Genomic DNA, 60,948 nt, shown 5'->3' on the forward strand with positions numbered 1-60,948 from the left:
ACAGGGGAGGGAAAGGCAGCCTCAGGGTGGACTGACCACCTCTCCAGGCATCTTTTCTTTTTTGGAATGGGAGCCCCCAGAGGGGCTCAGGTGAGACACCCCACAGATGTTACGGTGTAAGGGGCGTCCCAGCCTGATGCTGGGCTGTAACTGACCAAGCACCTGCCCGCTCACAGGGCCATGTCCCCCCACTGTGTGCCAGGCACTGACCCCCCCACACGACCCTGCACCCAGGACAGTGAGCCTTGGAAAGGCTCTCCCTGGCCTCCTGTCCCCACTGCTCTCTTTCCCGTCACCCTGATCCTCTCCACTTATGACAGTCTAAAAGTACATCCATTAAATTATTTTTGGTTTATCACCCCTCTCTCTGCCAGCCTTGGAGCTCACAGAATAAGGCCTTGTCTGTTTTGTCCGTAGCAGCATCTGCACCATCCTGCGCAGCCATGGCACCTGGGCACGTGGGGAACTCTGTGTCTCCCACCTAAACTCATCCAGAGGGTGTGCGTGAATCTGCTGAGTATGCGACAGGCCACATGCATGTGCCAGCCAAGCAGGACATGCAGCCTGGCCCTGGCTTGCCACTTCGTCCCATCCAGAAGGCCTCCTGCACCAGTCACCTGGGACATCTGGACCTCAGCGTGGGCCGTCCTGCTGCAGCCGCTGTCCCCAGCAGGTCATCAGGAGAGACATCAGGTTCCTTGTGGGCCTCTGCGCCTCCATCTGCAGGCCAGGCTGGCAGCTGCCCATCTGATGGCCAGCAGGACTCCTCAGCTTTCGGACAGACTGGCAGGGACTACAGGGGAGGGCTGCACTCCGAGGGGGTGGTTTTCCACTCCCCAACTCCATCTCCCCTCGGCTGGGCTCCTGGCTTCATGTCCATGGGGGTGGGGTCTGTGCAGCCTCCTCGGAGAGAGAGCTGGGGGACACGAGGGAGACAGCCTGGGGTGGGGGAAGGGAGGCTGGTGACTTCCTGAGCATGGGGGTCTGAGTCTGGCTGGGGAGGGGGTACTGTGTGCTCCAGGGAACAGCCCAGCCTCCCCAAGGGGAGCCTGTGTGAAGAGAGGCACTGGCCTCCGGGCTGGGATCCTTAGATCTCTAGGTGCTTTTTCTTGATTAAATCATAATCCATGCTCCTTGTAGAAAATGTAATATCACAGAAAACCATGAAGAAGAAAAGAAAGGGTCTAGGCACACAGCCCTGCTGAGGGAACTGCCAGTACCTCCATATACAGGGGCAGCGTGACGCTGTCCCCACCTGTCCACATGCAGCCCATGGCTCCCTGCATCCCCTTGGGTGAGGGTCCTGGTGTCTTGGGGGTCAAGCCATCATCTGAGAGCAGCTCATTTCATTCAACCAGAGCTGAGCTCCCCCAGATGGGGGCAGGGTAAGGGTGCTGGGGGCTGCATCCTGGTGAGGGAATGTCCAGACCCCCACCCAGCTCTCCCTGCCTGATGGAGCACAGGTGCTCAACACTGCTGGTTAAAATCACTGGCTGATAAGGTGCGGCCCCTGAAGCAGCAGCAGCAGCAGCAGCATCCCCTGGGAGCTTGGCAGAAATGAAGATTCTCAGGCCTGCCCACCTGTGGAGTCAGCACCCTGGGCGTGACAGGCAGACACCTGCGTTTGGATGCCTTCTTTTGGGTGACTCTGATGCCTGCTAAGGGGAGACCCCAGAGTGAGCCACCCAGCCAGCTGTGGCCACCTGCTGCCCCTTGGCCGTCGTCCTGACCCCCATCTCTCGGACACAGCCCCACTCTATCCGTCAGAGTCAGCCTCCAGCGCTTCATCCCGAGTGAGGGCCCCTCCTCAATCCTCCTCAGACTTTCGGAAGGGCACTTTGAGTCCCCTCCAACCCCTTCTGGGGGCAGGACCCCCCAAGCTCGGGTCTGCGGCCAGAGCGGACAGAAGAGAATGAGGTGGGGGTGCCGCTGTCATCGGAGTCCCCGCCGACGGGACAAGGGTTGCGGGTGAACTGCGGAGGCCCGGGGAAGAGCAAGGGACTGAGGATGGACTGGGCGTGGGGCCCCGCGGGGAGCCGAGTGCCCGCCCCCAGCCCCGCCCCAGGCACCCCCACCTCCCTCCGACGCTCGCCGCGCCCCGCCTCCCCGTCAGCACCCCGAGCCCCAGAGCGGAGCCCAGACCTGAGCCAGCGCAGCGTGGGCACTTGGCTCCCCAGGGCCGAAGGGGTTGCCCCGCCCAGGTGAGTGCCGCGCGCCCCTGCCCCCCACCCCGCATCCCCGCCCGCGCCCCTTCCCTCCGCTCTAGCCAGGGTGCCTCACAGATCTCCGTTACCCTCTCCACGGGTCTCACCACCCTGCGCGAAGCCCTCCGCCGCCCTGGCACTCCTGGAGCTCTCCTGCCGCCGTCCTGAGTCCCTCCCCTCCCCTTCCGTCTGCTCCCCAGTCTCGGCCGCCATCCTCTCCCACTCTCTCGCTCCCCACCCTTGCCATCCTCCCGCCTCTAGACCCGATGTGCCAGAGTCAGGGCAGAAACCTCAGGGAGACTGGGTCGACCCGCTCTGGCTCTGCCCACCGCGCCTCTCCCGGCCCGACCTCCCCACAGAGGGTGCAGCAGCGGGGCTCGCTCAGGGGCTGGCAAGGGTGGGCAGCGCAGCCGGGAGGGTTCGCGAGGAGGCTGTGGCTGGAGTGGGTGCGGAAAAAGCAGACCGCGGAGGGCACAGGAGCCGCAGGGGCCCCTGGGTGGGGGGGTGCTGGCAGAGGAGAGGCGGTGGTCTGTGAGCTGTGGGAAGAGTGCAGTCAGTGTCGGTCCAGCTCCAGGGCCCTGCCTTGCAGAGCACAGGGTGCCTGGTCCTGGGGTTCCCGGAGTGCTTCACCCTGGACTGGGGAGTAGAGGGGTTGGGGCCCTGGCGGCTGAGGATGGAACCCTGGCGTGTCCAGGGCTTGGCACCTGTGCTCTGGGGGCCACCCTCTCCAGAAGGGAGCACGCGGCCTGGAAGTTCACCTGTGTGCTATCTCCCCACCCAGGGTCCAGGTGGGGCCCTCACCTGCCCACTTGCCTTGTCCCTGCCCCTCCTGCCAGCCTGGGGTTCTGGGGAGAAAGAGAGTGGGAGAGCCCCTGCTACCCAAAGTGTGAGGCAGTCCTGGCTGCTGCTGAGCCTCTTTTGAAGAGAACAGGTTCCTGGGGACAGCAGCCACTCGAGGGGAGGACGGAGAGCCTCCCGGGCAGACATGGTCGCTGGCACTGATGACAATGACCCACCAGTGGTTCCCAGTGAAATAGGGACCGGAAGTTCTGAGAAAGTGCGCTGGGGGCAGAACGTGGCTTTGGAAACTTCTTGCAGGGCATGCAGACCCTGCAGAGACCCTGAGGAGGGGGCTCTACCGGCCTGGCCTCCCTGTTGCTGCATGGAGCCCACCCTCACCCACCTCAGTTTCCCCCTCATGGGGAAGGGATACCCCAGACCAAGGCTGCCTTAAGGACAGATGGAGCGTGTTTCAGGGGAGGGACAGGAGTGGGGGTTGCCATCGGCTGTACCCATGATCCAGGCCGTCCCAGGGGAGGCAGGCCTGGGTGGGGCCCTTGGCTCTTAGCCACGATATCCCCCGCCCATTTGCCCCCACCCTGCACGGGTGAGGCCCCAGGACCAGCAAGCCTTGATCTCGGTGGCTTCCACAGCTGCCCCTGTGCTGCAGGGCCGGCTCCTTCCTGCTGACCTCACACTGGGTGAGCCTAGAAAGGATTGGACCACGCTGATCCTCCCACAGGGCATGGAACACTTGAGCACCGAGGTCCCCTCCCAGGCCCTCTGGGGAGGCTCTGGCACATTCTTCACAGAGCCCAGGGCTCCTGGTGCTGGGGAGGAGGTGCTGGGCTGTTTGGGGCACGTGAGCGAGAGCGGCTATTAAGCGCTACTATGTGTCGGGCATCTCAGCAGCTATTGAGCGCCACTGTGTGCCTGGACTCATTTCCTCTGCTCAGTGGCTTTGTAGGTGTCACCTATTACGGGGAGCCAGGGCTCAGAGAAGTGGTGTGACTTACCTAAGACCCCTTGGCCAGTGTGTGGGGATGGGCTGGGGCAGGGGGTGGGCTCTATTCCCTGTGCCACAGCAGTGGGAAGGTGGTCCCTTCCTGGTGGGGGCCTCTGGGTCAGAAAGCCCCAGTGTTGGCCCGTGGTCGTTCCACAGCTACCCCCCACCCTTACCCGCAGAGGGGAAGGGTTGGAGGACTAAGTTCCCCACGAGCGTGTGATTTCTGTGACTAAGAAGATTGCTCTCTCTGAATGATGGCTCTTGCAGAATTATGTTCCAAGAGGCAGGCGCGGCAAGATCAACCTAATTTTGTTCTTCACTGCTCTGAAGTTTAACTCAGGCGTTGGGGTATCTGGGGGGACGCAGGGGCCTGGCAGTCTGCTCAGCACCCTCTGGGTTCTGGGCAGCAGGGGCACCTGGCTGCTTCCTGAAGACAAGGTGCTCATCTGATTTAGAATCAAACTCACGTTCAGGTGCGTCCAAGCTCTTTCTTCTCCACCCAGCCCCCGGAAAGCCTCCGCTTTGGATATCTTTGGGGAGAGGGTGTAGTCCCCAGGACTCTCCACCCTGATGCCCACACGATCCACCTGGCTGTCTCCAGACCAGCGTCCTTCTAGAATTCATTCCCCGTTAGCACCTCAAGGGAGCTGTAAACATTATTTTACATTTAATTTCTTTTTAAAATGTGAGGGGGCCCCTCTGTGCCAGGCCCTGGGGAACAGAGGTCAACAGGTCAATTCCCACCCACCAGAGCAAGCCTTCAGGTGTCCAGTCTCGGAGTGTCCGGGGTGTCCCTCCTGCCAACTGGGCACCAGCCCCACCCGCCCCTGCCCCCAACCCAGAGCACAGCCCAAGGGACCCCCAAGCTTTGTATTTTAAAAAATCTTTTTATTATTTATTTATTTATTTATTTTGGCCACGTCTCGCAGCATGTGGGATCTTAGTTCCCCAACCAGGGATCGAACCTGCACCTCCTGCAGTGGAAGTGCAGAGTCTTAACCACTGGACCACCGGGCAAGTCTCCCCCACTCCCACCTGCCGCCAGCTTTGTCTTGAAATGCGTCATCCCTTGGCAGCCTACCTTGGCCTCTTTTTTTAACAGAATTTTTGTCACACACCTCATATCAGGTCATGATATACAGCAGGTGTACTCAGGACCTGGACCAGCAAATCCAGCAACGCACAGAGAAAGGTCTCTTTCCCCTTCAGGCCAGCCGGAAGCCTCCTCCAGGTGGGGATTCCAGGGGTGACAGTGTTTCTCTCTCCCCCGGCTCCCCCAGGTCCCCCCACCCCCGCTTACGGAACCTGTTGTCGTAATCCGCACTGCTCTGGGTTTCCGTCCAGCCAGCCCTTCTGCGTTCTTCAGGGTTTTCTCTTCGTCCTTGACGCTCTGTAGGTTGACTCTGACGCTGCTGCATTTTTTGTTTATCCTGTTCGGGACAGGGTTTCCCTTTTGAGCAGGACTCTTGCCCTGAGTCAGTTCTGCAGGTGCCTCTGCACCCCCACCTCTGCACCTGCTCCGAGGGAGTCCTTCAGCCCCTCTTCCGATTCCCCCATTCTCTCTTCATCTGTGTCCAGACTTTTGTGGGGCTTTTTTTTGTCCAAATGATGATTTTTTTCACACCCAAGAGTTGTAATTTTCAAAAATAGACACTTGTTCATTTTACTCCTTAGACAGAAGCCAAATTCATTTCAGAATATTTTTATCCATACCTAGAGGATTCCAAACATTTTTAAACATATCTTAAGCACACTTGTTCAGTCATTTACTTTTATTTCACCTGAAACAAATCCACTGATCCACCTTCTCACTGTTGATTTTCTGGGTCGTGTTTCCCAGTGTCTGTTAGCATCCGGGTGTGTCCGCCCATCCGGAGCAGAGGGTTTTTCCCTGTCGTTGTCAGAGTTGTGTATTCTGCCCCCTTGTCTACAAGATTTCAGTTGCCCCCCCCAACCCTGGGGTCCCCAGTCCGGGCCTGGCGGCCGCTGGCACCTCTATGCTGAGGCAACTTGGAGACACTGGGGGTCAGCTGACCCTGGCTTGTCATTACGGCCCTTTCCAGCCCCGCTCAGGCCCTTGTCTGGGTCCCCTGGGGGCACTTAGACTCCCTGCTAGCCCCACATCCCCTGCTGGAGGTGTCAGCCCCCATCTTCCCTTCCTCCTCTCCTTCTCATCAATGGAGGTATTTATTTTCTCCTGAGTATCACCGTTTTTATGAACAATTTCAACATACAGAAAAGTACAAAAACAATATAATGGATACACGTGTGCCCATCACCTTGACCTGCAGATGCCATTTCCCCATCTTTGCCTTGGCTCTTTCTCTACAAAACCCCGTCACCCCTGAAGCCTTCCCTCCATCCACCCTCCCCATATCGTTCCCCTGCCACACACACGCACACGTGCATTTCCTCCTGGCCAGTGGCTCAGGCTGTAATTCGTCTCTGCCTGTCGTGTGTTTGCTTGTTCATGGTGTGGGGTCCTCATATACCCCTTCCCGCTTGGTGCCTTCTGCCTGGGGCTTCAGACTTGCTGTCCTTGGGCTGGGGGTGATGGACCCGCCCAAGAGCATGTACATCTATGTCCCTGGTCATCTCCTTGGCCCAGTGACATCCGTGCTGTGGCGGGTAGCTGTTGGGGTCAGGGAAACCAGCTCCTCTTGGCGATGCGGCTGGGGCTCTGCTGGGGTGACACGGACGTGGCTCACCAGTTGGACACTGGCAGAGCCTCTGCAGCCTGAGTTCTGGTTCTTCAGCCACACGGAAGGCCCGGCACCCTCCGATGGTTCCAGGAGGCAACCCAGAGTCCAGCTTTGGGGTCACCTAGGAGAGCGGGCCTGGCCGGTGTCACTGCACTTCGGGCTGGCCTGGGCTTGCGGTGCCCAGCCGATGTTTCAGCCTCCTTATCCCTCCCCCAACCCCTCTCCACCTGTCCTGTGAGTCCCCGGGGAGGTGACTCCCACCGTCCTTAGTCCCTTATCTGCGAGTTGGGTGTATCAGTGCCACCCCCAGGACTCCACGAGGCCTCAGTGAGATGGTGCCAGCCACAGACTCGAGAGTGGCCATGGGTGAGCCAGGAAGGGGGGCATTGGGGTGGAGAGGGACGGTCAGGTCTCTGGGAGCCATCGTGGTATCGACAGACGGCATCTGGGCTCACTGGTCCGCCTGCCCGTTGCCCCCACGGCAGCTGTCCTGCTACTCCTTCCTCTCTGGGCTTGTTTTCCAAACAATTTGCTTAATGTGATTCCCCGCCCAGTTGAACATGAGTAATCGTGTTTACCCGGCGCCGTGGGGTAATCCTGCGCCTCCCGGGCCAGTGGGGCCGGGCGCAGGGGAGACACTCTCCTGGTCAGTCGCTCCGTGTCCTTCATTCTCTTGCAGTGGATGCGCCTGGCGCTCCCGCTCACCCTGCCCTGCCCACGGCGGCCACGATGGAGCCTCTGTTCCCAGCCTCCCCACTGACCAGCTGGAATGCCTCCTCGGCAGCCACAGGCAGCGGCGGCGAGAATGGGACGCTGGCGGGGCTGGTGCCCTCACCGGGCGCCCGGGCGGTGGTGGTGCCCGTGCTCTACCTGCTGGTGTGCACAGTGGGGCTGGGCGGCAATGCACTGGTCATCTACGTGGTGCTGCGCCACGCCAAGATGAAGACAGTCACCAACATCTACATCCTCAACCTGGCCGTGGCCGACGTGCTCCTCATGCTGGGGCTGCCCTTCGTGGCCACGCAGAACGCCATCTCCTACTGGCCCTTTGGCCCCGTGCTCTGCCGCCTGGTCATGACGCTGGACGGCATCAACCAGTTCACCAGCATCTTCTGCCTGACTGTCATGAGCGTGGACCGCTACCTGGCCGTGGTCCACCCCATCCGCTCTGCCCGCTGGCGCCGCCCTCGGGTGGCCAAGCTGGCCAGCGCCACGGTCTGGGCCTTCTCTCTGGTCATGTCACTGCCGCTGGTGGTGTTTGCGGACATCCAGGAGGGGTGGAACACCTGCAACCTCAGCTGGCCGGAGCCTGTGGGCCTGTGGGGCGCCATCTTCATCATCTACACGTCCGTGCTAGGCTTCTTTGGGCCGCTGCTGGTCATCTGCCTGTGCTACCTGCTCATCGTGGTGAAGCTGAAGGCGTCGGGCATGCGCGTGGGCTCCACGCGGCGGCGCTCAGAGCGCAAGGTGACCCGCATGGTGGTGGTGGTGGTGCTGGTGTTCGTGGGCTGCTGGCTGCCCTTCTTCATCGTCAACATCGTCAACCTGGCCTTTGTGCTGCCCGAGGAGCCCGCCTCCGCCGGCGCCTACTTCTTTGTGGTCGTGCTGTCCTATGCCAACAGCTGCGCCAACCCCTTGCTCTACGGCTTCCTCTCCGACAACTTCCGCCAGAGCTTCCGGAAGGTTCTGTGCCTCCGCAAGAGCTACGGCACTGAGGACGCGGATGCCACGGAGCCGCGGCCGGGCCAGAGCAGCCGGCTGCAGGAGGCCATGCTGCCCACACGCAGCTGCAAGGCCAACGGGCTCATGCAGACCAGCAAGCTGTGAGCGCGGAGGCCGCGGGAGGGGACCCCGGGAGAGGCCGTCCTGGGTGGGGGGTGGGGGGCAGGTGAGGATACAGGAACCCACTGCCACCTCTTTTGCTCTCCTTCCCGGAGAAGCGGGGGGACTGGAGCAGAAGAGGAGAAATAGCCAGACAGCAGTGGGGGGAGCGGCCTCCCAAGGCAAATAGCAGACTGGAGAGCCCAGGCCCAGTGGGGCGTATGCAGCTGCCAGGCCCTGGAGGAATTCGGCTTCCTGTCCTCTCCACTCCCAAGAAATGCGCTCCTCCCACCCCCCAGGCCCGAAAACGGGTCCCAGAGAAGATGCCCTGGCAGCCTCGCTCGGAAAGGCCTTGGGCTCCCTGGTGCCTGGGCCTCTTTGCGAGGCTGGAAGGAGAAGAATCAGAATGTGGGGGTCACTCACCCGCAGGCCCCCATCTGAGACAGCCCTGCCCAGTGCCGCCCCCAACTCAGTTGTCCTCAGTTGGCCCAGAGCAGGATGCCGACCCCAGGAGGGAGCGGGGAGTAGGCAGAGCCGTGCTGGGCAGGGGAAAGCCTGGGTCAGCGCTACCTGGGCCTCGGCACGGACCCCAGACAGAGGCCAAGCCCTGGAAACGAGATCACATAATGAGGGCGCTTGTGTTTGACAACCGCTCCCTGAATAAATTAGAGAATAAATGTTTGACTCTTTCCCAGAGCAAATATTGTCCCTGGAGCCGATTGAAGCCAGTGCAAATCAGAGCAAGTGGATCATACTCGGCTGGGATGGGGGTAGGCAAACACCCAGCTGGAAGTGGACAGCGGGACACTTAGATGATAAGGCAGGGAAAAGTGTACACAAGCCGGCTAAACGGAGCGACAGGGCTGGGGCTGCCCCGGCTTGCCTCCTGGGGGTGGCAGGGTTAGGATTTGGCCCTGGAGAATGCAGGGGATGCATCTGATTCTTCCATGGCTGGTGGGTGCGGGGAGTGGGTGGCTCGTTTGGGGCCCCTGCCCCCGTCCCTGGTCAAGTGGGAACGCGGCCGCCTCCTGAGCCCCAGGCTGAGTCTCCGCCACTCCTGGGCTCCATCTCGGGGGTGGGGGCCACAAAGCCTGGCATTGGAGTCACAGGGAGCTGGTGACTAAAGCCACCCCCGCCCGGCCCTAGGGGGACCAGCATCCCAGGGAGGGGTGGGTGCCTGGGAGAAACAGGTTCGTTCAACCAACCACTCCCCACCACCCCTGGGTTTGGATGCAAAGTGCATCCACTCAGAATAATTTGGGGGAGCAAGCAGATGGCTCAGAAATGTCTGCCCAGGTCAATTTCTCCCAATTGATTTGGCATCTTGAGCTCCCTCCCCAGGGTAGTGCCAGCCAAGAGTGCCCGTGTGGGGACTGCAGACACCAGCAGCAACCTGACCAGTCCTGCCTGTGAGGGGTGTGAGTGTGTGTGCATGTGTGCCTGTGTGTGAGTGTGTGTGTGTATGTGCTTCTGTGCGTGCACGTGCCTGTGTGTATATATGTGTGAACGTGTGGGTGTGTATGTGTGTGCATGTGTCTGCTTGTGAGTGTGTGTGCCTGTGTGTGAGTGCATGTGTAGACATGTGTGTGCCCAGAGCCTGATGGACCCAGTGGGTGGAGGAACTGATTCCAGGCAGCCCATGGACCCTGGGTCTGGGTGGGAGCTGGTGACCAGGACTGGCCAGGGTGGACAGTCCCTGAAGCCCCAGGCCAGGGTGGGACACAGAATGGGAGGAAGTGAGGACTAGGCACCCCTGAGAGCCTGTAGGGAAGCCGAGACAGGACTGTTCCAGGAGAAACGTGAGCCCAGGGGGCCGTGGACATGGCACGGTGGGCCTGGGGATGCAGCCTGGCCTGGCCACTGTCCTCCGCACCCAGCACAGGCTGGGCACAGCTCCGGGGGCCACAGAGCCACCACACTGCTTGCAGGTCCCGGGTCCACAGGCCCTGAGTGGGGCGGGGGGTGGGGAGAGCAAATGCCCTCTGGGGTTGACCTGCTTTACTGTCTCTCTCTCCGCATCGATGGGTTTTATTGGCCACTGGGCTCCAGTGGCTCCCAGAGTGACCTTACTCAGGAAATCCGGCCCGCGGGGCAGGGTGAGGCCTCCTCTGGGATCGGGATTGGGGGGCTGTTTTCCAGGCAGGGGGTTGCAGGGTGGGAGGGGCGGGTGATGGAGGCGCAGCCCCCACAGGCAGAGCCGGTATTGTAGCCCCACAGTGAGGGAGACCAAGGCTGGCCCACCCTGAGGGCTGAGCGAGGGGTGCCCTGGGTAGGGCCCCGAGGAAGGGTCAGGAAGGGTCCACCCTCTTGGGTATTTTGGGACAGAAGGAGGGCAGACCATGGGTAGACACCAGGAAGAACTTCCCACAGGAATCTGGGGGCTGAGAGCTGAGATACCATTTGGGGGTGTCAGGGAGGTGATCGATGTTGAGAATAGGGTCTTGGCTGGTCACCTGTCATGGCCCCAGCAGAACCCTGGACTTCAAGGATTGGGTGGGCTGAGGACCTGGAGAGACTGCTGGGTCCATGGCCCCCCTCCATCCTGGCTGATGGGGGATCCCAGCCCTACTGTGCTGCCTCCCCGCCGCTGCTGTCCTGTACAGACTGGCCCATGCCATCCTGGCTCCTGAGGGCTGGTCTGGCCACCATGAACCTGCAGTGTGTTTGCTGAATGAATAACTGAGTGATTGATGTGATAATTGAGTGATAATTGAGTGATGGCAGCTCTGTCCAGTTGGGGTCCTTACCTTGAAGGTCCAGTGACTGTCCAGGGACCTGATTGGGGTCCCCATCTCTGTCCTTCCTTCCCCGAGCTCTCACCCCTCTCCAGGGCCCTTGCTCCTCCCTGCCCCAGGCCCACCCCCTCCCCACTCCCTCAGGCTGCATATCTGGACATGGTGGTGACAGCTATGCATTTGTCATATCCACACTGATGGGGGTCTGGGGGCTCCATCTGCGTGGGTCCCCACACTGGGGGCGGCAGGGTCTCCGCCCGAGCAAACCTCCCTCCCCTGGCCCCTGCCTCTGTGGAGGGGGGTTGAGGCCCTTTCTCAGCCACTCTCTTCCGTGACATCTGCACAGACGGCTGACCGTGGCTGCGGGGTGTAGGGCGCCGGGCCTGTGGGTGTAGGGGCCGGGGCGCCGCAGGAGGGGGAGGGGCATGGTCCTCCTGGTGCCATCCACAGGGGCCGGCTCTCCAGATGGAGGAACCTGACCGCTGGGCAGTGGGGACTGGCCATGATTCCCTTCTGCTCCCACCACGAGTGGCTCACCACGCCCCCCACTTGTCCCACCCTCCCCCCCGCCCCCCAGGAAACAGGTGTCCCCTCCACTTGGGCAGTTTGAGGAGGGTTTAATTAAAGGACGTTTTGCAGAGTGGTGGGCGGGTAGTTTTACCCCCTGGCGGGTGGGGGATGGGACTATCAGGACAAGGAGACCCATGGCCCTCCTGCAGCCGAAGGCAGCAGCCGTTCTGGGGACGGAGTGCCCACCCTCTCCCCTCCCCCTTCCCACATGCTGCCAGGCTCCCATTGCTGGGCACCTGAAAGGTGGCCTGGTCCGTAGGGGTCCGTGTTCTTGTGGTCATCAGGCCTGAGAGGGCGGCCCTAGGATGAGGGTCAGCTTCCAGAGTCCCCCGACCTCTCCCCACACTGGAGCCCGGGTCCCACCCTCCCTCCTAGCTGAGCCCCCAGGGGCCATGCTGAGGGGCGCCTGGGACCAGGCAGGATCTGGTAGCTGCTGATGCAAAGGGGAGGGGACCAAGGCTCCCATGAGCTGCGCTGCTGGGGTCTCCTCCTGACCCATGGCTGCGGCCTTCTCGGCCCTCTGGACAGTGGACCTGTCTGCCCATGTGTCCTCTGGAGCCACCCTGCTGGGGCCCACGAGGCCCTGCCCACGGGTTCCCTGAGGGACACAGATGATGGTGGTGACCAGGCAGCTTGGAAACAATATCTGGACGCGATGCCCTTGGTGGTCGGTATAGAAGGAGCACTCCTTCCTTCACAGATGAATCTCCTCTCTCCTCTCAAGATTTCTCCATCCATCTGTGGGCTCGTTAGAAGGCAGGAACCCCACCCTCGCTCTCCCCAAGGCAGGAGCACTTCCTAGCATCGTGAGTTTTGGCTTCAGGACTGATGTAGAACAATATTTTCTATTTTTACAAAATCAGACCTATCCCTCTTCTGCTTGGGAAATTCCTCCTTTAAAAAAAAAAAAAAATGAGATGTCTTTCCCATCCAGAAATTAGCTAAATATTCCCATGTATTTTTTAGTTGTGGTACAATACACACTCCATAAAATGTGTATGGAGGGACCAACAACACTTTATCGGTTCATCATCAATAGATAACCTGGATGTTCCCACTTTTTGGCTGTTGTGCGTTGTGTGTGTCCCACATATTTTTAATGGTTGTATTGCTGACAACTCTTTACTTCACTGATATCTCCTTTAGTCCATGAGGTGACCCTTGAACGCAAACGCACCCTCATCCCAACCCCGCTGGTACCTCGGGCTCTTGTCCCCTGGGTGACCGGCCTCTGGGGGTTCCTGTTGTCTGCCTGGTGGTCACTGCACTCATCACCATATCTTCCAAATCTGTTTTCATGTCCAAGAGAGCACACAGAACTGAGCTGGTTCCTGCCTACCCATTCCTCCAAGCGCCCTTCAACACTATTTTACAAAGTTAGAAAATGGGTTTTATACACAGATGTTCACCATAGCACTGCCCACAATAGCCAAATGGTGGGAACAACCTGAATGTTTATCAACAGGTGAACAGGCAAACCGTGGTCCGTCCGCACAGTGGGGTACCCCTCAGCCGTGGCAAGGGGTGAGGTGCCAGCACACACTACAACACGGACGGACACAAGAGGCCACAGAGTTTGTGATTCCACTTACACAAAATGTCCAGAAGTGGCAAATCCACAGACAGAAAGCAGGGGCTGGGGGCGGGTGTGGGAGTGCCAGCTCGTGGGTTCGGGATTTCTTTGGGGTGATGAAAACATTCTGGAACCAGATAGAGATGTGGGTTGCACGACGTTGTGAATGTACTAAATGCCACTGTATTGTTCACTTTAAAATGGTAAATTTTATGGTATATGAATTTCACCCAAGTTTTAAAAATGGGTGTTTTGTTGGAATTCCACCAAATGGATAAACTGATATGGGAAACTGGCTCCCGCAGGATCCATCTCTCAGGCTGTCCTGTATTCTAGTCTTTTCCAGCTTTCTTCTCCCGCAGCAGGCCGGTCCTGATTCCACCGAGGCCCCGCAGAGGGTGCCTGGAGGCTGCTGCTCTGATTGGGGCCATTTCCCTTCTCATCTCCTAAGCGGTCAGGGCAGCAGCCTGGCACGTGGATTTCTGAGTCTCGGGCCGCTCATCACTTTGCAGAGATAACGACTTCACCTCATCCCACCCTGTTCTCAGTCGCTGTTTTTAAATAAACCTGGGCTGGGGGGATGCAGGCACCGCCGCCTTGCCCTGGACCCACCCACAGTGTCCCCTGGCACATCTCTGTGCTCTGAGGCTCTGGCTGGCTGCCTCCGAGGGGTTCTCGGCCACACTAAGGGGAGCCTCCACCCCGCCCCTGGTTCTCTGAGCATGGAGGTGGCCTTGGATTTGGAGTTGGTCAGACACCCTCTGGCCTGACCTGCTCTGCTCTCCTGGGTCAGCAGCTGGGAGCAGGGTCTGTCCCGGGAGGCTCAGCCAAGCTGCCCCAGCACCTCCCTTCCAGGCACCGTGGACAGAGTGAGTGAGAGGGAGGCCGAGCAGCCATGGGGTCTGAAGCCTTCACGGGAATGCCCACCCCGGCCCTGCACCCTCAGGGCCCAGTGCAGCATGGAGGGCTCTGCACCCTGATGCCGGACAGGGGAGCTGAGGCCACACGAGGGGCCAGAAAGAGCCCAGGCTTTGTCTGGAGCTGCTGGACAGGGGCTGCTCTCCTGGCCCCACCCGGCCAGGTTGGCCTGCATCACGCAGTGGGTCTGGGTCCCTGTCAGGGTGGCAGGGGAGTCCAGGACCTGGGAGGAAAGAGGGACGCTGGGGTCCTTCTAATCCCCCACACTCCTGTTCAGGCACCTTTATCTCTACAGTGGAAACTTCCCAGCCACCACGGCCCCCATTAGTGCTCCAAAGTGGCTCCTGATGCCCTGATGGTTGCCAAGCACCTTGGGTGTGTCCAGCTATTCCAGCCATAAAAGGACACAGGCCAAAGGGCCAAAGTGCAGCCTGAGGCTTCTCAGCCCAACTCAGCATCCCGGGAGGGGCCAGGTCCCAGGATGTGGATGGGGGGGAGGGGTCCCAGCCTTCCCTCCGGCTTCCCGAGGTCCCACCCAGCACCCTCTAGTCTCTAGTGGGGCCAGGGCCTCACCAGTCAGAATGTCCTACTCCAATCCCCAACCCCTTGGCTGTAACAAGCCCCCCAGAGTCTTGCTGCCACCTGCCATGTGCCATGGCTGGGCCTAGTCGGGCCTTGGGGCTCATGGGGGCAGGAATCCCTTTGAGACCCTGATGCTATGCATCTTGTGGTACAGACCCCTGCCTGTGCTGGGGGTCTGGAGTCACAGGCCTGCCCTGCCCAGGCCTGAGCTCAGGGACCCACGCCTCTGAGTCTCAGCTTCCTCATGGGGCTGTAGGGCCTGCACGTGGCATGCGAGGGTCTCATACCTGGGACGCCAGGAGTCCCTATCTTCCTGGTCCAGAGCTGGCCCGAGATCCAGCCTCGGTGGGACCGTCACAGCCCTCAAGGGAGGCTGCAGGCCCAGGCCCTGGGGTGGGCTGCTGACAGAAAGCCCCCTCCCAACTTACCTCAACAAAATAAAGTCTATATATGACAAACCCACAGCCAACATTGTTCTCAATGGTGAAAAACTGAAACCATTTCCTCTAAGATCAGGAACAAGACAAGGGTGTCCACTCTCACCACTATTATTCAACATAGTTTTGGAAGTTTTAGCCACAGCAATTAGAGGAGAAAAAGAAATAAAAGGAATCCAAGTCAGAAAAGAAGAAGTAAAGCTGTCACTGTTTGCAGATGACATGATACTATACATAGAGAATCCTAAAGATGCTACCAGAAAACTACTAGAGCTAATCAGTGAATTTGGTAAAGTAGCAGGATACAAATTAATGCACAGAAATCTCTTGCATTCCTATACACTAGTGATGAAAAATCTGAAAGAGAAATTAAGGAAACACTCCCATTTACCATCGCAACAAAAAGAATAAAATACCTAGGAATAAACCTACCTAAGGAGACAAAAGACCTGTATGCAGAAAACTCTAAGACTCTGATGAAAGAAACTAAAGATGATATAAACAGATGGAGAGATATACCATGTTCTTGGATTGGAAAAATCAACATTGTGAAAATGACTATAATACCCAAAGCAATCTACAGATTCAATGCAATCCCTATCAAACTACCAATGGCATTTTTCACAGAACCAGAACAAAAAATTTCACAATTTGTATGGAAACACAAAAGACCCCAAATAGCAAAAGCAATCTTGAGAAAGAAAAACGGAGCTGGAGGAATCAGGCTCCCTGACTTCAGACTATACTACAAAGCTACAGTAATCAAGACAGTATGGTACTGGCACAAAAACAGAAATATAGATCAATGCAACAGGATAGAAAGCCCAGAGATAAACCCACGCACATATGGTCACCTTAATTTTGATAAAGGAGGCAAGAATATACAATGGAGAAAAGATAGCCTCTTCAATAAGTGGTGCTGGGAAAACTGGGCAGCTACATGTAAAAGAATGAAATTAGAACACTCCTTAACATCATACACAAAAATAAACTAAAAATGGATTAAAGACCTAAATGTAAGGCCAGACACTATCAAACTCTTAGAGGAAAACATAGGCAGAACACTCTATGACATAAATCACAGCAAGATCCTTTTTGACCCACCTCCAAGAGAAATGGAAATAAAAACAAAAGTAAACAAATGGGACCTAATGAAACTTAAAAGCTTTTGCACAGCAAAGGAAACCATAAACAAGACGAAAAGACAATCCTCAGAATGGGAGAAAATATTTGCAAATGAAGAAACTGACAAAGGATTAATCTCCAAAATTTACAAGCATCTCATGCAGCTCAATATCAAAGAAACAAAACACCCAATCCAAAAATGGGTAGAAGACCTAAATAGACATTTCTCCAAAGAAGATATACAGATTGCCAACAAACACATGAAAGGATGCTCAACATCACTAATCATTAGAGAAATGCAAATCCAAACTACAATGAGGTATCACCTCACACCAGTCAGAATGGCCATCATCAAAAAATCTACAAACAATAACTGCTGGAGAGGGTGTGGAGAAAAGGGAACCCTCTTGCACTGTTGGTGGGAATGTAAATTGATACAGCCACTATGGAGAACAGTATGGATGTTCCTTTAAAAACTAAAAATAGAACTACCATATGACCCAGCAATCCCACTACTGGGCATATACCCTGAGAAAACCATAATTCAAAAACAGTCATATGCCACAATGTTCATTGCAGCTCTATTTACAGTAGCCAGGACATGGAAGCAACCTAAGTGTCCATCGACAGATGAATGGATAAAGAAGATGGGGCACATATATACAATGGAATATTACTCAGCCATAAAAAGAAACGAAATTGAGTTATTTGTAGTGAGGTGGATGGACCTAGAGCCTGTCATACAGAGTGAAGTAAGTCAGAAAGAGAGAAACAAATACCGTATGCTAACACATATATAGAGAATCTAAAAAAAAAAAAAAAAAAGGTTATGAAGACCTAGGGGCAGGACAGGAATAAAGATGCAGACATAGAGAATGGACTTGAGGACACAGGGAGGGGGAAGGGTAAGCTGGGACAAAGTGAGAGAGTGGCATGGACTTATATATACTACCAAATGTAAAATAGATAGCTAGTGGGAAGCAGCCGCATAGCACAGGGAGATCAGCTCGGTGCTTTGTGACCTCCTAGAGGGGTGGGAGGGAGATGCAAGAGGGAGGAGATATGGGGATATATGTATATGCATAGCTGATTCACTTTGTTATAAAGCAGAAACTACCACACCATTGTAAAGCAATTATACTCCAATAAAGATGTTTAAAAAAAAAATGTCCCCTCCCCCTGCAGACAGAGAGTCCCAGCAGCCCCTCTCCAGTGGGGGTCCGTCTCCTGCCTCCCCCTCCGTCCCAGGCCATACTAGGGGAGACAGCCCAGTCCATGGAGGGGACCAGCTCCCAGCCCACACAGTCTTGGGGGTCTACACCCCCTTGCCAGGCCTCAGTTTCCCCATCTGTCAAGGGCGTGGCCTGTCCTGGCCTGTGTGTTTGGGAGGGTGGGCTCTGCTGTTCACGGGTGGGTGTGGGACGTTCCTGGCTCCAGCCTCACTCAGGGTTGATGTTCCTGAGGGATAACTGAGTTCCGTGGTGGCAGGGGAGGGTCACCGTGATCCCAGCTGTGTCCCCTCCCTGGGGACAAGGAGGTGCCTGTTTGTGAAAAGGACGAGTGGGCCCCCACCCCCTCCCCACCTCCCCCATCAGCCGATGATGCTCTGGAGAGGATCTGCCAGGGCCAGGTGGATGTGGGGCCCCCAACCAGTCAGAGATCCATCTCAGGATGCTTTAGGCTCCTGGTGGGAAGGAGTGGGGGCTGGGGTAGGACGTGGTGAGGAGACAGGATCAGCCAGGCCGGCGTTCTGTGGGCCCGAGACCCTGAGGTGGAAACCCCCATGCCTGTCCAGCACCTGGAAGGCCCTGGCCTGCTCAGCCTGGCCAGCCTGCAGCTCCAGCCACCTCTGCATGGCCTGGGACCTCAGCCAGCTCGCCAGGCTCTGGTGATTCCAGACGCTGCTCTTGCCAGGGCCCCAGCAGCCTCACTGGCCCAGAATCCTCATTCAGGAGGGAACAGCTGCAGGAGGGGATGTCAGGGGAGGGCCAGAGGGGAGGTGGTGGGTGATGGGGCCACAGGGGCTGGACAGAAGGTCCCAGAGTGGCCAGAGGACACGTGGCAGGAAAGGAAAGACTCGGAGTGGACTCGAGGGTGGGGCAGCCTGGTGGCTCCGACTGTGGGGTGGACAGGGGCTTCCTGTGGAGTGAGCATGGCCAAACTCCACCCACACCCATCCACAGGGACGAGGCCAGCCTGGTCACTTCCCGTTGCCGCCAGGCCCAGCATCAGCACACCTAAGTAGGAGGTGACACCATGGGGGTCTGGGGCTCCCTGGGCTCAGGTGCACATCCAGGTATGAGCTTCCTCCCCCTTCCAGCTCATTCCAGACAGACAAGGGGACGCTGAGCCCCAGAAAATCAGCCCACCAGGGCTGGTGGCGTGTTCACCAAGGACGAGACCTGTCCCTGCTGGGCCAGCACCCTAACCTGCTCCATTTCAGCCTGTCTTGTGGCCTCTGCTGCCCTCGAACACCCTGGAATCCATCATGCTTCCTGCTAGAGCTGGCTCCAGGAGGGCCGGCATCTGCACTTGACCCCCTTCCCCCTCTACCCTGCAGCCTCCCTAGCAACCAGCCCAGCACCCAATAGATGCTTTGTAAAGCTCTCCATGGCAGTGGTTCCTGGCACAGCCTTTATATGCAGAATAGGTAGCTCGACCAGGGGAGCAAACTCCATCGTGTGTGGAGGTGCTCCGGCCCACCCCCTATCCCCCACCCACCACGCGCCCAGAACAAGGGTGTGCTTCCTGAATGTCTTGGTGTGAAACCTTGGTCTGTGTCGTCTCCAGCAGGGCAGGCCCCGGTCTGTTCTGCTGCTGCCACACCCCTGTGCTCAACTCAGCGTCTGCACGCAGTTGGTGCTCCATCTCAGCTGGCATCAGTCCTGGGCTGCGGGGCTCCGGGAATGACTGCCGTTGAGGGTTGGATGTGGCGTGGGGGCTGCTAGAGCTCAGCGTCCGGCTTGACCAGGTGGCCGCTGAAGGTGATGTAGAGGTCACCACGCTCACTGTAGATGGCGTTGTTGCCGTCCCTCTGGAACATGCGCACCCAGACAGCGTCACCCGCGGCCAGCTGCAGCAGCAGGCTCTGTGTCTGCATCATGCTGCGCTCGCTGGGCTGCGCATACAGCACGGCTGCAGCCCGCCGGTTGCACATGATGTGCAGGTACGTCTCCTTGTAATTCCAGGTGTGCACGTTGAGGTTCAGGAAGTAGACGCCGGGCACGGCACAGAGGAAGCGGCCGGAGGCCAGGTTGAAGGCACCATCCAGGTTCACCAGCTCCGTGTCGAAGGGCAGAGCCTGGAGGACATCGGTGCTGTGCAGCCCCTCTCACCGGCCCACCGAGAAGGCCACGTAGGCACCCTGGCACAGGGTGCCTGGCGGCCCCACCTGCCCCTTCTGGCCCTTGTGGCCACGGAGGCCCCGGGAGCCGGGCAGGCCCTCCTTCCTGCTACTGCTGGAGCGACCTCTGACCCCCGCTTTACCCTTCTCACCTGCGGGGGTGGTAAGGGGAAGCCCCTGGTCAAGGTTTCAAGAGTCAGATTCTCTGGCCACACGGCCTTGCAAGTGACCTCACCTCTGTGAGCCTCAGTCTCATCTGCCAGGTGGGCGCTAACCTGCCTGGGTGAGGATGGACAGTGGCGACCCCTGAAGGGGCTGCAGTGGGCGTGGCCGGAGCCTCATCCTGCACCAGACAGGGCACCTGGCAGAGCCCTCCTGGACACTCAGACCCCTGCCCTGACAGACATCACTAATGGATCCCCACACACTTTCCCCTGGACCTGGATGTGGCCTCAGCATCCTCCCTAACACAGCACCTGGGGACCACCATCGATAGGAGGGGCCAGCACAGGGGACCATTCACACCTGCGCTTCCAGAGCCCCAGTGAGTGACCAAGGCAGCCCCACCCCATGGGAGCTGGTGCTTCCAGATTCCTTCTCCGGGGCTGCTCCCTCCTCCCCATAGCTGCCTCCCTCCTTGGGGCCTTAGGGCCTTAGCTCTGGGCAGTGGCAGGCACCCTAACTGCCTATAGCTGGGGAGTCCCGGTCCCCAAACTCCCCATGGCTGGAGACCCCGCACCTGATAGATGCAGGGAGAGGTGTATGGAGGTGGGGGCTCTGAATCAGCCCTCTAAGTCCCCCACCCACGTGGGCTGGCCAGAGCCCTCCGGGAGGGACAGCTAGGCTGCTTCAGGGAACGGCAGCACCCCACCCACCGGTGGCTGGGCCCGGGGCCCTGGTGGTTGGGGTCAGACATGAGGCAGTTTCTGCCAGGCTGCCTCGCTTGGCAGAGGGCGGCACCCTCATCCTGACCTCCTGTGGGCCAGGCCAGGCCCCTGCAGGTAACTTGGGAGGCTACCCCATGTGGCCCCCACCTATCTGTGGGTAAGATGGTCTTTAAGCCCTACCAGTCCTAGGCCTCTTGCCTCCACCTCCTCTCCTTCGGGAGACCCTGCCTGACACCTGGCTCATCCATGCCAGGTGGAGGCGCCACTTTCCGGCTCAACCAACAGCTGCTGGGGGCCCTGGGTGAGCCCCACATCACTTGGATCTCAGTTTCCCTGGCAAGTGGGCCCTGCTTGCCCTGGTTTCCCCATGTACGTATGAGAGGCTCAGCCAGGGTTGGTCTCCTGCAAGGGCAGACGTGTGAGGTCGGGGTCCTCACTCTTCCCTGTACCCTGGCCATGCTGAGCAAAGACTCAGGCTCCCTCTTCCAGGAAGCCCTCGGGGACTGCAGCCCAGGGTGAGGTCCTTCTTCTTACATGGTAGGTCTGAGACCCACTCCCAGGCTGAGCTTCCCTGGCAGGTGGGAGCCCTCCTCTCCCCCTCAGTGCCTAGCAGACCCTCACCCACCCCCCTAGCCCCATTGGACTCTGCAAGACCCTCCTGAATTCCTCCCATGGAGGAACCTTACAGGAATGGGTACCTCCTGGGGAGCTCACTCCACAGACAGGCCTGTGTTGCTGGGGCCCTTACTTTGTTCCCCCAGAGGTCTGGGGTCCCAGGCATCCTGGCCACCTGGCCCTGCTCAGAATGGCTGTGAAGACCCCCACCCGCCCCCACCCTCCCTGTTACCATTTCACGATCGGGTGCTGCTGCCTGCCTGGCGTCTCCGGCATCTCTGCCCAGTGGCCCATGAAAGAGCTCTTTCATGTCCGCCCCAGGTGCCCGTGGCTTCCCTCTGGGCCATCCAAGACCAACAGGCCTCAGGCCAGCTTCAGAGCTCCGGGGCAGGAGGCTCACGGGGCCCTGCCACCCACCGCCCAGCCTGCCACCTGCCGCAACGTCAGTGCAGCCCTGCCACGGGGGCTCCAGTATCCTCCTGACACCCCATGGGCCACAGCGTGGCTCTGAGGGCCTGGGGTGTCTGGGACTGGGGGGTTGGGGGTGAAACCATGAGCTGGCAGCCATCCTCTGTCTGGGATGCAGTGACAGAGGGGAGTCAGGGAGGTTGGTGAGGAGGCTGGAGGCCAAAGTCAGGGGAGACAGACCACCATGCCTGTGCTGAGCTCACTTGGTGATGGTGACGCCCTCCTGTCTCTGGCTGGGACAGGAGGGCTGAGCCTTTCGGGTGAAGCTCGGGAGAGAAACGTCAGGCCAGGCCCGTTGTGTCTGCCTCCACCTCCCGCTGCACCCTCCCAGGGTCACAGTGCCCAGCGGGGCAAGAGGCCTGCCGTGACACCATGTTGGGGGCCCTCGGCATTAGCCCAGCCTTTCAGTGGATAAGGGTTGTGTCCCTGTGATGCCAACCCCCTGGCAGGAATGACTCACAGGGCCCCCCGGGCAGTGGCAGGCGTGGGCTACGCCCACACCAGGGCCTGGCCTCGTGCTTGCTCTGGGCCTGAGCAGCGGGATGCTAGGTCCAGGGGCAGGGCCTGGTGCCTCAGCCTCTGAGCACGGGGACATGTGACTCCCTGGGAAGCGCCCCACCACCACCACCAAGCCAGGCTGCCTGGCAGAGGGAGGCACAGATGTGGCCTGGGGAGCTGTGGCCGCTGTGCCAGAAGACAGGCCGTGGGCAGCTGGGGCTCGCTCTCTCGCCTCTGCAGATGCAGGCACAGCCCAGGGTCCGGCTCTCCCCTCAGGCTCCCCACGTTGGCGCTCCCCACGTTGGCACTCCTCATTGATGACCAGGGAGGGGGCAAGGATGAGGGTAGAGGGCAAGACTGAGGGGCTTCTCGTGCCAGGCTGAAGGGGAGCAGAGCTGGTGAGGACTGTGGTCGGGAGATCACACCAGCTGGAGCCAGTTCCCAGATATTCCCCGGCCTCCCTGAGATGCCAGTTCACACTCCAGTGGGGCTCGGCGGCCTCCCACGCCTTGTCAGCAACCACTGCTGGAATCTGGATGTGGGTGGCCTGGACGGAGGGCGTTCTGTAGGCGTCACCGAGGGCTGGGTTAGTCCAGGCTCCGACGGGAGCTGCTGACTGGCCTCAGTCAACCTGCAGAAGCTCCTCTCTGCCCGCCTCACTTTTGTCTCTGGGGCTCCTGGGGCTCCCAGAGAAGGGCAGACGCCCGAGCTCTGCTGCTCCCTGCGTCTGACCTCAGTTTCCCAACCTGTTAAATGGGCACCAGTGGACTCAGAGTGGCCAGAGTGTCCTCTGTGGTGGATGGAAACGCCGCAGGCTTCGGCCACCCTCAGGGCCCTGATGTCCCCCCCTGTGACTCCCCACTCCCCACTCCTGCAGGGGGCCACCCTCCAGACTCCCCAGGGAGGCTAATTCTCCAGTGAGACACAGCCACAGCCTCTGGAATTTGCTGTGTGGCCCAGAGCCACCCATCAGCTCCAGGGCCTGATCATTTGTCTCTACAAGGGGACAAAATTTCCAGCCTCACAGGTGGTCATGAGACAATTGCAGGCAATGAGTGCCCGGCCCCCCGGGGCTGTGCCCGCGCCCTCCCAGCTTTGGAGATAATGACCTTCGCACAGCACCTCCACTTAGCTCCCCATCAGCAGCCACCCAGCAGGGGTGGGGCGCAGGGACAAGGAGGCCCTCATAGCCACTGATGGGGACGCTGCGCTTCACAGCCAGCCCGCCTCGGTCTCAGGCGGTAATGGGGGTCTGAGTGGCTGGCGTGCATGCGGCCGAGTTATTATCTCCCAGCCTCTTAATGGACACTTCCCGAGTCCTGTTGATGAGCTGCCACAGGCGCAGGGCCAGTGGCCTGGAGCTCGTCCCCAGGGGGCACAGTGAGAGGGCCTCACGGCCACCTGGCCCTGCTTGGGGGGAGCCCCTGATGCTGCGCCCAGTTCTGCCCAGAGCCATGGACACAGGGTGTGGGGCCAGGTGGGCAGCAGGGCTCTGTGGCCCTCACCCATCCACCCACAGCCCGGCCTGACTCACTTGCTGGCTAAGGAGGGGGCTGGACGAGGAGCCTGGCCACAGAGGTGACCAGCAGCACTGACACTCCCCCCCCAGCTCAGGGTCTGGTGCCCACCCTGTGCCGGGTGGGGGTGGCAGGGAGAGGTCCCACAGTTCCCCCGGCGGTCACTGCCCCAGGCCCCGCCCTGCGTGGCCCCTCACAGCCCGGGGGCCAAGTCCCTTAGGGGAGAGCTGGGCCAGCAGCGTGTTCTGACAGCGCTGCTCCAGGCTCACCCCCCACTAACGAGGGGAGTGCCGGCTGGCCTCGGGTGACAGCATCCAGGGCACATGGAAGAAAAGGAGCGGGGCTTCAGTTATCACTGCAGCCACCAGAGCCTGTGACAAGTGGTGACAGGAGGTGACGCTCCCTCTGAAGCATCCAGCAGGTGGTCCAGGTGGATAGAGAAACTGTCGATGCCTTGGCTGTGCCCCGTGTGGTCAGCAGTGAGCAACGGGGGGGGGCCTCGACGGTTCTTGGCTGACCCCTCTCCCCAGGTGGTGACTGGGGGCGCCCCAGGCAGGAGACCCCTGGCCCCCCATGGCTGGAACATGGGGTCCACAGGCAAAGCCCACCTGTCCGGGTACACTCTCTGAGTAGAAAGCTAACATGCTCTTTATTTGAGGGGGAGAGAGGTCCCTGCGCCCGCCGGGGTGCCTGCCCGGTCACTGGTAACCGGCCAGCTGGAGGACAGTGGGGTAGCGGGTGCGGTGGGCCATGCACTTCTGGCGGTCGATGAAGAGGCTGTTCGTCTTGACAGCGATGTCCTTCTCCAGGCTCATGCGTGTGTCCTCCAGGTTGCGCAGGGACTGCTCTGCTTCCAGAAGCTTCTCCCTCAGAGCCGCCAGGGACAGGTTCAGCTCCTCTACCTCACTCACCAGCCTGGGGGGGTGGGAGGGAGGGGTGAGCTGGGGCTGCCCTGGGACGCCTGGCCTTCTGGATGAGAGTGAGGCCCAAGGTCAAAGGCTGGGGGCCCTTGTTGGGGGTCCTGGTCAAGACATTTGGCCACAGAAGGGCTCCCAAAATGCCCAGAGGGAAACCCAGCAGCCGCGCTGGGAGAGGGCCGAGCCAGGACACCACATGAACTTCTATTCCTCTATTCCTGGCATCTGGAAGTGAGATGGGCGCCCCTGGAGCTGAGTGAGGCCCCAGTTTTCTGAAGGAGTTGAGGGACAGGGAAAGAGGGATGCCCAAGGCAGGGGCACTTCTGCTTACAAGGCAACTGGAAGCTCGATAAGTTAGAAAACAGAAGATGTGACCCCACCTCCACCTCAAGCTGGGGATGTGTGTCTACCATGACATTGGAGGTGTGGACGGCCACGAGCAGGATGGTCGGGGCGGCCGTGTGGCCTGGGGAGCTTTGCCTCCCAGACCCTGAGATTCCTCACCAGGGTGAAGCGGGGAGTGTGGCCGCCCCTGGCACTCGGAGCCTGGCACAGTGTCCCCCAAGGGACGCATAGCATCCAGTCATGCTGGGGCAGGATTGGGGACGTGGGAACCGTGTATGTGTGTGTGTGTGTGTGTGTGTGTGTTGTGCTTGTGTGGGGCCCAATGTCTTTCCTCTTCACATCTGCAGGGCTGTGTGCGGGGGTGGGGGGAGGGGTTCAAGGGGGCCCCAGAGGCTGAGGAAAGCCCGGAGGCGGGTGGACAGCGCCCTATGGTGGTTGGTGACCAGGCCCAGCCCAGGACGGCCCCAGCAGCGACAGGCACCTGAACTGGACAGCGTCTCGGCACAGCTCCACGTTGGGCCGGTGGGAACGCTGGTACAGGCGGGTCTGGGCCACTTTCAGAGGCGCCTCCTTGTCCCTGATGGCCTGCTTCAGCGCTGCGACATTGTGCTCCTGGTCCATGATCTCCCGCAGTGTCTGCACACAGGACAGTCCCTGTGGGTCTCCCCCACCGCACCCCAAGCCCTGTGCCACGTCGAGCAGGCGGCCCTGTTCGCTGGCTCTGGGGGAGGAGTGGAGGCAGGGAGGATGTGCACGGCCACCTCCGCCCTCCCATAGGCACCCAGAGGCCTGGGGGCGGTGCAGACAGCAAAGCTTGAGGCACAGCAGCTCTGGCCTGAGAGTCCCCAGTCCTGTGGTCACCAGCCCCCAACCCTGGTCAGGAGCTGGAGAGACAAAGGCAACAAAGGTCACCCTGAGAGCTTAGGGTCAGAGCCCTGCCAGGCCAGGGGCCAGCACCGGGGACACCCCACTAGGCAGCCAGGCCCCACCTCCTTCCACCCTCCTTGCTCCTGCTTGCAGCACCCCCTGGTCAGTCACTCCAGTGACAATGCCACCACCCCCAAATGTCACTTGGTTTCTCATCAGCTTAATGAGGGCCCAGGGAGGAGTGGGGGCCCTGCCTCAGGGGTCCCTCAGGATGGGCAGGGCTAAGGAGGGGCAGGAGCCAGGCCAGGTCGTGACAAAGGCATAGTGGCCAGTGGGGGAGGGGTGGTCTGGGTTACCCGGTCTGGGCCTGGTCTTTCTCTGTGGTTACCAGGGGATGTCCAGCCCTAGAGGCTGCCCTGGGCGAGGCCAGGTCGTGGGCTGGGCGTGGCCTGGCTGCGGAGTGGGCGTGGTCTAGCGGTGGGGTGGGCGTGGTCTGACGTGGGATGGGCGTGGCCGGGGCGGCCCCACCTTGCGCAGGTGGTGCTCCAGCTTGTGGCGCGCGTCCTCCAGCTCCTCACAGCGTCGCCCGAAGGCCAGGTTCACGGCGTCGCACTGCAGCCGCAGGTCCTCGGATGTGTCCTGCAGGATGCAGTCGATGAGCTTCCGCAGGTTGACTGAGGCCAGGCGTTCGCGCTCGGCGCGGTACAGGTTTTCCTGGGTGAACTTGGCCCAGGTCTCTGGCGTGGAGGCACTGCGGGCAGGGAGTGGGCGGGCACCGCGGTCGGTGAGGGCACCTGCCAATGGCTCCGGTTTGCACCAGGGCCTCCCCGCGCTCGCTGCGCCCGGTGTCCCCTGCGCCCCAGCATAAACGACCACCCCCAGTCCTAGCGCCACTCCTCGCCCCGCCCCCCGCGCCACCCGGAGCGCCTCCCCGCGCGCTCCCCGGGCCTCCTGCTCCCCCAGCTCCGCCCTGCTAGCCCCGCGCCCCCAGCTCCCCACTCCGTGTCTTCCGTGCCTCCTGCGCCCCCCGGTGGTTCCCGCGCCCCAGTGCCTCCTACGTCCCTGGGCCCTGCGCCACCCCGGGGCTGTGTTGCAATGGGTGGTGGCCGAGCGCCCCCTGCCGGCCTTATGCGGATCTGCAGTCAGCCGCCCTGCCTCAGGCGGCCCCCCACCCTGGGTCCTGCCTCCCTCGCAAACCCCAGCCCCTGTGGTGAACCGTGTGTGCCGGGCACTTGGGCGGAGGTCCCGCTCGCCTGCCCATCCCCAGGAGCAGAAGAGCTGCACAAAGGACCCCCAGCGGAGGGACTGGGAGCCCAGGCGGGATCTCTCAGATGGGGGCGGGGTGTTTGTGCACAGCCCCCGCGGAAGACCCCACCTCTCCTCGAACTTGGCGGAGTGAGGGTAGAACTGCAAGTCGGTGCTCTGGTTGTGGTAGCGGCAGCAGGCCTCGTCTATGTTGCAGGCCTCCACTTTGTCGGACCAGTCCATCTCGCACGTTTCCTTGTGCTCGTGATTCATCCTGGGGAGAGCGGGCAGGGCCTGCGTCTCTGCGGGTGGGGAGCTGGGCCCACCTGGGCACAGGACAGGGTAAGCCCCCCAAGTGGCAGGGTGGGCCCTGTAATGCTGGCCTGGGTTCTGGATGCCCAGGCCCCTCGGCCATGCAGGAATCTGCCACCCCCACCTGCCCAGTGCCTCCACCCAGCCCCTTGCTCCTGGCTACGACTGGGGACAATCCTTCACTTCTCTGAGCCTCAGGGCTGGGTCACCCCAACTTCCTGCCCATAGCTAGCCTGAGGGGTAGAGGGACATCCCAAGGGAAGCCCTAGAGGCCACCCAGACCTACCGAATCTGGTTCACAGCCTGCATCATGGTCCTTTTCAGGAGCTCTTGAATGTTCCGGATGAGGTCTGCCTCCTGGGGAAGAAGACCCCCGTCCCTGGTGAGAGTCTGAGGACAGCCAGGCTGGTGGGGCCCACAGGCAGCCTCTCAAACCTCTAGGAGGAGCTGAGATTTGGGGTGACCCCCAGTGGAACTGGGGGCGCTGCCAGCACCTGACCTCTGCTGGTGGCCTTGGGCCCCAGCTTCTTTCCTGGAAATGGGAGATGAGCCCGGCTTTCTCGCCGGATTTATTCTGGGCTGTTTGGGGCGGTGCAGTGGGTCTTTTCTTCTGGGGGCTTCTATGGGCTGTGGGGAGGATCACCCAGAAGTGGTTCCCACTTGCTGGGCACTTAGCACCCCCTGGGCTCTGGGGCCACCCCTGCAGCCTGCCCAAGACACTGAGGGCACCAGCCTACCCACTGGCCCCTGGACAGCCTGGCGACAGCCTTTGAGGACCCCGGCCACTGGGGACCAGGAGCCCCCCTGGGGCTGCCCCTTGGGGCCTTGGGCTCAGAGAGGCCTTACCCAGACAAAGGACACAAGGGGAAACCTTGTGTTTCCTCCTGCTACCCTGACAGTTTCATTTTCCGGGCAGGAAAAACTCTTTCCCCCTGATTTGAATATTCTCCTCCGTTGGGCTCTAAACCCTTGTGTGCCCAGTTCTGACCCATGGGTCCATCTCCCTGTCCTGGCCCCTTTGTTGTCCATGTACTACTGGGCGGGGGACCTGGTTCAGGGCAGAGGGTTCACCCCCAGAGCCTTGGGAGGTTCTTGAGTGAATGGGTGTGAGGGTGGGGTGTTGGGGGGACAGAGGAAGGGCCTGGGGCCAGGAGGAGGTTCTGGCCTGAGCTTGGGGTTTGCAGGGGGTCACCAGGCACCTGGGCTGGCTGGCTGTCTCCCCCATATCTCATGAGTGCCTGTGGCCTGCAGCCTGTTCGCAGGTGAGGCTCTTCCCTGACAGCATCAGGGGCCTGGCCTGGGTGACTCCCTGATCCTTTGGGGACTTCCCCAAGGACAGGTCCTGCCAGGTTCGGAGGGGAAAGGGCTCTTTGTGGGATGCATGTGGCCCCCACCCCACCTTTATCCCGTCCACGCCTGCACACTGGTCTGAGGCTGGATTTCCAACACGGGCATGGGGGGCGGGGCATGGGGTCTCTGCCTCTGGGAACTCAGGATCAGGCTTAATTTGCATGACCCAGGGTGACCAAAGGGGCTGTTCAGCAGGTGCCAGGACCCAGGGGTGACTGAGGGACCGCAGAGTGGATGCAGGCACCACCATGCCCCAACCACATCCCAACCTCAGTTAGCCGCTCCTGCGGTTCAGCTCAGGCCCTTCCTGGTTTTCGGGGGTGTGTGGAGGGGCATCAGGGCTTATGGGGAACTGGCCAGGCCCCGCCCTGCCTCAGTGGCCTCTGACTGTCTCAGCCTCAGGCAAACGTCCCAATACACGTTCCAGGTATGAATGCTGCCACGGCCAGGGCCCTGCCTCACCCCCACGTGGGAGCCATAATGGGGCAGGGGGCAGAGCAGGAACCCTGGACCCGGGGCTAGGGTGAGTGGATAAGCACCAAAGGCCAGCCCCTGCCCCCAACCATGCTCAACCCCCATGCTGGGACCTGCCCCCAGGCCACAGTGCCCCCAACCCAGCATGTCCTGTCTGGGCCCACCTTGCAGGGAGCAAGGCCTTGCCCAGCACCCACTATAAGGACCAGACTGTGGGAAGGCCAGACCCGGCACCCTCCTGGGGCCAGGGGCGGCACCTCCCCCCTGGGCAGTCTGAGCCCTGCCCCTGCCCCCAGCCGGGGCGGCCCCAGTTGGTTCTGGTCCCCCACCTACAAGCAGAGCCACCTTCTCTGCGCCTGGGCATGTGCTTGTGTGTCCCTGCCTGTGCTGAGGGGAGAAGGCTCCCTGTGCCTGTGTGCAGCCACGTGGTACATGGGCACCAAGGCCTCTGCCAGCCGTGTCGTGAGGGCACACGGGTGCCCACTGTCAGCCCAGGGAAGGTCATGCTCCCTGGGGAGAGGTGGGGCGGCCCGGTCTGCAGTTCTGGGGGCTGGGAGGGGCCGAACCTTCAGCAGCTCCATCTCCACGCAGTCACGCACAAGGTCGGGGTGCTGGCGGCGCTCCCGGCACTGCAGGTTGTCGGTGGCTATGGAGAAGGGCACGGCCGTGGCATCCAGGGTGCGCTCCAGCCTCTGCTTCTGGGCCAGCAGCAGGTCAGTCTCTGCGACCAGCTCTTCCACCTGGCGCTGCAGCTCCGACTTCCAGCAGTGCATGTCCTGCAGGCGCTCGCCCACCTTCTTCGTGGAGTCCTGCTGCGTGCGCTGCGCCAGCGCCTCAGTCTCGGCCGCCAGCTGCTGGCTCTCGTGGTGCTGCTGCTCCGACTGGTCAAGGTCGGCGAAGGCCTGGTGGTAGCGGGCATAGCAGTTCTGGAACCACTCATCCACCAGGTACTTGGCCGTGCGGAAGCCAGCGGTGGCCAGGCCCGAGGACGTGTGGGCGCCCGTGTTTCGGGCCACATCGTACAGCTTGCGGGGCAGCTGGCATGCTGGCACCGTTTGCGGGGCGGGCTCCTTGGTCAGAAGTATATCTGTCTGCGCCATGGTGCGCCCGGGCACGGGGTGGCGGGGGAGAGGGAGGAGGGCCTCTCAGTACGGTCAGCAGGGCAGCTCCGGCCACTCTGTCCCCAAGCAAGACATGGCTTCAGGTCTCCTAGACAGGTACACACCAAGCCCTCCTGTTGCTAGGCAACAGGGATTTCCCCCCCCCCCACCGCGGCCCTCTTAAAGGGCCAGGCAGGCCCCAGCCCCACCTGTCCTGGCCACATCTGGCACCTGCCTGGAGGAACTGCACCTGGACCACACCCAAGGCCAGGCTCTTGTCTCCTGTGTCTTACTGGTTCCAGTGGGGCTGTCCCCCTGGGCACGCAGGTGTCTCTGATGGGGAGTTGAATTGAGCCTCCAGTGGGTACCTTGAGTCAGATGCCCAAATCTTCCCCACACTGTAGGTAGGTCCTGTCCTGGGAACAGTGTCCCCAAGGCCACCCAGAGCCTGGTGTGTGTCTCCTGGTCCGCGGGGAAGGGTGAACATCTCTAAGTTCCCCATCCTGGGCTGGGAGCCTAGGTGTCAGGGCGATACCCAACATTGCCAGCAGAGGGCGCCATTGGCCGTGAAATACTGTGCAGCTGGCAGGGCAGCGGCTCCTGGGGTTCTCCTGAGTCAACCCAGCCGGCAACGCTGTGGCCTGGATGACTTCTGGCACCTCGCACTCTGACCCATCCCATGGACCCACCAGTGCTCTAACAGGACATCCACACCCCACCCCCAGCACAGTCCCGTGGTCCCTGCCACTCCACCTCTCCCACTGCTGCCCCATCCCCCACTTGGGCCACACAAGCCCCCGGAGCACCTCAGATGCACCAGCCTGGGCTTGCCCTTGGCCTGGGCCCCCATGCCCTCCTCCCAGGGCCCTGACCCTTGGCACTGGCACCCCTCACTTGACGGATGACATTTGCACCACCTGGCACACAGTAGGTGTTTCAAAAATGGAGGCTTTGGAGACAGCAGCCCAAGACCTCCCCCAACCCAGAGCCCATCATCGGGGCTGATGGCCTGAGGAACCACCTTGAGCCTCTCTGTGCTTAGTTTCCCAGGTGGCAGTGGATACACAGGGCCTGCTGGTTGGGGGGGACCACGGGAGGGACCACTGTCCACCTTTGACTTAGAACCTGCTCTTCACACACCATCTGTGGTCAGAACAGGATGGACCTGCCCGGGGTCCAACCCAGGGAACCGGCCAGAACACGTGGGACTGGAACCGAGCTCCCTGACATTGCACGACCCTGGGGTGTGGCGGGTGGGCCGGCAGGGGGCCCTCTTCGCATGTGGGGGTCCCAGTCTAACTCTCCCTGTGACAGGACATGGTCCCCAAGGTGGGGCTCTGGGCCAAACTGGCCCTGACCTTGGACAGCAGTAGATCCCACAGCCTCCGGCCTTTAGTCCAGAGACGAGTGGCGCTCATGGGATGAAGACTTCTGGGACAACTCAGGCCCTGCGCTTTACCACGTGGCTGGACAGGAGGCCCGCCCCCGCACCCCGAGCCTCAGTTTCCCCATTCGGGGAGTGAAGTTACACCAGCCTCTGCATGGAGCTGCTGTGGGCATGGCCTGAGTGGAGGCCAGGAAATGGCTGCCCCGGTGCCCGGTGCTGGGAGTGACAAGCGCCCCCCTTGGCCCCTTCCCACCCCCACACAGCACCACCCCCCGACCCAGCCTTGCAGGGTCTCTGGGGGTGAATCCCCCATTGCAGGGGCTGAGGTGAGCAAGGTCTGTGTAGGCAGGTGGGTACAGCCACGTGTCAGGATGCAGAGGCGGGTGCATTGATTTATTAAATTTATTTGTTTTCAAATTGCATTAGCGTCGGGAAAATTGAGTCTCGGGACGTGCCGGGGCTGCCCAGCACGCTTCTCCCCAGCAGCTTTCAGGCAGTGGTTCAGAGGCTGTGGTGGGGTCAACAAAGCCCTGAGGCCCCAACGCTCCCCTCCAGACTGCTTGCACGCCCCCAGGGATGGGACACTCCCCTCCTCCCAGGGCAGCTCTGGAGGGCGCCCCCCAGCGTGCTCCTCCCTTGGAGTCGGCCCCTTTAACAAACCCTTCCCAGGCCTAGGCCTGATCCTTCTGGATAAACTGAGACAGGAGGAGGCAGATGAGGAGGGAGAGGATGGCGGGGTAATGACACCCCTTCCTGAGCGCTCGCCGGCAGGCCTGCACCAGCATCCTCGGGGGCCCGGCAGCTACTCCCCTTCTGTGCAGAGGGGACACTGAGCCACAGCCCCAGCGGCACAGCTGGGAGGCAGCAGGCAGACTTGGCACACAGGCTGCCGGCATTTGCCCCAGGACCCAGCAGGGGGAGCAGCTCAGAGAGGATGCGGCTCAGCATCTTGGGGGAAGCCCCTCGCAGGGAGGGGGCATGCCCAGGGTCCCCGATTTGGGCCCTCTGCGCCCCGTGGCTGGACCTTCTGACCCCAGTGTCCTCTTTTATGGACTCAGAGTTGGATGGGTCAACTGAGGCCCTAGCAGCTGGGGGTGGGTTTTCAGTCAGCTGGGGGCCATGGAGGGCGCTCTGCCTCAACTGAACCCCCGGGTCGGGACCCGAACATGGGGAGGGCAGGGCCAAGTTCACCTGGGCCACAGATGGGCCTTCCGGCAGGGGATGGGGGGCAGAGCTACAGCTCCATCACGGGCTTCCCTGTGACAAGGATGATTAGGAGGGAGAGGGCCCACCTAGAGGACGGTCCAGAGGCTGCCCTGGCCCGCACCCCGAGCTCCCAACAGGCATCCTGCAGCACAGCCCGGAGGTGGCTGCAGAGCACTGACCCCAGCTGTGCAGAAGGATGACCAGGACGCAGGGCAGCCCAGGAGACACACACTCCTGCCCCAGGCCTGGGGTCGCGTCCCCACACAGGGCCTACAGCAGGGTCACTCTGGAACGGCGCTGACCCATTCCATGTCACCGTCCCTGGGGACCCCTGTGGGCACCAGTAGTGGATGAACCCGGTGAGAAGGGCTCCTCCTGCTGGGTCCAGCCCAGCTTGCCTCTGGCCCAAGGCCCCTGCTCACTCGCGGTCCATCCTGGAAGTTGCCAGATGGGGAGACAGGAGCCTGTCACTTCTGCTCAGCTTCACAGCCTGCAGCTCACCCTGACAGGCCCAGGTAGCCGTGATGGGCCCAAGGTCACTCAGATACCAGGGGCAGAGACTCAGCCATCTGACCTCCTCAGATCACACCCCCCACCACGCCCTCCCCACTCTCCCACCTGGAATGACAGCTCAAGGAGCCTCTGGCCACCAGCAGACCACCTGCCAGGCACAGGCGAGAGGTGCCTCCTCACCTGTCTCTCCTGGGACCAGCGGAACATTTTAATAACGGGAGGATTTGGAGCGGTTCAGACAGCCCTGAGCCCGGCCTTGGCCACGGTCACAGTGGATGCTGGGGAAGCCATGGAGCAGGGAGGGGCCCCACATGCAGGAGGGGAGGATGAGCAGGCCCACTCCTCCAGGTGCAGCAGCCCAGAGTGCGGACAGGAGGCCGAGGGGGAGGGGGAGGGGGCTCAGGAGGGCTTCCTGGAGGAAGAGTCCCCTTGGCTGAGGCTTGAAGGGCACACAGTCCAGATGGGGGCAGGCACCCCCAAGGCTGTGGGGGGGCATGAGGGTGGTCTGACCCCCAAGGCGGCTGTGGAGCCCCTTCCCTGGGGGGTGTGAGGTCCGGCAGAGACACTGGTGCTGCAGGATCGGACAAGCAGGACTTGAGTGTGGGCAGGCAGGCAGGCGGGAGCGAGGCTGCAGCCAGAGGCCTGGCCTCCGGCCGAGGTGGGCTCCGTGCCACATCCCTCAACCAGGCAGCCGGGCGGACGAGAGGGAGTCTGACAAGCTGAGGACTCGCTTGGCTCGGCTCCCCGGCCTGGCCCTGGGTGGTGGGGGGATGGGGGGCTGAGGGCCACAAGCGCTGTCCTGCCCACGCCTCACCAGGGAGGACATCACACGCGGGACGCAGTTCATCCGCCCAGAGGTGGGCGCTGCATGTGGCAGCTGCAGGTGGCCGGGGCCTGGTCACCCAGAGGCTGCGTGGCTGGGAGCCATCATGGGATCATGCCTCTGTTTCCCCATCTGTGAAATGGGGATTCGGGCAGTCTCTCCCTTGTGGTATGTGAGGATGGAGGGAGGCGTGTGTGCAGCTCCTGGCACGGCTGTCCCCTCGTTTGGGTGGCCTCACCCCCTGGCCTTGTTCCCACCCTCAGGTCCTTCCTGGGTGAGGTCTGTGGCCGTCTGTGTGGAGAGGTGGCCACAGGTGGAAGAGAAGGCTGGGAGGGCCCAGAAACAGAGGTGGTCCTGGGTACCCACCCAGGGGGGGCCGGCAAGGAGCTGATGGTTGTCGAGCAGCACGGGGCTGGGAGGTGGACACCGTGCTCTCAACCTTCACCGCCACTCGGGAACCCTGCTCTCCGGAACTAACTGCACACATGTCTGAGCTAAACAGTTTTATTTTTATGTATGTGGAAGGTTAGTTATGTCTCTCGACCTTGGAGAACTGGCCCTCCGTAGTGGACATCCTGTGTGCCCCCGCAGTTGCATGCCCCCTCTCATCACCCAAGGGCCAGGGGCCAGCTGGTCCCAGGGTAGGTCCTGGGCTGTGTTTGTGGATTTAGCTTTCTTGCTTCTGCATTCTGCCCCCAGGTGGGTGAGGCTGGTCTAAAGGCTTATGCCGGCCTCCTGGGGGGAGGGCCCAGTGCCTGCCCACTGGTGGGAGGAGCTGGTGGGTAGGGCAGGTCAAGGGGCGTGTCTAGAGGTGGCTCTGGGCTCAGGAAGTCTTAGGCAGCCAGTCTGCTGATGGGTGGGGTTGTGTTCTCGCCCTGTTGGTGTTTGGCCTGAGGTGTCCTAGCTCCGGAGCCTACAGGCTGTTGGGTGGGGCCAGGTCTTGGTGCTAATGACCCAAGCAAGAGATCTGCCTCCAGCGAGAGTTTAACACTCCCAGACATTTCCGTCACCAGTTTTTATGACCCCAGAGAGAGCCACAGCCTCCCCCCCCTCCCCAGGAGACCCTCCAAGACCAGCAGGTAGGTCCATCCCAGGCTCCTGTGGAGTCACTGCCTGGGTCCTGGTGCAGGAGACCTTGTGTGTGCCCTCCAAGAGTGTGTGCGCCCTCCAGTCCTGTGGAGCTCCTGCGATCAATCCCCGCTGGCCTTCAGAGTCAAATGCTCTGGGGGCTCCTTCTCCGGATGCCAGACCCCCAGGCTGGGGAGCCTGATGGGGAACTTAGAACTCTCACTCCTGTGGGAGAACTTCTGCTATATAATTATTCTCCAGTTTGTGGGTCACCCACCTGGCAGGTATGGCATTTGTTTATATGGTGAGTGCCCCCTCCTACTGAAACCATACAACTCACATGGGATTTGAACACAGCCAAGACCCAGACTGGGACTTGAACCCACAAGCAGGGACTCAAACCACTGTCTTTTAATTGACACACACCTGGTCTCAGGACTTAATGAAGCTCAGGTTCTGTATGTCTCAGCACAGAAGGAATTCAGCGAGAGGCAAAGTGATAGGTAAGAAGTGGATTTATTTATAGAGATACACATTCCATAGACAGAATGTGGTCTATCTCAAAAGGCGAGAGCGGCCCCAGAGCATGGGGTCCTCTTGGAAACTGAGAGTGGCCCTGAGAGAAACACACTCCGCAGACAGTGTGGGCCATCTCATAAGGCGAGAGGCCCGGAATTACGGTGTGGTTAGCTTTTATGGGCTGGGTAGTTTCATAGACTAATGACTGGGAGGATTATTCCAACTGGGAAGGGGTGGGGATTTCCAGGAACTGGGCCACCGCCCACTTTTTGGCCTTTGATGGTCAGCCTCAGAATTGTCCTGGCACCTGTGGGCGTGTCATTTAGCTAATGTATTACAATGAGCATATAATGAGGCTCAAGGTCTACTGGAGGTCGAATCTTCCGCCAACTTGGGCCTAATCGGTTCTAACCAGTTTATGGTCATACCCACAATGGCTATGTCATTCATAAAGGGTTGTGCCATGCCCCTTTCCCTCGTGTTTCACTACCATCTCATCTCGTTATGGTTTCTTCTTTGTCTTTGGATGTATAATATCTTTTTTGGTAGGTTCCAGCCTTTTTGATCGATGGTTGTTCAGCAGTTAGTTGTGATTTTGGTGTGCTCATGAGAGGAGCTCAGGTCCTTCTACTCTGCCATCTCGTCTCCTGTTCTCCTAAACAGGTTTTAGAAGAAGCTTTAAAACTCCAGAATGGATGAGATAGCGTGTAGACCCCAACTGCAGGAGGCATGTGGATGTCTGGCTCTTGACGGAAGAGGAGGAATCACTGGGCGCAGGACAGACAGGCGTATACTTATCGAAGTAGCTTTAGAGAGAAACTTCTGCCCAAGGAAGTGGAGTGGGACAGAGCTGCAGGGACGTAAGGAACGAGGCGCGGATGGGTGCCCGCCAGTGAGGTGACCCAGGAGAGCCTGTCCCCATCTGTAAATTGCAGTAACGAGCCATCGCTGGAGGTAAGAACCGTGCCTGGCACAGAGCAAGCCCTGAAGGAGCGTTTGTTACTACTGTCACTGCTTCTTTATTGTGTATAACACACATAACAGAAAATTTACCGTGTTTACCATTTTAAAGTGTACAAGTTGGCAGCATTTAGTACATTCACAAGGCTGTGCAAGCACCACCTTCATCCAGTTCCAGAACTTTTTTGTCACCCCAGATGGAAGCCCTGTCCCCATTAGCACTCACTCCCCGCCCCCTTCCCCCAGCCCCCAGCAACCCCCAGTCTTCGTCTGTCTCTGTGGATTTCCCTGTTCTGGATGTTTCCGGTAAATGGAATCATAGATATTTGTCCTTTGGCATCTGGCTCCTTTTGCTGCACAAGCTGTTTTCAAGGTGCATCCAGGTTTTAGCCTGTGTCAGTGCTTCACTTCTTTTCATGGCTGAGTAATACTCCACCACGTGGCTCTATCTCATTGTGTTTATCATCTTCAGCTGGTGGACCTTTGGGTTGTTTCCACCTTTCAGCTTTTGTTAACAGTGCTGCTGTGAACGTGGGCATCAGGTTTTTATTTGAACACTGCTTTCCATCCTTTGGAGTGTGTTATTGTTTTTATTACCCAGACACCACTTGAAAATAATAGAAACCTGAAGGACTTCCCACCACCAACACACCCCCATCAAACCAGGGGAAACGGCAGCAGTTCGAAACCCAGTGCAGGCTGGGCTGCGGAGAAACCCACACTTGTCTGTCCTGTGGGCCCGGCCAGCTGGGTCAGCTTTTCTGGGAGCAGTTTGGCAGGTGATGTCGAGAGCCACTCCCGCACCCGACACGGCAATTCCAGCCCTGGAAATCCAGTCCTAGGAAAGAATTGCAAATAAGGGGGAATCTTTAAAAAAACGAAAAAAGTCACTTGTACCAAGCTGCACAGCAGTGAAATTTATGATCAGAAACAAAGTGGAAAGAAGCAGTGTATCCAACAATTGGGCCGGTGGAGCCACAAGGAAGATTCAATTCCAAGGACACGAGTGTCTGGGATCTGGACACAGATGAGCAATGCCTGAGATGTGTCCATGAAACAGAGGGCCCTGAGACGTGGGGTGCTTTAATCATAGCATGGTGCTGCAAGGCTGTGCTTCCCACAGAGAGTGAGCTCCCCATCCGTGGAGGAGTTCAAGCAGCCATGTGTCAGGTTGCAAGGGAGAAGCCTGGAACCGGAATGGGTAGGCTGTCCGTGAGGCCTGGGAGAGTTCACACTGCCCACTGCAAGGATGCCAGCACAGAGCAGGCAAGGGAGCGGGACCTGGAGTCAGCCCACAGGAGCTGGACAGAGACCAGGCAGCTGGGAAAGGCCCTGGCCATCCCGAGGAGGAGGTGGCACAAAGGGAGGACTTGCCCTGGTCTCCATGGGCTCCCACGAGAGATGACCTCCTGGGGTCCTCCATCCACTGTCCAGTGGGCCTGGACTCCATCCGCCCACCCCGCAGAATGGCAGAGGGATCGGGGACAGCTGGGGGATGCCAAGTGGCTCACAGAGTCACCATCCCCACCAGGTGTCTCCTTCCAACGCCCCCGACACGCGACACTTGGGCAGCTTGCACCCTGTCCTGTGCACGTGTGCCTTGCCCCTGGGGAGAAGGAGACCAGCCTCGGATGCAGCACATCGCTCCATTGAGGGAGGCCTTGGGGCAGATGCTGCAGGAAGGAGCTGCGCCGGGCCCACTGGCTCCGTGTCTCTCCCGGGGGCTCTGGACAGCCGGTGTCCCCAGTCCTTGGGCTCTGTCCCTATCTGTCCACTCCACCTCGTCCTCTGCAGGAGCGCGCGGCCCACCGAGACCCGGGACTCCCACCCTCGGGCTCTGAGGAACATCCCTCGAGCATGCTGGCTGGTGGAATTTTGGGGGAGCCACGGGGTCCAGAGCCGCACACCCCACTCTCGCTTACGCCCGCCTGTTCCTGCTGACCCCCACTCCTGTGGCCTCCGGTGGCCCCGCCCCAGCATCTGCTGGACAGTCACCCTGAGTGCCGCCGGGTCCCGTTTACAGACGAGGAGACCAAGGCCCAGAGAGGAGCAGTCGCTCTGGCAAGGCCGCGCAGCTGGCATCCATCTGGACTGGACAACTCTGGAACCTTCTCCCAGGGCAGGTGCTGGGGCCTCTCTGGACAGCCGGCCCCTGCCCTGCTATTAATTCCTCAGCCTTCTGGGAATGGGGGTCTGCAGCTGCTCAAGAGCAGAGGGTCCAGGGACAGCCCCTGGGCAGCAGACTTGCCGCTGTCCATGCTCGGCTGCCGTGGGTCACTTCACTTCTGTCTCCACAGGCAGTGTTAGGAGAAAGTTCACGGCAGGAATTTCAAGGCAGATTTTAAATCATGTCTCTTTCCAGAAAGGTTTCTTCCTGGGGCCGCTAGGCTTCTCGCACTCTCTGACTTCAGGGCCAAAGGCTGGGTTCCACCCCAGATGTCTGTTCCTCCAGGGCATGCTCCCCCTGGCACTGCTTCTCAGTGGGGGAACCTGCAGGCTCTGAGGTTAGGGGTGGGCCCAGTGCACCCACCTGGACAGCAGGGGTTTTATTCTCCTGGCTGGAGACAGACCCCGAGTGCCCGGCATCCTCTGTTCAGCAGCAGCCTGTGGCCCCGCATCTGTGCACAGGGGGTCCCCAGCAGCCCCCTGAAGCTAGGTGAAGCCCTGGGCCCCACTGTGGTCAATGACAGGGGAGCAGAAGTGACCCGAGTCACTCATGGGCAGAGCATTAAAGAGCTGGCGCCGATTCTCCACCTGCCCTGCCCCTGCTAGGTGGCTGGTGATGTGTCCCTGAGTGAGGATGGCATGGGGCAGGCCCTGGATGGCCCACCAGGGACCTGAAATACCTTTGCTGTGGGAAGCCACCAAGATGACCAGATCTCTGTCACTACTGCAAAACCTGGCCCAGCCAGGACCTGGGTCATCCCAGGCTTCAGCACACCCACCCTCCCCACATCCACACCCGTCCTGGAATGCTCTCCAACCCCCTTCCTGCTAATTCACCCCTCCCCCAGGAAGTCTGCCCTGATTGCTTCCTGCAGTCTCAGAACTGGCTCGGGCCTCTCCTTCCTCTGCCTTCAGTAGTCCAGAGACAGGGACACATCCCAGCATTCACAAACCTTTGTTGGAGTAAAAGGAACTCAGACCCAGCTAAGGAAATGCAAGAAACCAGCTTGAGGTGTACGCAAAGGAGAGGTGAGAGGCAAAGGAAGGACAAGGGGGCCAAGTGGGCAGCGCGCAACACAGAGCACTCTTGGGTTTGAGCCATCACCTGCCTGCTGGCTGAACACCACTCCCATTAAAAAGACAAATCCAATAATAATGAGCAAACCAGACAAGAACTGCCCTACCCACCAGGATTTCTGAGGCCACTGGTGGACATCAGCCAATAGGTTTCAAGGCTGACAAACCAAATGTCATTCAGGGTCACATTAAAAGAGGTATATATTCCCAAATGAGGGAGGTTATCATCCTACTACTCCACTCTACATTGGCCACAACATGTGTGGGAGGTTGGAAGAGACTATTCACGGGTGGCAGTGTTGGCTAAGTGGGGCATGCCCAGGGCAGAGCAGCCAGCGAGGGCAGGGACTGACACCACACCCCCTGGGGGAAGGGTCTTTGGAAGCACAACTTTTTTTTTTTTTTGGCTTACACAATATAAATTTATTTCTCAAAGTTCTCCAAGATCAGATTGCCAGCACAGTGGGCTTCTGGTGGGGTCTCTCTCCCTGGTTGTAGAAAGCAGCCTTTTCACTGGGTATCTCACATGGCAAAGATGGAGAGAAAGCTCTAGTCTCTTCCTCTTCTTCTAAAAAACACTGATCCCATTACAGAGGCTCCATCCTCAAGACCTCACCGATACTTAATCACCTCCCAAAGCCTCCACCTCCAAACACATCACCTTGGAGGTTAGGGCTTCAACATGCAACTATGGAGGCTGACAAGTCCAAGATCTGCAGCTGGCAAGCTGGAGACCCAGGAGAACTAATGTGTAGTTTCAGTCTGAGTCTGGAGGCCTGAGAACCAGGAGAGCTGATGATCTAAGTTCAGCTCTGAAAGTCAGCAGCCTTTTCCCCAGAAGTGAATGCAAGGGCCTTGGGTAATGTTCACTGTTCTTGATATTCAACACTGCGTAAACACTGTCATATGTGTCATCCCATGATATATATTTTCATTCTTAAGGGCATTTTGCCATCATGAATAGCAGTTCTCTCCCAGATAAAGTTGTAAGGAGCTTTACTTGAAACTCTACCCAATAACTTCTTGCATTTCAATGTTGACTCCTGACTATAAGGAATACTAGCAAATGTAATCCTCTAGCTAGGAATTTTGTCACCTTGCAGATTTTGGACCTGCCGACCTCCACAATTACATGGGACATTTCCTCCAAACTCCGGAACTCCGCACTCCAGAGGCCCTCCTTTCCAGGTGCTGCCACTCCCCTTCCACACAGGTCCTGGAAGCACAACTTTGAGAAGAGGGCTCAAGGGATGGCTGAATATCAGCAACCCCCCTCCCCCACGTAATTCAGCCCCTCAAGCTCTTGCAGTGCGTGGACCCACCTTCTAACAGCGCCTTGGGGGTGTTCCTTGGGGTCTGACCCCCATGTGTGTCATGCTCACCCTGGTGTCCTTCATGCCCATCACCCTGGGGAGACTGCTGACCCAGCTGTAGAGTCTCTTCAGTCCTAGTGAGGGGGGCCCTGTGGGTGCTCCAAGGGGGGGGACTCCTAAGCCAGGCCCGGCCAACTTAGGCATCCTGGGCCTGCCTCCCACCTCCCAGTCCAAGAGTTTTTGCAAGAACGGCCAAATCCCTGATTTATCAGCTCAGCTTTATCTCCAAAACCTCCTACAATTTCCCAGAGAACAAAATTAAATACAGGATTTAGGAGAGATTTTGTAGGGCCAGGAATGGGCTGACGTCTCGAGGCCGCTTATGCCTGGGCTGAGGGTGGGAGGGTGGGCAGAGGGTGCCCAGCCCAGCCCCCACCGGCCCTGGAGCTCAGTGGCCACAAGGCACATGCAGGGGTCACAGGCCCCCTGCACCCGCATTCCCCTTCACCACCCCTGCCCCATCATTACTGGTGAGCCTTTCAGAATCCATAGAAGCTCCGTCACCTGGGCCCCAACGCCCAGCTAGAGTGGACACACGTGTGGTCCTGCCATGGGCAGGGCAGGATTTAACCTACCTCCCAACCAGCCCTTTTATGGGCGAGGAAACTGAGGCTTAGTCAGGTCAGGGCATCTCCTGACTCTCAGACCCCAGGCAGCATTGGGGTGCTGGGACGTGGCCTCAGATGCAGCACTCAAGCTGCACAGTTTTGGAGAGACTCCTGCAGGGTTCTCCTGCCTGCCCACCCACGGGGCTCCCCCACCTCGCCGCATCCCCAGTAAAATCCCTGGACACGGCTCGGGGAGCACCCCCGGCTGGCACTGCCTGTGTGCCCTCACGGTCCATGCCAGGGGGCAAGGTGTGCTGGCTCCGTCGGGGGGACAACAAGGGGTCTGGTGTCTGCTGCCTGGACCCTGCCCCACGCGGCCCGCACCCTGGCCCACATCCACCAGTGCTCTGTCCCCAAGGCAAACCGTGCCCGTGAGCATCACGGGGCTGTGCGCCCTTCTGGAGAATCACGGAACATCAGGGTGGTCTTGGGGACCTCTGGGCTTGCAGTGGGGTCAGAAGTGAGGGTCTTAGGATGGTCCCTAACTTCGTAGCCTCCTACAGGCTGAACAGGTGGAAGCCGGTGGGCCAGGCAGGGAGCCTGGGGGGCGGTGCCTGCCCGCCTACCGCCTGCACTGCCTGCCCTGTGTCCAGGCACCTCAGCCCCAGGCTGGTGTCCACCACCGGCGGGCTCTGCTGGCCTCAGAAGGGCTGCAGGCTCTGACGCCTTCACCCGGTCACCCCTTAGCCAGGCTGGGCCCAGCAGACCCCCGTGGAAGTGACTGGACTGACCAGCGATGGTCACATCACTGTCCTGGAGGCCCTGGTCCTGGGATGGCAGATGCGGCGTCATGGTGGAGGTAGCGGGGGTGTTGGACGTTGGGTCATGAGCAGGTTCAGGGTCTGCCGAGCCCCCCACCAACTGGGGGACTTTGCGGGAGCCTCTTGCTGCCTCTGTAACAGGAATAACGGGACTCGCAGGCCTTTTCCTGGGAGCGAGGATGGACGGGACGTTGGGGAGTGGGGCTGGCCCAAGGAGGGGTCCAGGCAGCTTGGGGCTGGGCTGAGGCCTTTCGGGGTATTGGTGAGGTCAAGCCCCATCTGGGGGACAGAGGGGCCATTTTGACACTGTTAGTGTTTGGGCCCGAACCCCATCTGAGCCCTGTGTTTCGGGCCTCGGCGCTGGCTGTCCTGGACGCCCTGACGTTCTGCAGGTCTCAGGGGCTGCTCACACCCCCCTCCCCATCTTATGCCTCTGCAGCCCAGGAAGAAAGATGTACAGGGTCCTGGGGGAAGCCTGGGGCCACACAGCAGTAACACATCCTGGGCCGGCCCTAAGCTGCAAACCCTGAGATCCGGGGGACCGGGGCCTGGAAGGGGCGTCAGGGGGGTCCCCTTTCCCCCACTGCATGGGGGAGCCCGGGCTGCAGCAGGGATGCCTGCCCCCCGACTCTGACCTCGGCTGGCCTGCCCCTGGCCCCACCCCCAGTTCTCCGCACCCCCTCAAGTTGTGGCCCCAGCGACCTTGGGCCGTCCCAGTGGAGTGTCTGCGAGGGAACCGCTTCTGATGTTAAGAGTCTCTAGCAGCATCATCTGCAAATGTCTCTGTCGGCAATCGAGCCGATTAGGGGTGTGCAGGCTCCAGATAAGAGCCCAGGGGTCATTCGGAGGGCAGACACGGAGGACCTGTGCAGAATGCATACTCTCCACCCAACCCCTGCCTCCCGCCCACCCCTCCCTCTCCTCCGGCCCCTCTGGAGGCTCCGGTCAAGGGCACGGAGCTGCCCTGAAGTCAGGCCTCCCGGGTGAGCCCTCATCCCGCCTGAGTGCTGTGTGACTGCTGGCAAACTCCTAAGCTCTCTGTGCCCTGTCTGCAAAATGGAGCCATGGTCTGCTTCTCTGGGTGTGGGGTGACTACAATGAGGTGTCCAGCCCTCTGCCTGGTAGGCTGCAGGCCACGGTGGCCAGGGCTTGGTGCTGGGGGATTCTGGGAACCATTAGGGAGGTGGGTGAAGTCTGACACTCCTCCCGTAACCCCCAGGCGCTAGCAGTGGGGTCTGGGCCCGATGCCTATTGGGCTGGGCTGTACTATGCCCCCCGTCAGACAAGAGGAGTCGGGGTCCTACATACAGTGTGACTGGGGGTCCCCAGGCCCCAAACATCCCCACACAGGGGACCCCAAGGGACCCTCACATCACCTTTCTGTGTTCAAGTCCCATGGGACCACCTCATGCTCCCCCTGAAGCAGCAGCTCTCAGCTGGGGGTGACTCTGCCGCGGGGGACCCTTGGCAACGTCTAGAAGCATTTTTGGTTGTCACACGCCAGGGGACGGGGTGCCGCTGGCATCCGGTGGGTAGAAGCCAGTCCTGGGCCCCACTGCGCAGAGGCGGGGAGACCCTACCCTGGAAGGGGCATTGCTTTTCCTGTGGGAGATCCTGAGAGAAAGGGTTCTCTTCTCTCCAAGACAACACCTTTACAGCAAGAAAGAGGAGCCGGCGCCCGCCCCCACCCCCCACCCCAGCCCAGCGTCCTTGGCCAAGGGCATCCCAAGTGCATCTGAAAGGATGTCAGGCCCGAGGCGGCACCAGGAGCCCAGCGGCCCCAGAGAGGATGCAAACAGCCCCAGTGTAGCCCCTCCAGGGCCGCGGCAGGAGGCCCGGCTCCACCCAGCACTTAGCCCAAAGAGGCCCTGAAAATAGACAGAGAACGTCGGCTGGACGGCACACCAAGCTCCGAAGGCCCTCATGGGAGCGGTGGACATGGTGTGGAGCCACTTAGCTGAGAACCAGGGCCACTCAGAGTCTCCAAGAGGGAGCAAGCAGCCGGTTAAGTGCTTGGAGGAGAAGGGCAAGGTCACCACAGGGCCTGGCCAGGGGGTCAGCTGCAACCCTTCCCATCCCGCCGACCTCTCCCTCCCTGGCCTCCCCGCACTGGCACCCCCATCCTTCCCACAAAGCCCCACAGCTGCACCCACTGCCCTGCTCTGGGCTCATGTGCACCCTCCACTGACGGCCCCCAGCCCTGCCTGATTTTCCAAGCTCGGGGGCCAGGGTGGGGGCACGGTCCCCAGGTAATTTGCGCCTCCCTGCTTCAGCTCCTCGATTCCTGATCTCTGTGGCTGTGGGAAGCAGCCTCAGGTGTAAATTTAGCTCCTGGGTGTTGTCCCTTCCCAGGCAGGCAGGCCGAGGCAAGCTGGGACACGGATCTCCGGCCTGGGCCGGCCAGCTGGAGCTCCAGAGGTCAGTGCAGACACAGTGTCCCAACAGTGACAGGGACCCCAGGAGGCAGGGGCTCAGTTGCTGCCCTCTGAACTCTAGGTGCTCCCAGAGATGGGGGGGACCGTTCAGGCCTCCATCCTGGAGACCATCCTGGAGGGCCACAGTGCAGGGGCCATGGGGATCACATGGAGGCCCCTGTCCCAGGCCCTGAGCCCGTCGGAGGCCAAGGGGAGGCCCTGAAGTGGGCCTGGCCAAGGCCGGAGCCCTCCGTCTCTGGTCTCCCCACAGGCCCGAGTCTGCTCAGCCTGGGCACCTCTGGGAGGTACGTGGGCAATGGAATCCAGGTAGGGCTCCCCCTGCACTTGGTGACGCTCACCCGCCAATGGCAGTGTGTCATGCTGGTTTTCTAAGACCCTGTGAGCACCCAGGGTGTGCCTGGAGCTCTGGGAGTTAGCGAGGGATTGGAAGGGCCTGACCCCACCAGCCCATCAGAGACCCAATCTCTGCCTGCCTTTCACCTTGGCGCCTGCTGACCACGGACCCAGCTAACGTCCACCCTCTGGGTCCCCCAAGAAGGGTAAGGAGGTTCCTGGGACTTGGGGTCTTCTTTGTGGGTAAGGTAAGGTCAGATGTGGCCTCTGGGGAGGGGGGAAGACCTCCCCCCCAACCAGGCAGGCCCACGGAGGGAGGGCGCACTGGCACGGGGTGTGGGGGGCAGCCTCTGCCCGCTCCCAGCCCCCCATTAGCGCCGCCCCTCCCTCACAACCCTGGGCAGCTCTAAAGAGCCGTCAGCCAAGGCATCGACCGACCGCAGCCCCGCTGCCAACACAAAGGCCAGTGAGGAAGCCCAGCCGCCAGCCGGTGGGACCAGACCCCCTCCCGCCCCCACCGCACTAATGCACTTTGCATTATTGTAAATCTTGCTTTCCTGAGAAGAGCGGGAAGGGTGCTCTGGGGACCCTGCCTCTGTAAGGGAGCTGGCGCCTCGTCCTCACAAACACCGTTTACTCCTGACTTACAGAAAGTTCCTTCCTGGTGGGTTTTGTGTCCCTGTCCCGCACCCCCGCCACAATGGCCCCTGCCCGCCCCCAGCCCCAGCCCCTCTGCTAGTCAGGCCGACCTCGTGGGTCCTCAGAGCCCAGGTCATTCTGCCCCCAGGCCTCCCCCAGGCTGCTCTTCCTCCCATCTCTCTCCATCCTCAGGACCGGCCTTGGGACCCCTCCTCCAGGAAGCTCTCAGGCAGCCCCAGCTCCTCCTGGGCCTCCAGCTGGGCCTCCACGTCTGCCCACACCTCTGCCTCCAACAGCGAGTGGCCCCATGAGTATACGGGCTGACTAAGTGGAGGGACCCCACCAGGCTGAGCCGGTGTCCCTCCTCCAGGTGACATCGTGACCACTGCCAGAGGGGCCACCGCTGGCTGGACAGACACTGGCCAGCACGAGCTGCGCCCTGGAGTGGGTTGGACGAGCCACCAGCCCAGCCTGGCACAGCTGGCCGAGCCCCGGCCACCCCGTGGCCAGCTGACAGGCCAGCACGGCGTCACAGATAGAGGGAGACCCTGGCTGGAGGCACCTGAGCATCACTGCTTCACCGAGAGCTGTCATTGCAGTCCTGGGGGAACCGGGGGGGCTGTCTTGAGTATACAAGGTTTCCTTTGTATATTACAAACCAAGAAGAACACCAAAAGATGTAAAGATGCATTGTTCATATTTTACATGAGACATAAACTGTCCATGTTGTAGAGTACCATGATAACCATTATTTAAGGTAGAATGTTAGCTTCCAAGGGCTCTCCTAACAAAGGACCACAGCCTGGGAGCTTAACCCAGAAATTCATTCTCTCGCAGTCTGGAGGCCAAAAGCTCTAAGTCAAGGTGTCTCGGAGCCATACTCCCTCCACAGGCTCCAGGGGAGGATCCTTCCCACCTCTCCCAGCTTCTGGGGCCTCCCGGTGTTCCTTGGCTTGTGGCTAATTCTGGTTCTGAGCCCAGGATGGGCTTGGGCTCAGCGTGTTGCTGGCCAGCTGGGGGCTGGAGCCAGCATGGCGCATCAAGGGGCAGGGGAGATGGGGTCAGGGGGAGGATTGATTCCTGCATAATGGGAAGCTGGCACAGCGGGGCGGTGCGAGCGGGGACCTGACCCTATTTGTCTCATTAACAGATCCAGTGGGGAGAGGCCGCCTGTCCCCACCCACTCCCAGCCCTGGCCAGAGAGGGACACAGATGGCGGTGGTTTACTCTGGGAACGTGGTCTGTTTCTATGGCGACGGGGCCTCCTGGTCTTGGTGGAGAATTGCTCACCAGGCCTTGGGAATGGGGTGAGGGGGTGGGGGCTGAGCCAGGCCTCCCACCTTTGTGCAAGGAGCACACTCTGCTTATTGGGCATCCCGGGCGCCCGGGGCCCATGAGGTGGGGGTTGGGATTGGCTAGAGCAAAGCTTCCTGGGCTCTGAGTGGACTTGAGCTCCCAAGCAGAAGGTCTGCCCCTCCCGACTACCCAGGGAGACAAGTGCTCCCCCCCAGCCGGGGGTGACCAGATTCACAACATCCCCGCCCCCACGTCCAGAGTGGCGCCTTCATCGTTAGGCGCACAGCATCCTGCCCTGAACTTTGCCCTGGGCATCAGTGATAAATTGTTATTTTTAAAGTCTTTAATGGTGCATGAGGACGTAATGGGGTTTGCCATCCGGAAATTGTCCTGGATCAATAAAATAGGGAGAGTCAGGGTTTAGCGGCCCCACCTCAGCCCCGAGCTCTCTGTCCCCCAAGCTCAGCCCGGAACACTCCAGAAGGTTCCAGAGACTCGGTGGCTGGGAAATCGTTTCTGGAAGGGCAGAGTTGTGAAGTTGGGAGCAGGGAGAGCTTGGCTGTGTCCCAAGACCGCCATGGCCCGCAGCCCCGCCCGCCTGTCTGCAAGCCACTCCCATTCTCCTGGAGGCATCAAAGGCCTCAGAGCCCCTGCGAAAGGCGCCCTCCTCACGAGGTGCCAGTGACAGGCAGGGACTCCGGGGTCTGTGTGGAGCTGAGGAGAGGGGTTCCATGGCCTCTGCCTCGAGATTCCGCACTGCCAGGTCAATGAAACACTAAAACAAACTGCTTCAGAGGGTGGTGTGCAAACACACACAGGCAGGTGGGTACTAGGAAGGCACTGATGGGGCAGAGTGCCCATCTGAGAGAGGAAACAGGGTTCCCAGGCTTGTGGGCAGCTCTTGCTGGACCAACAGGTGTGTGAGGTGGCCTGATGCTAGGGCTGGTTTACCCCGAACGTGGAGGTGTGCATCGCCCTTCCTCCATCAGGTTACAGGCTTGGGCTGCCCTATGTTTTCCAGGGTGGGCTCAGCGGAGTGTCTCAGCCTGGACAGAAACCCTGAATCCTCTGCCCCAGGGGCAAGGGCTGGCCCAGCTCTCAGGAGCAGGGGGTTCTGCAGGGGCTTTCCAGAGGCCCGTGTGAGCAGAGCCACCAAATGGGGAGCAGACCTGGATGCAAGAGGGCTGGGGACATGCAGCTTGGCCCTGTCTCCCTCTGAATGCCCCTCAGAGAGGCCCGGCTATCGGGGTGTCAGTCCCAGGGTTCCCCCCACCAGCTTTTCCAGGGCCCCACAGTGTCTGGTCTCTGGTGTACCCAGTCTGCTCCCAGGGCCTTGGACAAGCCCAGCGTTTGTCCGAGGAATAATAAACCCATGGCAGCCGGGCCTTACACAGAGGGACAGTAGGGGCTGTGAGCCTCCCCAATCCAGAGGCTGGAGGGAGGGCTGCACTTAGAAATCTCATGTATGCGTTTTTTGCTCAACAAACAGAAGGTCTCGAGTCTGTCTGACTCACGTGTGTAAATCTGCATGTTTATGGCGGCCCCACCTCCTGAGCCCACATCCATCTGCTGGTTTGGGCTGCGACTTCACGGGATGGGGAGGGACCTTCCTCCCAGGAGATGCGAGTCCCTGGGCCTTGGGAAACCCAGGACCCCTCAGGGAGGCTCAGGTGAGGCTGCCAGCCTGTAGACAGACCAAGGCCTGGGGTGTCCAGGTGCCCTAATACCTGGCCACCCTGAGCCAGTGTGAGGAGGGCTGTGCCTCCAGGACCCTTGGAGGGAGAGTTTGTCGACTGAGCTGTCTGACCCCCACTGAGCGACACCCCATCGGTGCCTGGACAATCCTTAAGACCTGAAGGTCCCCATGATGCAGAGACCCCCACATGGACCTCAGAGGCGGCCACCTGTTAACGAGGGCTGGCATGGGGGGCACAGAGATCCCCTACCCCCCAGGGCCCTGACCTAGAAGCCCCAGGGCAAGGGGGTCATCACGTCACTTCCCCCTTCAAAGCCCCCCACATACACACACTGACATCTGCGCCCTCTGGCACTTCCTGATTCCTGCTTCTCCTTGAAGCTCCCAGACCTACAGGAGGGCCTCGGGCTTGTGTGGCCTGGACCAGACCCAACGTTGGGCGGGATGCTGAATGCAAGCAGGGGAGAGCCTGCAGCCAGGCCCCAATGGCCCTGCTTGCCTCGCTCCTTGGCTGGGGTGCCTGGGCGCTCAGCGCCTGCTTGGGGGACACCCTCAGATCAGGGATGCCCTGGTCTGTGTGAGGATGTGGACATAGAAGGAAGAGGTAATCCAGGTGTGCGGCCAAGCACAGACAGCCCAGGACCTGGGGAGCTTCCCGGGGGCACATATCAGGGCATCTCCAAACTGCTTAAAGGGGGTGGGGCCTGTATGATGGGTGGGGAGACCAAGGCTCTGTGTTGCCTGCAGGGTGGGGGGTGGTCCTCCTCAGTGGCGTCCACGGACGGATAGGGTCACAGCCAGTGGAACCCTCCTACAAGGCTAGCCTCCTCCCTCATCCGGCCCCCAACGCTTCCCATGTGCCAGCAGGGACCACCCCCACCCTCACTCCCACCCTGGGTTGGCAGGAGGCCCAGGTGCAGGATGGAACAGGACCACAGAAGGTGCTGGAAAACCCAGACACCCAGCAGGGTGGACTGTCCAGTCCACCTGGCCAGGTGCTGGGGTTTGGCCCATAAGGAGTGGACTGGGGTGGACCAGGCTGGAACCTTGGCAGGCAGTGTCCATGTCCTGCTGTCCCCAAGTCTGGATGGAGACCCCCACTGCCCTCAGCCCTCACCCCCCAGGAAGCCTGGCGAGTAGTCAGTGCCCCAGGGCAGTGCTGGGCCTCCAAGGAGGGGCTGTCTCTGGTCACCCCAAATCCTCAGGGAGCAACCAGGCCACAAGGACACCTATTGCACTTATGGGAAAACCGGGGCTTCGGGAGCCTGGGGACCACTCCCTGGTCCCCCACCGGCTGTGGAGTCAAGCTCAGAGCACCACGCTGGGGAGGCTCTGCTGGTGTGACACTTGCCGCTGAGGACCACCAGGAGCGGCTGGGCCCCAGGTTGGGACTGTCCCTCACTTCGGCCAGGCAGAGGGGACTGTAGCAAGGCCTCAGGCCTGAGTTCCACTGTCACAGCTTCCCAGCCCGCAGCTCTAAGCTGCTTGGAGAACTTCTGGGACCCTCTCCTGAGAGCAGGACTGGGGGCGTGGGGCATTCTCTCCGGGGACCCAGGGCGTCTGGGACATGGTCCCGTCCTGCCACCTTAGCAAGTGGCTAAGCACGGCTACTGGAACCTGGGGCTCCTCCAGCCCACGGAGCCCAGTCACAACCAGATGCATGTGGCAGTTGCGTGGCAACCCCACTGCCAGCACCACGCCCCCACGCCCACACAGGCTGGTCCTGCCTCCTTCAGCACCTCCAGCTAGGCCAGTGTGAGGGAGGGGATGGTGCATGGAGGACATCCCGGTGTCTCAGCCAGGTTGGCCTCTCTGCAGATGAGCCAGACAGCCTCTCCCCTGTCACCTGGCAGGGCTCTGGGCTGCAGGCCCTGGGGGGAGGGGTCCTGGTCAATGGGGGCATCTGCTGGTCCACCCTCCGTGCTCAACGTCTGATGCCCAATCCCCGGAAAAGGAAGAGAAAATGGGGCCCCAACCACCAGGAGCGCCTGGGACCCCCTTAAGCCTCCAAGTGATTGATCCCTGGCACTCAGGCGTCTGGGGTGGCCTCAGACCAGGAGACGGAGGCCAAGCGGCAGTGCTGGGCCAAGGTCTCAAGCTGCTTGGCCCCAGTCGGAGGCCGGACTGGCTTTTTTGAGAAGTGGAAACCCGATTTTAGGCCAGCAGATGATGTGCCCCACCCCTCACATGTGAAGTGTGATCTGAGCTCACCTGGTCGGGTATGATACTCCCAGTTAGGGCCAGTGACATCTTCAGAGGGAGAGGGTGAGGGCCCCTCCACCCCCATCACACCTGGAGACGGAGCCCTCATGCCCTGCGTCACCCGAAGTCACACGCTGGGCCAGAGCGGGGACTGGGACCCAGGCCCACCGTGTCTCACGCATCCCAGGCTCTGGGAACAAAGGAGCCCTCTCCCCACCCCTTTATGCCATTTGCTCTCTGCAGGGCCTCCCCAGCCCCGGGTGCCCAGCCGAGCCCTTGGGCGGCCCTCCAGCCACCCCCACCCCCAGGGCCTGGGGCTCCCCCTCCCTGCAGCCCCCGCTCCGACAGAGGCCTGGGGGTTTCGCTGCTGTCTACCTGGAGGCAGGCTGACCACAGACACCAGCTCTTCCCTCCCGGTCCCAGGGCCTCCCAGCGTCCTGGCCAAGATTGTGTCCCCTGAGCAACGAGGCGCCCAGCCGGCCCTCTCCTCTGGGGCCACACAGGTTGTTCTGGGGGAAGGAGGATCGGGGAGCAGGGCTGGGCCCAGGCTGCTCCCACCCGAGCCCCACTGACCCACCGTGTCGGAGACACGCCCCTCCCCACGTGTCGTTTATCTCTCCTCTGATGTCTGAGCTCTGGACGAGGTTGAGGGGCTCTTTAGGCTTAGCTGTGCAGGACACCTCAGGTCCTGCGGAGATTGTGGAGAGTGCCTGAATGGGCCTGGCGTCCTCCCAGGGGTCCCCCGCCTTTTCCACTGGGCCAGGAGGGAGGCCAGCCTGGGCCCTCCTGCCCCGATCCTCCCTGCGCTGGGCCTTCCTGAGGCACCTGAGAAGGTGCTCCAGGCAAGGGTGGGGCCCATGCAGCCGCCCTGAAGGCTCCTGGTGCTCAGCATGGGGAGGGGGGTGTGTGGAATTTCCAGGAGCCCCCCCCTCCTGACAGCCCAGGGAAGGGCCCTGTGGGTGGGGTCTGTGCCTCTGCCACTGCCCCCATCCATCCGTCAGGGGCTGCCAGCAGGGCTGGAGCTGCCGAGCCCAGTAGTTCCGCTTTTCTGAGATGAATCTCTTGGCAGGTCCTGAGTGGGAAGGAAGGAGCCTTTCCTGCCTCATCTCACTCGGCAGGTACCCCCGCCCCACCCCGCCCCCGCCCCGGGCCAGGACAACAAAAGTCCACACCTGCTTGCAGATTTTGACACTTAAACTTGCCTCAGACTCCCCTGGTCTCCTCTGGAGAAAACAGCGTGGTTTTCGGTGCGGAACCTCTGTGTCATCCCTGAGTCCTCACTTGCAGAGCCCACATGCCTGAGGGTCTTCGGATTAATCCACACACAGCCCCTCCCTGTGCTGCCCTGACCGTATGCGGAGGGGCTGGAACGCACAACACACAGCACAGCAGTGCTGGCTCAGGGTGGCTATGCCGGCAGAGATGGGATGTGAGGAGACAGAACGGGGGAGCTGGGGGGCCCCAGCAGGCTCGGGCTTCTGTGCCCCCTGACCCACTGCGCAGGGCTGATCTCTGCCCTCAGCAGGCTTCCGGCCAGCCGTGTTCAGGCAGTGTGCTGGCCTCTGGGTCCTGGAGGGGAAGGGTGGGGTGGGTGCTCATCCCTGCTCACACCCATTCAGGCAGAGGGCCGTGCACAGCCCCACCCCCACCCCGGCAGCCTCTCTCCCTCCTTGTCTTGGCCCTGAAGTCCAGGCGGTGCTGAGCTGCCGTCTGTGGGTCCCCACGCCTGCCCACTTGTGAACAGCCTCTGGCAGGGTCATCTGGCCAAGACAGACCAGTATGACCAGTGCACTGGGCAGAAGCACCTGGGGACCGGCAGCCCCCTCCTGTGTGGGCCCCTCCTGAGAGCCTGGGGGTCCCAGCGAACCTCAAGGAGCCGAGGCTGGCCCCACCCAGAGCTGGGGGCTCTTCTGGCCCCTGGGGCCTGAGCCTCCATTTCCTTACCCACAAAATAGGTGGTGGGGGTCCTGCACCACTTCCAGGTTGTTGGGGGGTAGAGGGGCCGCCCCTGCCTGGCTCTCGGCAGGGCCAGCGGACACTGGTTATCTCAGCCAGGAGCCAGCTCAGGGCTCCAGGAGCCCAAATGTGACTGTTTGTTGTAAACAGAGAAGCAATATTTGCATTTCAAGGCCATCAACCCTGGAAACCAAATATTTTGTTTGGGGATCGGGCCTCCTGCACCATGACGAGCAGATGCCCAGTGCCAGTTTGGGACGGAGGTAAGGACAGACTCTGAGGGTCCCTGGCATCTCCAAGTGCCCACCCTAAGGCGAGGGGGCGATACCCACACCCCCATTGGCCGGTGGTGCCCTGTGACCTTTTCCTGGTCCACCCGGTCCCCTCACGGTGATCCTCTAGACATGGGATGGGTGCTACCCACACACTCGAGGGACAGCCCTTAGGAGCCCCTGACTGGGACACTGGGTGTAGCCCCAGCCATCCGCAGGGCTCCTGGGGTCCTCTCCGAGGCCTTTGCACCCGGCCTGCTCCCCCCACGATTTTCCTGGAAGCCTCCACCTGAACCCTCTTCTCAGGGGCCCAGTGGCTCTAAGCCTCACTGAGTGTCCGTTTCCCCCACTCTGCTCCTCCGACTGTTTACAGAGCCCCCCGGGCTCAGCCTGTGCTAATACATTTACTAGGGTGTTATCTTACTTAATCTTCTGGATGAAGTCCTGAGACTGGTTTAAGGAGCCTCCTGGCAGGGATTGCTGGTGGAAGCAGTAACCTCTAACCCTGAGGTCCGCCCAGCCTGCACTTCCTGTTGGGGTCGAGGGGGCGTCCTGCCTTGCTCGATTCTGCTTTTCTGCCTTGTCCCCAGGACCCCGTCTGTCCTCATCACCGTGCTCCCTGGCAGTCGAGCAGTGCCGGGCACACACGGGCGCTCATTGTGTGCTTGTGGAATCAAGGAGTGATTCAGGGCGCCGTAGCCGGGTGTCTCTGTTCAGCCCCTGAGAAGCCCAAGTTCTCCTCTTGCCCCACCTCCTCTTGCCCCACCTCCTCCCCACTGTCCACCAGACTCTAGCTGAGCCAGTCTAGCCCTCTGCCTCAGAGGCCAGCTTTGCCCACTCTCTGGGGCACTGGACAGTCTACCCCCACAGACCAGAGGTACAGTTTGTTTATATGAACTGTGTGGGCAGAAGTTCTTCGGTCCCTGGGGCCTGCAGCAGTCACAACTGGCCATGTACCCTCCTTGGGAGAACCCAGGGTCGGGGCTGGGGTCAGGTCACCAGGAGGCTCCACCTTGGGCTCCGAGATGCCAGACGAGACTTTGGCCTTTGCCAGCCTCAGTTGTCCCTCTGGGAGGAGGGGTGGGGCCCCCACATCTCATGGGGTCCATTTATCCAGGTGAGAGCTCCCCCACCCCAGCACACTTCTGACTTCCAGGAGCCTCTAGAGCCATCTCTGCTCTCTGGACCCCCAACATTGGACGGCCCCGGGGCGAGCACACTCTTTCCCCTCCCACCATGCCTGCCTGGGCCTCCCAACCCCATCAGGCTGTCTGGGGGCAGCTGAGGAGTCAGAGGTGGGGTCTCCACCCCATCACTGGGTGATGGGCACTCAGGTGAGATGCATGGAGCGACACAGGGGGTCCAGGGGGCTGGTGCTGCTCATCACTCGTGCTGTTACCCCAGAGTGCGGGGCCGGGCCACAGGGATCCCACGAAGTGAGGTGTGGGCCTCCCTAAACTCATGCTGTTCTGTATGCAGCTTCAGAGTGCCTCCGCCGCTGGCCCAACCCTGCGCTGTGGAGGGAACTGATCTGGGCGTGGCCTGCTTGCTGCTTGCCAGGTGTTTGAACTCTGTGGTGTCTGGACATGCAGCTAGGTGGAGCACGTGATTGGGACACTCCCCAGGCCCAGCTGGCCGGCAGCGGGCGGGGGTTGGGGGGGACGGGGGGGCGGAGCAGCCCGTTCCCAGGCTGGCCCCTCCTGCTGGGCTGTCACTGCTGCCCTCTGGAGCCACCTGGGCGGGGAGCACCCGGGCACTGCAGGACCACCAGGCTGATGTGGGGGCCAAGGGGCTGCATTAGGAGGGAGCCAAGCTCTGCCTGCCAGCTTCAGCCCCCAGCCCAGGGCTCCCCCACCTGCCCTGCAGCCTGCCAGCCGATGCCCCCAAACTCTGGCACCAGGTCCCCACGTGGCCTCTTTCTGGCCGATTTTCTGCCTCTGGATGGCGTCAGGAGGCCTTCCGCAGCCACCCACGACTGGTCGTCATGGATGTTTCCGTGGAGACCACCCCACCCGGCCACTTCCAGGATGGCAATGGAGGCAGAGATGGACACAGCGAGGCCTTGAGGGAAGAGGGGGCAGGAGCTGGCACCCAGGCCAGGCCAGAGTCCCCACGGTCCCTCGGGACACAGGCAGAACTCAGGACTCGGCCCAGGACCCCGGGAGCAGCAGTCCAACAGGAAAGCAGGACCCCCTCCAGCTCCTTTTGGTGGGGACGCCTGTGGTGACAACAACGCCTCCCCCAGCCATCTCTCTCAGAGGGAGGAGTGGTGGCTCACGGTCAACCCAACAGGTTTCTTCCAGGGACCCACACTGTCCACACCTTCCCACTCAACCTCGACTCCCAGAGAGGGAAACAGAAGGCACTTCCTACCTCACTAATTTTTCCGAGGTCTTTACCTCTATTGAGGAATACCTGCATGCAGTGAAAAGCTCAAATTTTAAGAGTACAGATCTCACGGGGTTTTGAAGACTGAATAGGAGTTTGTTCTGGTGGCCAGAATGAGGAAGGACATTCTTGCTAGAAAGACTGACCAGCAGCAGGTCAGTTTATTTTTTTCAATTTTTTTTGGTGGGGGTGAGCCTTGATGTGCGAGGCACATGAGATTTGAGTTCCTCGACCAAGGATTGAAACTGCTCCCCTTGCAGTGGAAGCGTAGAGTCTTAACCACTGGACTGCCAGGGAAGTCCCAGCAGGTCAGTTTGCCGATGTGAACCATGAGGGAACAGTGATGCTATATGCTGCTTCTACAGTTACCCATTGATCAGAGCTACAAGAGAGATTTGCTGAAACTAAGAAGAGGCTGCTAATTAACCCCCTTGCTTGGCCCCTTCCAGGTCTCAACATCTGTTACACTCCAGTCACCGCCAAGTAGACAAGCAACTTTGGGCGTGAAGCTTGAAGACCTTTTCTGGGAGAGCAAAGAGGCCCTTGTCTCCAACCCCCACCCCCCACCCCTATCCCCACGGCCTTCACGCAGAGCTGGCCCAGGAGCGGCGTCACCGCCTGGTCTCCGCCTCCAGCCTGCTCCCCGCCACGCGGCATCTCATGGGCTCTGGGGCCCCTGGGCATGGGGGGGGCCCCCTTCACCCAGGGTGATGTGAGGCAGGCAACGTCTCTTCTTCCCGTGCCCCCTCCACAACCTTCCCTGCAGCCCCAGTGCCCCCTCCCCACTTGACATCTGTGAGGGGGTGGCTCCGTTCCCAGGTCCTTCTCAATGAACCCTGACCCCTGACCCCTGATTTGCCTGCCACCCCAACAGTGTTGCCCCCTTTGGACCACAGGGCCCAGGGCCCCACTGCTACCGCGGGCGGGGGGCCTGCAGAGCAGGGCAGAGCCCAGAATGAGGGTCCAAATCACGGGGTCAGGGTGCAGAGTGGCAGGGGGGGCGGGAGGTGAGCAAACTGAGTATCCTGCCTGAGAGCAGCAGGGCGGGGGAATCTGGGTCACAGCCTTCTCCCGGCCTGGCCACCACCTCCCAACAGGCCTCCACTCCTCCCAGGCTCTGTCCTGCTTCCCTCTGTCTGTGTGTCTGTCTCCCGCTGGCAGGAAACCCTGACAGGTAACCAGGGCCCAGCCTTAGTGCTTTGTTTGTTAATTTTACAGCCCTGTGACCACCCTGCGGCAAGCATGATTCTCCAACCCATTTTACAGATGAGGAAATGGAGGCTCAGGGGGCAAGTCGCATAGCCATGAGGCAGAGTGCCCAGACAGCGTCCCTGCCAGGCCTCAGGCCTGAGCCCACACCCGCTCCCAGTGGCCAGAGGAGGGTTGAGCCAGGTTTGCACGTGTCTCCGGACCAGACATGCGGTGGGGCTGCCTGCTCACGAGTGCCCCCTGCCCCCTGTGAGGATCCAGCCTCCTTCTGGGCTTCCCCCTCCCTGCTCTGTTTCTCCTTCAGCCCTGTTCATGCCCTCGGGTCCAGCCCCAGACCTGCATGGCCTCAGGAAGCTCTGGGTCCACCTGGAACGCAGCCGTCATCCTGGCCTGGGGTGTGGGCTCTGTCTCTCCCGGTTCCCAGGGTCTGCAAGACATCACGAGGGTCTGGCCGCCCTGCTCACTTCCTCTGTGCAGCCTTGACATTCCGCAGACTCCGCTTGGCCTGGCCACGTGGGGTGCTACATGTGGGAAGCTGCCCCCCAGGGCGGGAGCGAGTGGGCGGGGGCGGGGGCTGAGCCAGACACCTGGCGCCCCTCCAACCTTGTTCCTCCTGCACACCGGCCACAACGTCTGCAGCCGCCCACAGGCCCGCAGGTGCAGAGGGTCGCGAGGTCTTGCTGGCCCCCTTGGAGTCGCTGAGGCCTTGTGGGGTGAGGGCTTCTCTGAGAGCCCTGTGGGGACCCTGGGTCCTGCGACTGGACGGCTGCCTCCTGCCGACCACGCGGAGACAGTGGGGCCTGGAGACTGAAGGCCCAGGAGCTCCGCCCCAGCGCCATCCGCTGTCCAGTCCATCCCAGTGCTCAGCTCACTGACACCTTTTGAGGGAGTCAGGGGGTGGGGTTCGGGGAGGACGGTGCCACCTGGAAATTCCAGAACAACTGCTCTGGCTGCACCAGTGCTTTCTTGGAGGATAAAGACCAAACCTTCCAGTTCAGAAGGAAGATTGAACGGAGGGGGTAGTTCTCAGCCTCTGGGGGCGGGGTGGCCGGCACAGACCAACATCTCTGGTCACTGAAGGTCCCAGCTCTCCCCAGCACAAGCCCACACCCTCCCCGGTCTCAGCTGCCTCCGTGGACTCCGAGTCAGGAACCTCTGCCCACGTCTTCGGCCACACCTGCCAATCCGCATGGAGGGACTAGGGCCACACACCATTGGGCCCCCACCTCAGTGCAGGTGACCCTGGGTAGTGGGTTGAATTGTGTCCCCCAAAAGATAAGTCCAGGTCCTAACCCCCAGTACCTGCAAATGGGACCTTATTTGGAAATAGGGTCTTTGCAGATGAGGTCATTGGGGGTACCCTAGTCTCACGGCTGGTGTCCTTACAAGAGAGGAGATTTAGAGAGTCAGACACACGGGGAGGCCATGTGGTGACGGGGGCAGAGGCTGGAGTGACGCAGCTCCCAGCCAAGGAAGCTGGGAGGGGCAGGAAGAGCCCCTGGGGCCTCCTTGATCTCGGACTCTGGCCTCCAGACTGTGGGAGGATGAGCTTCCGTTATTTCAGGCCATCCGGCAGCCCCAGGAGGGTCACACGCCCTGTGTCCTGCTCACCCTGCTCCCTGAGACTGTCCCTCCAGCCGCCCACCCCCAGGCAGCCTCCCCGGCTGGACAGCGCCGGACATGAACCAAGTCTGGCCCCACTGCACCCCCCCACCCCCGCCCCCACCCCCTCCCCCCATGTCACAGACTCCGGTGGGTCACTAGGACCCCAGAGGGGAAGCCCTAACTGGCACTGCCCCAAGAGGGCTGGCGGCAGTGGGGAGCTGGGCTGGGTCTCCCTGGCAGCCACGTCCTCCAGCTAGGTCCACCGTGCCGCAGGCTGGGAGCCGCTCAGTCAAGGACGGCACTGAGCACCCACTGCACGCAGGGAGCTAGAGGTACCGCTGACCCTTCAGCGTTTGGGATCCTTACAAATGGCAGGGTGCAGGGGCCCGTGCAGGGGGTGACAGTGTGTGGGAACTGGCCCAGTCCAGGCGGGCTTCCCGGAGGAGGCAGTGCCTCACAGTCACAGGAGCGCTTGCAAGGCAGTCCCAACCCCCAGCCCTGCTTGGCACAGTTGGCACTCAATAAACAGGGCTCCACAGAGGGGGCTGGAGACGTCCTCTGCTCACCCAGCCAGTGGCCAGCACGAGCCTCCTCTGGTCAGCCCTGATAGCTGGGACCAAATCATCCCCTCTGAAGGGAACCTCTTGAGCTCCTGCTGTTTACCTGGAAGGCGGGCCTGGGTGTCTGAGGCCTGCCCCCATCTTCAGGACCTGTCCCTGCCGTCTCCCAGGGCCACCGCGCTCCCTGTCAACTCATCCTGTTTAAATATTTAATCCTGTTAAATATTAAACCTCTTCCAAGCCCCATTTATAATCACATCGATTCTGGGCTATGGCTGTGCTGCCCCCTGGTGCTCTGCCTCCTGGTGCCCGGGTTGGCCTGGGGTGTTGGGGGGCGAGGGCCTCGTGGCGAGGGCGGCCCTTGGCCCCACAGGTGCTGCCCCGGCCCAGCAGTGCCACCCAGCGCCCACCAGGGACAGGAGCTGGTGCTCTTCCCTGGCTCCCTCAGCTCCCAAGGAGCCTGGGACACCAGAGAAGATTTCTCTGCAGCCCGAAGCAAGCGTCAGCCCTGAGCTCCAGGAGCAGGGATCTTCAAGCCCATGTGACTCTCCTGCTTTCCTAGCCACAGCTGGAAGTGGATGGAAACATTCCCAGGAGGTGGGGCGTGGGGGAGTCCCATCTGGAGGGGAGACCCTGGGAGCCAAAACCAACCTCTGTTTAAAACCAGTTTCAAATTGTGAAATATTGAGACTTCCCTGGCAGTCCAGTGGATAGGACTCCGTGCGTCCACTGCAGGGGGCAAGGGTTTGATCCCCGGTCAGGGAACTAAGATCCCGCATGCCACGTGGAGTGGCCAAAAAAACAAAACAAAAACAAATTGTGAGATATCTCCAAACTGCTAGAAAGTTCAGAAAATAACAGCGCTAACCCTGGACACTCCTTGGAGATTAAACACACACATGCATCACATGGCTTCAGGTGTTGGGTTATTGATGGAAGTTACCTTGAGTTTATAGGTTAATTTTGGGAGAATTACCATCTCTGCCATATTGAGTATTCCCACCCACAGACATCATAGTTCTCCAGTTTTTTAGATCTTCTTTTATATCTTTGAATAACATTTCTTATTATTTTCTTTGTAACTGTCATGAGCATCTTCCCTCTCCCTCAGCAGTCCCTCCAGCAGGAGTCAGGGAGTAGAAACCCTTTCGGTCCAGGTTTGTCTGAAGTGTCTTCACGTCTTCACTGACTGGTGGCCACACGCAGAGTCTCGCCAGCCCCTCCTCCCTCCAAACCTTGGGGATGTTGTTCCATCGTCTCCAGGGTCTGCTGTCCGTCTTCTGGCCGTTCCATGAATCACCAAACCCCCCTCTCTACTTTCACCAGGACCCTGTCTTCACCTGGGTCCTGCAGCCCCACCTGGCCCAGCCTCGGTGGGAATTGCTCCTATTTATCATATTTACCCATGTTTGTGTCTCTGGAATCTGAGGCTTCTTAGCTTTCATCAGTTCTGGAGAAGTCTCAGCTGTAACCTTTCAGTGCTTGCGTCTCCTTCCTTTCTTTTC

The 60,948-nt window shown here is 60.5% G+C and overlaps 3 protein-coding genes and 1 long non-coding RNA gene across 5 annotated transcripts; 1 reads left to right on the top strand and 3 right to left on the bottom strand.

The window, feature by feature from the left end:
* The first annotated feature begins 7,340 nt into the window (after nt 1–7,340).
* On the top strand, nt 7,341–9,433 carry SSTR5 (somatostatin receptor 5). Its single transcript, XM_082362314.1, has one exon. It carries the CDS (start codon nt 7,422–7,424, stop codon nt 8,517–8,519), a length of 1,098 nt encoding a protein of 365 aa, XP_082218440.1. The 5' UTR covers nt 7,341–7,421; the 3' UTR covers nt 8,520–9,433.
* Nucleotides 9,434–19,344: 9,911 nt separating this feature from the next.
* Nucleotides 19,345–21,608, bottom strand: C1QTNF8 (C1q and TNF related 8; the record flags this gene model as incomplete). Its single annotated transcript, XM_082359707.1, is given in 3 exon segments — nt 19,345–19,784; nt 19,788–19,973; nt 21,531–21,608. Coding segments are annotated over 3 exon segments (651 nt in total). The 3' UTR covers nt 19,345–19,397.
* Nucleotides 21,609–24,411: 2,803 nt separating this feature from the next.
* Nucleotides 24,412–31,692, bottom strand: TEKT4 (tektin 4). 2 transcript variants are annotated; one of them, XM_082358725.1, is made up of 6 exons: nt 29,858–31,692; nt 27,754–27,824; nt 27,286–27,429; nt 26,439–26,661; nt 25,525–25,679; nt 24,412–24,696 (listed from the first exon to the last, which is right to left on the bottom strand). In XM_082358725.1, exons 1-6 carry the CDS (start codon nt 30,389–30,391, stop codon nt 24,480–24,482), a joined length of 1,344 nt encoding a protein of 447 aa, XP_082214851.1. In that variant the 5' UTR covers nt 30,392–31,692; the 3' UTR covers nt 24,412–24,479. The 2 variants fall into 2 exon arrangements, with proteins under 2 accessions (XP_082214851.1, XP_082214850.1); XM_082358724.1 differs by having other exon boundaries at nt 27,754–27,872.
* A 5,210-nt stretch (nt 31,693–36,902) lies between these two features.
* Nucleotides 36,903–54,554, bottom strand: LOC309613242. The gene is made up of 2 exons (XR_014235602.1): nt 53,398–54,554; nt 36,903–37,705 (listed from the first exon to the last, which is right to left on the bottom strand). It is a non-coding gene; the product is annotated as an uncharacterized lncRNA (long non-coding RNA).
* Nucleotides 54,555–60,948: the final 6,394 nt, after the last annotated feature.

The sequence above is a fragment of the Balaenoptera borealis genome, assembly GCF_965194805.1.
Source record: "Balaenoptera borealis genome assembly, chromosome: 16".
Classification (NCBI taxonomy): domain Eukaryota; kingdom Metazoa; phylum Chordata; class Mammalia; order Artiodactyla; family Balaenopteridae; genus Balaenoptera; species Balaenoptera borealis.

Excerpts from the sequence above, each read along its gene's own strand:
- SSTR5 (XM_082362314.1), top strand. The coding sequence starts at position 7,422 with ATGGAGCCTCTGTTCCCAGCCTCCCCACTGACCAGCTGGAATGCCTCC.
- TEKT4 (XM_082358724.1), bottom strand. The coding sequence starts at position 30,391 with ATGGCGCAGACAGATATACTTCTGACCAAGGAGCCCGCCCCGCAAACG. Across the intron at positions 26,662-27,285 it reads TCCGCCAAGTTCGAGGAGAG|TGCCTCCACGCCAGAGACCT; the intron begins GTGGGGTCTTCC and ends CCCTGCCCGCAG. Across the intron at positions 25,680-26,438 it reads TGGAGCACCACCTGCGCAAG|ACACTGCGGGAGATCATGGA; the intron begins GTGGGGCCGCCC and ends TCCTGTGTGCAG.